The 72,089-nt window shown below is 38.0% G+C and overlaps 2 protein-coding genes across 4 annotated transcripts in view; both read left to right on the top strand.

Annotated features, from left to right (window-relative positions):
• The window catches only part of dync1i2a (dynein, cytoplasmic 1, intermediate chain 2a), a 31,047-nt gene extending 16,768 nt beyond the window's left edge, over positions 1–14,279 (top strand). For both annotated transcript variants that reach the window (XM_026218636.1, XM_026218635.1), the window contains 11 exons: positions 2,879–2,965; positions 3,751–3,913; positions 4,020–4,119; positions 5,034–5,159; positions 9,929–10,075; positions 10,223–10,336; positions 10,694–10,827; positions 11,903–12,047; positions 12,117–12,257; positions 12,533–12,658; positions 12,958–14,279. In XM_026218636.1, coding sequence (XP_026074421.1) covers positions 2,879–2,965; positions 3,751–3,913; positions 4,020–4,119; positions 5,034–5,159; positions 9,929–10,075; positions 10,223–10,336; positions 10,694–10,827; positions 11,903–12,047; positions 12,117–12,257; positions 12,533–12,658; positions 12,958–13,071 — 1,397 coding nt within the window. In that variant the 3' untranslated portion in view covers positions 13,072–14,279. The remainder of the gene's footprint in view (positions 1–2,878; positions 2,966–3,750; positions 3,914–4,019; positions 4,120–5,033; positions 5,160–9,928; positions 10,076–10,222; positions 10,337–10,693; positions 10,828–11,902; positions 12,048–12,116; positions 12,258–12,532; positions 12,659–12,957) is intronic.
• A 25,596-nt stretch (positions 14,280–39,875) lies between these two features.
• On the top strand, positions 39,876–63,646 carry hat1 (histone acetyltransferase 1). 2 transcript variants are annotated; one of them, XM_026218642.1, is made up of 11 exons: positions 39,876–39,994; positions 40,679–40,750; positions 41,843–41,918; positions 42,056–42,176; positions 47,952–48,131; positions 48,438–48,559; positions 52,690–52,794; positions 54,113–54,219; positions 57,330–57,481; positions 58,938–59,054; positions 63,190–63,646. In XM_026218642.1, exons 1-11 carry the CDS (start codon positions 39,988–39,990, stop codon positions 63,355–63,357), a joined length of 1,227 nt encoding a protein of 408 aa, XP_026074427.1. In that variant the 5' UTR covers positions 39,876–39,987; the 3' UTR covers positions 63,358–63,646. The 2 variants fall into 2 exon arrangements, with proteins under 2 accessions (XP_026074427.1, XP_026074428.1); XM_026218643.1 differs by having other exon boundaries at positions 58,938–59,058.
• Positions 63,647–72,089: the final 8,443 nt, after the last annotated feature.

The raw sequence follows: 72,089 nt of genomic DNA, 5'->3' as shown, positions 1-72,089 counted from the left end.
AGGGGATCTGCCATCAGGGTGAATTCTGTTAAATGTTTTTCTATCTCTCTCCCCCCTTCTGTGGGGTCACCAGGATCACTTGCTTTTCTCCAAATGGGCATTTTTGCTGGCAGGTGCATTACACCCCTTATTTTCAGATTGTCTTTCCGCTGCTAATGCCTGGCAGGTTGATTGCTCGGGTCTGGCTGGCGGAGAAAGGGCCACGCTGCGTTCGGGCCCAGGACTGAAAGACACTGATTACTGTTTTCCTCCGAGCCTGATTGAGGCCCTTGAAAGGAAAGATTTTAACCTTCTCTCTTCTCTTCCTGTTGAGTATGGGCCCGGCTCGGCGAGATGGCCCGTGTCATCAGAACGACTCCATAAACTCATCAGAGCGAACCTCACCACCCCCTCTTCTCTCTCTCTTCAAACCCGGCCCTTCCTGAGAGAGTCGTGGACACCTTTCTGATGTAAAATCTGACAGATGACATTATCATTTTGATTATTGCAGGAAAGGACAATTTCACTCTCTATTGAAACAAGTTTTTCTGGTCATGCAAAAAGCTGCCATTAACATTGGCGTACCACAAAACCATTCTGATTATCGGATATGATTGTTTGTGGGGAAATTATAATTATAAAAATTATATAATTAAAATTATTATTTTTCTGATACTATTTGCATTTGGAATAGACCACAGAAGTCATATTAACTACTAAATGGTGTAAGTAGTTCTCACAGTCAGAAAGGTTTTGCGCCAGTGCTGCCATATTTGAGAAAGCTGTGGTCGAGGAGAATAGTGACTTACATTTCAGTCAGTTTCTCACAGATGAGCTTATGTCTTATAGGGAGAATGAACCCCAAATTTTAGTTTGCTGTTAATCTACTCTCCCTCAGGACATCCAAGATGCAGGGGATTTTTTTTTTTCTTGAGTAGAACAGTAAAGAAGATTTTGAGATGTAACCGTTGTCCTTTGTGATTCATAAAATGCAAGTCAGTGGCTAAAACCGTGCAATTATTCTGAAAGAAAAAAATCCAAAATCATGATGACTTGGTGTGCAAAGCCAACATAAATATTTATATATACATATATATGTTCCGGTTTTATCTTACATTTACTAAACTCTCAAGACAGAAAGTATAAAAGCTGGTACTGGGCCATTACTTTTCAAAAGGAACACCTTGGAAATAGCACCTAAAGTGTACCTTTTTTTTTCTAAGAGTGTATAGTACTATTTATTTTGTTTCATATTTTATGTTAAATTCATATAAGGAAAATTAGTTATATATTCTTTTTCCCAAAATCATGCATTTATACTATGGTCTACTTTTTTTTTTTTTTTTTTTTATTGTGTCTTTTTCAGAGCGGGTCCCTTTTCCTTGTTTTCCTGTGTTGAAAAGAGGGGCTAATGTAGAATATTTTCCACAGATATTCTCCTCCTTTTGTGTTCCACTGAGGAACAAAAATGATATGGATTCAGAATGGCCTGAATGCAAATAAATGAAAACATTTCATTTTGGGAGCTCTTCCTTTGACATCCTTTTAACGTCTTTTCCTGAGCCTACATTTGTTCAGGCGTCACTGGTAGAGGACTGTAGGAGATGAGCCGTGTGTGTGGCTTACAGCTGGTCAGTGCAGCAGCTTCATTTAGCTGCTCATGTTTGGGGGTGAATAGCGGTCCCTGGACCCCCTGCCGACTCTCTAATTGCATGGGACTTGTGTATCCGGAGAGGGAGTCTTGACTAAGAGCAGTCAAGCAGAAACCTCTGTGCCATCCCTATGCCACCACACACACAATCGCAGCAAAACCATCTGCCTAATACACGCACAGAGTCGTCATCTGTCTCAGCCGCTGGCACCTGCTGCCCTGCGTGTGTGGGATGCGCTGCTGAATAGTCCCTGTCTCACTTACGCTGGGACGGGCTGTAGGTTAAGACCTCTGCGACGGCGTAGCCCCCTGTAGATTACAGAGAGGACAGAGTCTGGGATGTAGAGACAATATCCATACACACCCAGAAACACACACTCCAGGTTGTTCTTAGTCATCTGAACAGACTAAACAGGCTGTTAGCAGTCATGGACTTGTCACATATTCACTGGGTTTCAAGAATTTGTTGGCTGATTCAATATGGGTTTTCCACTTTTTCAATTGATATTCATCAGAACCAGTGAAATGCAACCAATCCTTCCACAGTCCTGATTATTTTATGTTAATGGAGATTCAGAGTGTAATTTGGTATCCATCTCCTGCTAAAAGGCTGGTTCTTTTAGCACAGTGATGGATAATTTGCTTATCTTGCATGCATACATTTTGTATTTGTTCAGTTTTGTGTACAGTGGCCCCAGTCACACTAAAAAAATGTACATTACATATTTTTTTAAGATCCACTTTATATAGTGAGTTTTTTTTTAATTGGAGAATATTTCCCACCCTGAATGCTTGAAGTACAGTGGTATTTTTCTCAAGTTTCTTGCACCAAAAACTTATTTTTGTTTTTCATGACGTTTATCATACTATCTGGTTAAAAAAGCTACTACTACTACTGTGCCTTTAAAAGGTAATTTACATATGTTAATGACCTCTGTTATGATTGGCTGACTTTATGCAGTATTGTTCATATTGTCTGTAGGCCAAGTTGCTGGACACTGAATAGATGTTGGTATGTAAATGTGGTTGTTGCCAGTCCTGAATGGAGGTGACAAAAATATGCAATTTGAAAGAAAGCAGTGCTGCAATGTTACCTCGAGTGGTTTAATAACAATAAACGCACAGTTTACAAAAAAAAAAAACATAACCATTGTAAAGTATGAATGGTGTGAAACATGGGTCCTGTAATGAGACCGTGCTGCAGCTCTGATGTGAAGTGTGTTTATGTTTGTGATCTTCCTCCTGCAGAGGAAGATGAGGAGGAAGAGATCCCACCGCCGCAGCCTGAGGTCGAGACAGAGAAAGAGAAACCAACAGAGAAACAAGACGAGGAAGGTATTGAACACACCTCATGTTCAGTCTCCTATCAGCTCCACTGTAATACACTACTGCTACTTTACTATCATTGATTTACCGTCATACTTTCTGTTAATATTTTTAATTACATTTTTAGATTTCCTGTTTTCAGTTCAGATGTGGTTTTAGTAATTTTGTGTTTGTCATTTTAATTTTTAATTTAATTTAATTTGTATTTCAGAACTAAAAATGTGAAAATTAGAATATTGTGATATATTATTTTCTCATGCATGTAATAATTTATATATGCATGTTCATTGCTGTGTGTGTGTGTGTGTGCACTTTGAATGTGTTAAATGCAGAGCACAAATTCTAAGTATGGGTCACCAAACTTGGCTTCATATCATGTCACTTTCACTTAACACTTTATTGAGGTTATTTATTATTCATGATTGAAGTAGGCATTTCATGGGAGTTCGGACTATTTGCAGTGTTTTTTCACATTAAAATATATATAAATATTTCCACTTATGCACATTTGCTTCTTGCTGTATGCATGTGTTTAGACAATTTTCAAAATATTTTTTCATGTAGATATACTTTCCTGCAATTTTCTAGTCTTGCATGGCTCAATACTGGATTGACTGGAACAAACATGGAACAAACAGCCATGCTGTTGCATAAAATTAAACACTATTTGATCAAACACTTTGGAACATTTGTCAACCACTAGAATCAAGACTTCAACAATTCTCATGTATAAATGGAATGAGTTTCCTCCAGTGACACACCTGTCATTGTTTCCTGTCCGTCCGTGAGTGTAGCGCCCCCTCATGAGCTAACAGAGGAGGAGAAGCTGCAGATCCTGCACTCGGAGGAGTTCATGGAGTTCTTCGATCACAGCACACGCATCATGGAGCGCGCTCTGTCCGAACACGTGGATGTTTTCTTCGACTACAGCGGCCGAGACATGGAGGAGAAGGAGGGGTAACAGTCAGCCCTACTCACCTAAAACAAGCTCATGTGCACTGTTCAGTGTGAGATACTTGCTTATATGTGTGTGTGTGTGTGTGTGTGTGTGGTGTGTACCTAGTGAGATGCAGGCTGGGACCAAACTGTCTGTAAACAGAAAGTTTGTTGATGATCACTGGTCCAAACAGCGGGTGGTGACCTGTCTGGATTGGTCCCCACAGGTACGTGACCTCCTGATTTCTGAAGGATCATTTGATACTGAAGAGTTGCATAATGATGCTGAATATTCAGGTTTGATCACAGGAACAAATCATTTTTTTAAAATACCAAGAACATTTTTGATCAAATAAATGCAGCCTTCGTCATAAGAGACTTCTTTCAAAAACATAAAAAAATGAAGAGTTTGGTTCTGATATGCTATATATCCGTTTTGATTAATTTGAGTAAAACTGTGTTTTCTTTAGCAAGAAAGTCGCAAGATGTTTCATATTTTCACATAGCATCTTTAGGTTATAATTTAGGTTAAAATAATCCAGTGAGTCCTTTTACATTAGGCCTACTGTCAGGTTACAGTTAACAACAGAGCACAAAACTTAAATATAATAACTATTTATTTTGAAATATAACAAGCAACACTCAACTTACAAAAGAAAATGCATGCAAACATGTAAATTGCACATAAATCAGACATTTCACATTGGCTGTGTGTTTAGAGGTGTTTTTCAAAGTGAATTTCTTTCGCCATATCAAACAGATGATTGGACGTCTTGGAGTCGCTGTGTCTAGTTTGATGTAATAGATCTCGAGTATAAAGCCTCTGAAACGCACTGCACCTCATGTGTGTCCACAGCACAAACAGATGTGTGTGATTTGAGAGAGAGCACAAACCACACACTCGAACAATGCTGTCAGTGTGAGTTTACATGAGAAATCTCCTGGCGTCGTGCAATCAGTGGCTCATCAGATACTTTACGGCATTGTTGGTTTTAACAGTACTAATTGTCCGTGCATATGATACTAGGACATGAGAAAGTATATAAATTATTAAAAAAATAAATAGAGTAAGCTGTAACCAGACTAAGTTTTACTTGGGTAGTAAATGTCTAGTTCTTCTGACCTGTACATGTGTTGACAGTATCCAGAGTTGCTGGTCGCCTCTTACAACAACAACGAGGAAGCACCGCATGAGCCCGATGGAGTGGCTTTGGTCTGGAACATGAAATACAAGAAGACCACACCGGAGTATGTCTTCCACTGTCAGGTACACACACACGCACACACACACACATACGCCTGTCTTCAAACAGCATCGGTTGACTTTTCAGTCCTCCCTGTGCACACACCTCCTCAAAGCTATCCCACTTAACATGATTGTCATATACAAACACGTACACACCGGCCTGAGATCTCACGGGAGGGCTGCAGACAGATTTCCATCCATCTTTTCTTTCTCTCTGTATCTTACTGTCTGCCTCTTATCCCCCTGAACAGCTTCTGCACACTGTGTTTTCTCTCAGCTGGCATTCAAATGCACTCACATAGACAAACACACACACACACACACACACACACATGTGATACCTTAAAGGAATGGTTCAAATTCTTTCACATGTCATCACAATGCCATTTCTTTTTCCTTGTGTGTTTCACAAAAGAAGAGATTCTGAAGACTTTAACTTTCTCTTTTCCATGCATTAAAAGCATAGTGACATGCATAGTGATCATATCTGTAAAAGTATAAAATTGCATTGTATGGAGAAAAAAACAGCATGTGAAAATTGTCTAATATCGCCTTTTGTGTGCCATGAAAGAGTGAATGTCATACAGGTTTAGACCAACATTGGGTGAGGGAGCTAAATTCATTTATGATACTTCTTTAAACACTGTGTCACACATCCACATTCATTCACAAACTCAGGTGCACATATTTATATTAACAGAGCTCTGTTAGCGTTGAGTCAGTAACACTTTCTAATAATCAGTACTGAATATTACTCAACCTTCCTAGTGCATTTAAAATCTGCATACACCTTTCGCATTCCTCGGGTCAGATTTACCTTAAATCTTACAAAACCTTCTTAACTTAAGAATAAGATAAGATAACATAACATAAGAATTACCTCTATGAACCTTTTGACTTCAGTCGATTTAAAATACTTGAACACTCAAATCAGACAATAGCAAATGGTCATCAGCTTCAACCCTACAGTTTTTTTATATATATATCTAGCCAGCATGCTTTATTAACAAACGATACAGAAGCAAAATGTGTCATTCCTTTTAGAAGTTTTTTCTTCACTGCTCAGTTGAGTGTTGCTGTATGTTTAGTGTTAGCTGTGTGTTTGGCCTGAGGTGATCTGCTGTGGACGTCCTGAGTAGAACCACATGTGCCACCCTCAGCAACGGATGCATAGCTCACACACACACACACACACACACAGATGCGGAAAAACTCATCAAAAACTCAAAAGTATTCACACACACTCAGAGGTGTGAACTTGTTACTTTTTCCAACTTTCTGCTGAGTGTGTTGGGGCTGGTTAACTCTTCTTAGAGGAAAGTATGAGTTGTTCAGCTTATTCAGTGCAGAACAAAATTCAGTATAGCGTCAGTAATTGTTGTTGTAAAAATGTAATTTTGTTGTTTTGTGGTGTACATTTGGATTGGTGTTTTGAGGTGTCATGGTGGAATTTGGAATTTGCTTACAAACTATTCTCCAAAACAAGAAGGTACAGAACATGCTGAGAAACTATCAGCTGAATCACTCAGAAGCAGCAGTGTGAAGTCACTTGTCAAACTTTACTTGGTTACTTTACTACCCCTCCCCCATTTAAACTTATATAAAATAAATTAGCTAAACAAAAATAATTTTAACACAACTATCAAATATTCTTTACAGTATATTATTTGGATACGTTCATTCTGTTTAAAGCAAAGTTAAGAAATACTTAAAGACTAAGTTCACCCAAAAATGAAAATTCCAAGAATGCGTGATATTAAATTTTTGCTGATATTTGATATACCGATATTCTTCATCCTCATTTTGACCAGTAGCCAATGCTGATACCGATATACACTGGCCACTTTATTAGGTACACCCTGCTAGTATGAGGTTGGACCCCCTTTTGCCTTCAGAACTGCCTTAATTCTTCGTGGCATCGATTTAACAAGGTGTTGGAAACATTCCTCTGATTTCAGTCCATATTGACATGATAACATCACGCAGTTACTGCAGATTTGTCGGCTGCACATCCATGATGTGAATCCCCCGTTCCACCACATCCCAAAGCTGCTCTATTGGACTGAGATCTGGTGACTGTGGGGGCCATTTTAGTACAGTGAACTCATTGTCATGTTTAAGTAACCAGTCTGAGATGATTTGAACTTTATGTCACGGTGCATTATCCTGCTGGAAATGGCCATCAGAAGATGGGTTCACTGTAGTCATAAAGGGATGGACATGGTCAGCAACAATACTCAGATAGACTTTGCGTTTAAACAATGCTCAATTGGTACTAAGGGACCCAAAGTGTGCCAAGAAAATATCCCCCTCACACCATTAAACCACCACCACCAGCTTGAACTTTTGAGACAAAGCAGGATGGATTCATTCTTTCATGTTCTTTATGCCAATTTATGACCCTACCATCTGAATGTCACAGCAGAAATCAAGACTCATCAGACCAGGCAACATTTTTTTCAATCTTCTATCGTACAATTTTGGCGAGCCTGTGTGAATTCTAGCCATTGAGGCTGTTGACACCGGTCTGGACGGGCTAACAGAGACTGTAATATCATAAATCAGTTTATGTGAGTCCTACCAGGACTTTTTTTTCCCTACAATGAAAAACCGTGTTTCACTGCAAAACTCAAGACAGCTTCATCATGCCACAGAGGATGCGTACAGAAGTGGTGACAGAATCTTGTACAATCAGGACATGAACACTATGACAAAAGAGATGAGTGTGGAACCTAGTAGGAACCTAGTTTTCAGCAAAGGAACCTGCTTCAGTGTGGAAAAGGCTGAAAGACATTATAAACTACAAGACTCCATCTCCCAGCACTGTAAAGAATCAGCAACTTGCAGAAGACGTGAATAAGTTTTACTGTAGATTTGAAAAACCCGGTCTCACACCCCAGTATTGTACTGACCATCTCTCTACACAACCATTAACACCTCCAGCAACCCCTGTCTCCCCGCTCCTGCACTTCAGATCAGTGAAGATGATGTGCATCAGGTCTTCAGGAAACAGAAGAGAAGGAAAGCATCAGGCCCAGAAGGTGTAACCCCAGCCTGTATGAAAACCTGCGCTGACCAGCTTGCCCACGTCTTTTCACAGATCTTCAACAGATCACTGGAGTCCCTGTGTCCCTGCCTGCATCAAACGCTCCACCATCATCCCCATCTCAAAGAAACAGGACTTAATGACTTAAGACCTGTTGTCCTAACGTCTGTGGTCATGAATTCATCTGAAAGACTGGTGCTGGTTCACCTGAAGGACAGCATTAGACCAAGCAAACAAATCTTTTGATGGTGTAGTTAAAATGGGACTGCATTATATCCTGCAATATCTGGACAAATCGGGGACTCATGTGAGGATCCTGTTTGTGGACTTCAGTTTGGCCTTCAACACTAACATACCAACACTCCTCTAGTCCAAAATAACTCAGCTTTCTGTTCCTAGCTCAATCTTTCACTGGATCACCAGCTTTTTGACAGATAGGCAACAGTTAGTGAGACTGGGAAATTCATGTCAAACAGCTGCTCCACCAACACTGGTGCCCCTCAGGGATATGTTCTCTCCCCACTGCTCTTCTGCCTGTACACCAACGACTGCACCTCTACTGACCCCTCTGCCAAACTCCTAAAGTTTGCAGATGACAGCACAGTCATCAGCATCACCCAGGACAGTGATGAGTCTGCTTATAGAAGTTAGGTTGAGCATCTGGCTGTCTGGTGCAGTCTTAACAACCTAAAGCTGAACACGCTCAAAACAGTGGAGATGATGTCATTCAGGTTCCTGGGTACATCACAAGACCTGAAGTGGGACATTCACAGGCCCAACAGAGATTGTACTTCCTTAGCCAGCTGAGGAAGTTCAACCTGACACAGGAGCTGTTATTGGGTCTGTCCTGTGCACTTCAATAGCTCTCTGGTATGGCTCAACTGACATTAGAAGACTACAGAGGATGCTTTTGTCACCAGAACAAATTCCTTATATGTGCAAACATACAAAACTAATATTCTGCAACAAAGTGCAAGAGCAACAAAAACTCTTTCTGATTCATTTTATAACAAGTCGGCCTACAGCACCCCCTAAATAAATAAAACGCCTTACCGGAGGAACATTAGGACCCGGGGGAGGTTGCCGCTGCTGCTTCCATAAAACACAAATTAAGAGATTTTTAATATAACCTGAAATATTTTCTGTTCCTCCATTGAAAGCCCATTCCACCAAAACTTGTGACTCAAGCTTGAGTTTCTGCAAGAACCAATTATTTTCTTCTTGTGTGTGATGCAAAATACAGATGCGCTTCTGTTAACCATATTTGATGAGCTCTATGTATGTGAGTTTCTAAATGTTTATGTGTGAATATAAGCCCACATTAAATATGTTAATCAAATAAAGCAATGGTATCTCTTCAGAAGACTAGGATTCAACCAACTGATTTAAGTGGATTACTTTTATGATTTATTTGAAGCATCAAAGCTTAAGGTTTCATTTTAAATATCTTAATTTGTGTTTTGCATATGAATGAAAATCTTCTAAGTTTGAAACAACATAGGGGTGGATAATTTTTGGATCATCTGTCCCATTAAATACACAAACACAACAAGAAGCAGCATATAAGATGGTGAATTTAGCAAGTAGGCAAAAACATGGATTGTAACATTATCTGTGTTCGTTAGTTCTCATTTTTCGATTATGCATGTGAATCTGCTAAACCTGACTTTCTTCACATTTGTCCAGCAGGATTGAAGGAATGTGCAATTCAACAATATTATCTCTATCTCTCTCACTCCTCTAGTCTGCGGTCATGTCTGCTGTGTTTGCAAAGTTTCACCCAAACCTGGTTGTCGGTGGCACCTATTCAGGACAGATCGTCCTGTGGGACAACAGAAGTAACAGACGCACCCCTGTCCAGAGGACACCTCTCTCTGCCGCGGCGCACACGGTATGTGACGAAAAAGAGGCGAAGCAGTTGCTGCAGCCCAAGAACCATGAGATATTAATATGGTGTCCAAAAAGAAAATTGCTTATTTTTCAGATTTGTTTTATTAGTTTTTTACCCTTAACCTTATATTTCTGATCCTCCATGCAGCACCCAGTGTACTGTGTAAATTTGGTTGGCACACAGAACGCTCATAACCTCATTAGCATCTCTACTGATGGAAAGATGTGCTCCTGGAGTCTGGACATGCTGTCTCAACCACAGGTACCCACAATGCTCTCTGCTCCATCCATCATGTGACCCATACCTTCAGAAGTACCATCACGGTTTCAGCATTTGGAGATCACATGCAAAGAGAGCCACTTGCTTACTCAACCAGTAAAAAGAGTGGATTTTGTGTACAAGTCTTACTGATGTGAATTTTTGGGCTTCAGAAGCTCTATTAAAGGCCCACACAACCTCTTCCTTGCTGCTCACCCTTGAGTTTCAAGAAACGCTGACAACACCACAGTGTCAGATGTTAATGACGAGTAGAGCGCTGGCTGAGTTTAAATTGTGCATTTCTAATCTGTGTAAAAGGCTGTCGGCTGTGGTGTTATTGATGCGTGTGTGTGTCTTCAGGACAGTATGGAGCTGGTGTTTAAGCAGTCTAAATCCATTGCGGTCACCTCCATGTCCTTCCCTCTGGGTGACGTTAATAACTTTGTGGTGGGGAGTGAAGATGGATCAGTCTACACAGCCTGTCGTCATGGCAGGTAACACACACACACACACAGTGTTCACTGCAGGAGCTCCATGGAGTTATGCGTGTGATCAGCTTGTGCAAAAAAAAACATTTTCTTTCGTATAAAATGGCTAATTTTTCTTAGCAATTTAATAAAATTGTATAATAAATAATATTTATACCATTGATAATTGTTTCTATTATTTTATTAGTAAATAATAATTATGTACAGTATATGCAAAAGTTTGGGATTCGAAAGAGATATATATATATTGTAAGAAATACTAGTTTTATTAATCTAGGACACATTCAATTGATCAAAAGTGTCAATAAAGATATTCATAATGTTAGTATTGAAAATTCAGCTTCGCCATCACAGGAATTATTATTTTTTAAATATATTTAAATTAAATTAAATTTCAATTAAATTTATGCATTTAGCAGATGCTTTTATCCAAAGTGCTATCAATTTTTACCTATCATGTGTTCCCGGGGAATCGAAACCCCAACCTTGAGCTTGATAACGCAGTGCTCTACCAGTTGAGCTACAGGAACACTGTATGTATATAATTTTATTCAAAGAGAAAAGTTGTTTTAAATTGTAATAGTATTTCACAAAATTACTGTTTTAATAAAATAAATAAATGCACCCTTGGTGATCATAAGACTTAATCTTACAGACCCCAAACTTGTAATGCTAGTGTTGATATTTATTGTAAGTAAACAGTGAATAAATAAGAATCAGGAAATTAATATTGAATTTCTATTAATAATACATTTCTGATGTCTACTGTGACTGTAGAGCTTTACTCAAGCAGAAAGCATGTTATAATTCATTGTTAACTCTCTAAACGTCTTCCTTAAAATTCCAGCACAAGTTTATGCATCAAAAATATGGAAAGCCGTTTGTTTTTCTGAATGCGATATATATTGGGTATGTTTGTGTGTGCTGTGATGAGCAGAGAGAGTGAATGTTTGCTCTTCATTGGTGATGCTGTGATTACCTGATACTCTCCACACACACTCAGCGTCTCTCAGTAATGAGTGTGAAGTGTGAACTGACTGATGGAGACATGCTGAACCTCTGTCCTTCTGTGTGTGAGCAGTCGAGCAGGTATCAGTGAGATGTTTGAGGGGCATCACGGTCCAATCACAGGCATTCACTGCCACACAGCTGCAGGACCTGTAGACTTCTCTCATCTCTTCCTGACCGCCTCATTCGATTGGACCGTTAAACTCTGGAGCACCAAGGTAGCACAGCATCCATAACCCTGTCAGTCACGAGTCTCTGAGCTGACTGTGTTCCTCTCTCTGCTGTAGAGCAACAAGCCGCTGTACTCGTTTGAGGACAACTCTGATTATGTGTACGACGTCATGTGGTCTCCGGTGCATCCCACCCTCTTCGCCTGTGTGGACGGACTCGGACGCGTCGACCTGTGGAACCTCAACAACGACACCGAGGTCAAGCATGAAGTATTATTCAATAAACGATGCAGAACATATTTAGGATTGACAATGATGGACTGAATTGTTATTAACGGTATATATTTGAAAATATACAACTTCTTCATAAAATCAGCCTTGTCCTGTGTGTAGTTAAACATATGTTTGAACCAGTTACTATTAAATATCAGCATGGAAGTTATGAATCCCGATGTAGAATGTAAAATTGAAATTGTGTGCAATTGTCAACAGTGTAAATGGTATTATTATAAAAGCTGTGTGTGTGTGTGCAGGTGCCCACTGCCAGCGTGTCTGTGGAAGGCAGTCCGGCTCTGAACAGGCTGCGCTGGTCTCAGTCGGGCAGAGAGATCGCTGTGGGTGACTCCGAGGGACAGATCCACATTTATGACGTCGGCGAGGTGAGAGGACACAGTTTAAGACACATCACAGACCGACTGCACTCTCTCTCCTTCTCCCGTTCTGTCACGTAAAAACCCCAAGCGCAGTCCCTAAAGATGACACGCACTACAATTGCATGTGTGTCAGAGAGGGGGCCCTTCAGGGGCCACAGAGTGCCTCTGTCACTCAGCAGATAGTAAGCCAGGGGTCAGTTCACTCTGACAGTCCCACAATAGTTTGATGGTGGCCACCGCAGGCTTTACACTTCTTTACCAAACGCTCCCATCTAATGTTTCTCTCTCTCTCTGTTCCACCCCAGCAAATCGCAGTCCCTCGAAATGACGAATGGACCCGCTTCGTGCGGACGCTGGCGGAGATCAACGAGAACCGCGACGATGCCGAGGAACTGGCGGCTCAGCGCCTCGCCGCTTGATCATCATGAACACCTGCAGATCTCAGAAAGCTGGAATCGCATCTCTCTCTGGAAATGATTTCTGTGTGCTTTGAAACCTTTGATTCTGCCTTTAGTTAGGAATACAGATGTGAAACATGGACCGTAGGTGCGAGAGCAGACCCCCCCGACAGCCCACGACCAGAAGCCTTAACATTTGCATGCAGGGTACACGTGATGAATGTTTCTGTTTCTATCCAGGCATCTCTGCGCATGCTAAACTCCCAGCTTATTATGCACAGCCAAATATGAAATGTCTCCTTAAACCTCTGTCTGGATCCACCAAATTTTTTTTGTATAAAAATATGAAGCAGTTTTTGTGCTATTTTTATGACAACTGAGCACATTCACATTTTAAAACTAAAAGTTTAAAGGAATAAATTTGCCGCCTTATATTTACACAGATTTAGTATTCTAGTGTAATGCAGTAAAACAGAATTGGGGTGATGGAGTGTGCTTAAGTGCTAGATGTCATAAATGGTATAAAATGTAATAAAAAGTGTTTTCTTTTGATTTTTGGGTGAAATATGTTTCTTCAGATCATCATCTAACATCTGTACTGTTCTCAATACTGGCAAAACTTTTTTTTTTTTTTGCTCACAGTCCTAGAGAATTGACGTGATCTACCTCTTTCAGATCTTGTCAGTGGGTCATATTTATCATCATGCATTGAGTCTGGTGGAGATTTCTGCTGTCTAACTGTGGACCAAATGCTGGAATAATTAATGACTTTTAAGCGTTTCTTTTTTGTGTTTTTGTTTCTGATAATGAGTGATCTTGTTCCTCTCCACCTTAGGCAGGGGCACAGTCACATATTTCTGATACATATACATATACCATGTTTATTTTCCAACTATCTGAACGGTTTAGTGTCTCTTTTAGAGATCAAGGTCTTTCTCTTCCAGTGCTCCTCTGTATGAAACGATGTCACTTTTGCACAATCTCTTTGAATGTCTTTGTATATCTGAATTCTTTTTCTAAACCAAATCTTTGGTAAATCTCTTGTAATTTACCTTGAATCAGTTTGAAGTCATCCTGTAGTATTTTGCGAGGCGAAAGTAGGTTTGCAAGGATTTTCAAAAACGTTGAATGTTTCCAGCAGTATTCCTCGTGTTTAATGGAATGTCCAATAAATTCTGCATTTGAAATGTAACAGTAGTAATTTATTTCAATAAATGACAATACAATAATCAATGCATTCAAACCAAATATCTTAAGTCTGTTCAAGTGTTTTTTGTTTTTCCATATTAAAATATATAAATATATTATATCATTATTATTTGATGTGTCCTGTTATTAAAAGCTGTTACACCTGCGGTGCGATTCTGTGCAAGATGTAAAAATATGACATAATAATATGAGACACAAGCCATAAAAATAAGTACAGTAATGTTTGTGGAAATACACTACTGTTCAATAGTTATTAATACTTTTATTCAGCTAGGACAGAGTAAATGATAATAAATGATTGTCGAGCAGTAAACAAGCATATTAATATGATTTCTGAAGGATCATGTGACTGAAGTAATGATGCTGAAAATTCAGCTTTATATCACTGGAATTCCATATTAAAATATATTAAGATAGAAAACAATTGTTTTAAATTGTACTATTTCACATTATTACTGTTTTCTTCTTCTGATCAAATAAATGCAGCATTGATGAGCACAGACTGCATTAACCTGAGGAAAGACTGACATTAAACTACGAATGTAACCAAGGTTCTCTGAGTAGGGAACGAGACACTGCGTCCTTTAGGGGTCGCTATGGGGAACACCTTGACGTGACCCGTGTCTGAAGCAAACATTGAAAAAACATCAATGAGTAGGTGGGGTCCTCTAGGGATCGCTATGGGGAACAGTCAGGGCCTGCGCGTGGCAGCCGAACTAGGCAGCCGCCTAGGGCGGCAGCTCAGCCAGGGCGGCAAGAGAGAGAGAAAAAATACATTTCGAATAAAAACTTCCCGCCCGGCTGCGCCCTATTAGTAGGTCTATATGCATGCAAAATATTTTTACATGACATCGCATCTCTCAAAGAAAAGGAGAATACAATAGTTCTTCAGGGTTGGTAGGACTGGAAAAGGCCCTGACTAATGAAGACTCGCAGGATGTTGATGGGCATGAATTGTTTGAAGAGCTGACTGCTTTGGGCAGACGCCTGGTTGCTGGATCTAAACCACTGGATGCACTTAAATTCTTCTGTGAAAAAGGGGTTGGAATCAATTTTTCCAAATGTTTTTGTAGCATTGAGAGTGCTTCTCACTCTCCCCGTCACTGTGAGCTCTGGAGAACGCAGTTTCTCAAAGCTTAAACTGATTAAAAATGATCTCCAAAGTACAACTTAAACTCGAGGATGCAATCAAAGCGTTTGCCGCTGCGAAAGCCCGACGCGCATGCTTCTGAAATTTAGGTGTGAATGTGTGTATCAGTCAAGAAAAAAACGAAACCTCCAGTTTTGCGAGCTTAAAAGTTGTGTGCATATGTTTAGTTTTATTCTGTACACTATCTATTAGCCTATAAAACAGAAATTATATGCAGCTGTTGCATCGTGTACCTTTTTCACCTTTTTGCAGAATGAAAAAAAAACTCTGAAAACATGCTTGCACGATTTTATTTTAGTGTAATTTCATAGATAAAAAAAAATTGTTTACATGCATCTTAAGAATCCCTAATTGTTAATGTGAGGTGGGGACGGCACGATCGTGCTCTGCCTAGAGTGGCATTTGAGCTTACGCCGACCCTGGGAAAAGTATACCCACGCTGCCATGCTGAGGGGAGTACAGGCCAGGATCATGGTGAACACGAATTACCAACTCTACCATTTCCATGGGAGTTGCCCCTGGGACATTTAGACAGCTATTTCAAGAAAGGGCCCGAAGCAACCGCGCGAAGCCCTAACCATATAGGATTTTAGAAAGAACGCAGATTACTAGTGTGCAAACTTTCAGAAAGTGCGCAAAGACTTCACATGCACACTTACCATTGCATGGATTTAAAATACTGTTCTGAGGGGGCTCTCGTGGTACTGACAGAGCAGCTCATTGATGGAAGGTGCATCCCAAAACAAAATGTTTGAGAGCCATCAACTCAATCTGTGGAAACAATACTGGAGCACTATGGGGGAAAAACTGAGAACTCAATTTCACATGAGAGGAGAACTCCAAATTCAGAAAGAGAGTAGCGCACTCATAGGCAACCCTTTTAGGTAAAGGGGAGCACTGCTAAACTACCACAAGAACCGCCCAAATAGCCCCTCATGTTGAGGGAAGCGAAGATATATAAATACACACTGGCTGATTGGAGCCCAGGGAACCAAGGTCTAACCATCTCAAGAAAGGGAACAAAGCTGAGCCCGTAATCCTTACCCTACAGGATTTCAAAAAGTCTTGCATGCACACTTACAACTTAGTGGATTTTAGAAAGTGTGCAAAGTATTCAACGTGCACACACACCACCATATGGTTTTCAGAAAGTACACAGAGCTTAGCGCACATCCCTTAGGTCTTGGCTACCTCCCCGTGACCCATGATTCCTTTTACCCCTACCTGCAGGTGGGGGAGGAGCGTGAGTCGTGACACTAGCCTTCTGTACGGACCAGAACCCCTATGTTGTTCGGGCTCAGACCTGGACCTTCGTGGAACGAAGGATCTGAAGGCAGCTGAGTGCACCTTCGACTCCCTGAACTTTTCGACTACTATCTCAACGAAGTTACCGAAAAAATCAGAATGCAAAACCTGAGCATCGAGAAGAAAGCCTTTTCTTTATTCCCCATGTTTGCCAGGTTCACCCACAGATGTCTCTCTGTTATCACCATGGCCGCCATAGTCCTGCCCATGACGGAGGCGGCCTGCTTGGTAGCCTGGAGACAGATCTGTGGTGCGGTGCAGCTCGGCTACCCAATCAGGAGAAAGGCCCTCAGCTTTATCCAGGTCTTTTAGCAGATCAGTCTGACATGCTTGAAGCACCACCATCCTGTGTAATGAAGCCACAGCCTGACCTACTGCTGCGTATGCCTTGCCATTTAAGCAAGATGTATTTCCTGAAGGGGCTTAGATGGCAAGGAGGGAGATTAATAAAGGACGTCTCTCCCACAGAAAGAAATCTCTTTCTAAATGGGGCATCCTCTCATAGCTGCTTTCACGCATCACCTTGATGTCGGCACAACTCTTATGCTGAAACCGATGGATGCAAGAAGAAAACGGAAGGCTCACCTGAGCTGGAGGGCTATGGTCAGAAAGATAACGCTCGTTGAGTCACCTTGCCAGCGCACTTCCGTGGCAGGTCCAACTTTGCCGTGGCTTGATCCATAACCTTAAATAGCTCTATATACACAGGGCAGGAGGATTGAGAAGGCTCAGCCTCAGCTTCTTCGCCATCCTCAAACATCTCCTGCTCTCCCTGGGTAGAACCCATCAGAGCACCAACCTCATTATCGGAAAGTGTTAAAGATATAACATCATCCTCCCGTGTCTCTCTCTCGGCGGCGGACGTCAGCCAGATCCACCTGTGATCCCCACGAACTCATTCTCCTCCGTGCTTCAGGAGTGGAAGATTCTGAACCACAGGAAGCAGATGGCTCCCCTTCTTTCCTCAAAAAGAGAGACAAATGAGAGCGGAACTTTTTCTTTAAAAAAACGATCACAGATTGCCCCCTCAAAGACATTGCATGCGTGCTCTTCACCCAACCAAATGACGTGCCAGATGTCATCGGGTTTCAAATAACGCCGACATGGATGCACATATTGTCTAAACGCTTGCTAGTTGTCGCCATGATAGATAGAGAAAGATCGCTCTTACCAGTTCTTTCAGATGAATGCTTCAAACAGTGAAGACGAAGAAGAGAATGACGTGTTCTCCCGGTGCTTGTTTATAGTCGCTCCGGTAGTGACATCAGAGGCTATCGCCGGCCAACTCGTTGGTGTTTTTTCAATGTATGCTTCAGACACAGGTCACGACGAGGTGGTCTGCATAGTGACCCCTAGAGGATGCAGTTCGAAGTTCCCTTGAAAGGGAACATTTGCTAACATATATATAAAAAAATTAGTCTGAATATACAGTAACTTCAAATGTCCGGCAGGATGAAATATTGGAGAGACATGTCCTGTTAGTCTCTCAGAAGGTCACTATAAAGCAGACTGTGGAGGGGGATCTGAAAACACTTCTGAGTGAAGAAACAAGAGCCGGGGTTACAGTTCGTCCAGCTTCACACAGCTTTCAAATGCAATCTCACACACATCTTCCAGACCTCAATCAGAGGAGTCCTGGAAGGCTTTACTTCGCCTGTGAAACCTCTAATTTTACCATAGTGACACATAGCGGGTGTGTGTTTGTAGCTCCTCTCCTGTCCGCAGAGCTGTGAAGCGCTGAAGCTCCACGTGCATGGTTTGATGACAGCAGCAGGGGTCACCGACGAGGCTGTGTGAACAAATGAATTACAATGCAAAGAAGCTCTATCATAACGCCTGCAGAAGAACCTCATCCTGCTATGCCTGATTCGAAAAATGTGTAGATCATCTACAAAACAGCAATTAAAAAATGTGAGCTGCGATCCAAAAGTGCTTTTTCGTGCATTCATGTTTAGATATTGTCTGGAATTGAATATCTTTGAGACATTATTTATAGCTGCATCTAGCCTGTATAGATGTGGGCCATTCTCTGATGATATTACTCAATACAGCATACTCAATACAGTCACATTTGATAGGCTTGATTATGGCTGCTGAAAATTCAACTGTGCCATCACATGAATAAAGTACATTTGAAAACATATTAAAAAAGAAATCAGTTATTTTAATTTTGAAACATTATTCCACAATATTAATGTGTTACTGTATTTTTGATTAAATAAATGCAGCATTAGTGAGTATAAGAGACCCATATATTGAGATCCACAGTACAATGTAACTTTTTTTTTAATGCTGAATGTTTGTTTAAAGCATTCCTCTTTGAGAGTCCAAAAAGAGACTCCTGTACTCCTGACACACACACCTGTTGAAATCAACTCAGTGTCTGTTTCTTTAGTCTCGCAGGGAAACTCCAGACTTGCTTTGGAAATCCCTTTAATTATGTCTGTCCAGAAGAACTCATATGTTTTCAGTTCTGCTGGATTCTTCTTCATGAGCACATTAATTCCCGAAACCTCAAGTCTGCTCATCTGCGAATCCTAATGCAAACCATCCCTTCTGATTCACAGAACAGCAACACTTGAAATCAGACCGCTCCATCTGAGCTGTTTTTAAAACATTGTGCTTCAGATGGCACAACTGATCCAGGAACAGCACAGAGAGGCTTTATGAGTTTGATTGTAGGAGGGCGGTGGAATACCTCTGTGGTTAGACTCAAAATGAAGAGAGAGAGAGAGAGAGAGAGAGAGAGAGAGAGAGAGAGAGAGAGAGAGAGAGAGAGCACCGGCCACAAACACATATGAACACACTGAAAAACATACTGGTGGAATAATACTGATACCCACAAACAAACACACATCAGAACCCAACTTCTCTTACACACACACACACACACACACACATACAAATCATGGTATGGATCCAAGAGGACATATTTTTAACTTTGAGAGTATTTTAACAAAGACTTTACTTTGGAATATACATTACTGAAAAAGAAGTGCACTTAATTTTATTGATGATTGATGATCAAATCTTAAAAGTATATATTTAAAAAAAATGTGCAGATAATTTTAATTACTATAAAAAAGGCCACCTAAATGTCCTTGAGAAACTATGATTTTAACACATTGAAATAATGCCAAATTAAAATGTTTATTTAAAGTACATTTTAAATAATATGTTTTGTCATGTTTTAAAGCAGTATGCATTTGGTTGTTGACATGCAAAGTTCCTGGTTATAATTTTAACAATCAAATGTTTTAAAATGTATTCAATTGCATCATTACAAATCATTGTAATTATAATTACATCATTACAAAAAAAAATCTGTACTTTCCACAGTACACTTCATTTCATAGAAAATAGAATTAAGAAATTATGAAGATATACTAAAGTCTGGGTCAAAAACAGTAAAGTTCAGCTAACTATAATACATAATACATTAGCATGCAGATAAATTCCCGAAAACAAACTGAAGTATTTTTTTTATTATTTTTTGTATATATATATTCATATTTTGTAAAAACTACTTTTCTTAAAAGTGTGCTTTAAACGTTTCCCAAAAAGATATGCTTCCCAGAGATATATTCTCTATTCAAATCCTCTAATCTACAATAAATAAATAAAAAAAATGAAATATTGTTAAAAAATTCCCTAGCAACCACCTGAACACCACGTAACTGCATAGCAACACACTGTCAACCTGTTTTGCGTGGACAAGCAACAGATTTAATAAATCTTAAATTATATGTTTTACAAACGTTCTCAAGGACCATGTCAGTGTAACTATGAATCATGGCAATTACAAATAAACATTCCTCAATTTATTCAAAGGCATCTGCACTTTCATTATATATTCATAGATGTACCGTAACTCATCTGATTGTTATAGCAATAACAAACATATTTAGGGGTCCTTTAAGGACTGAATTTGCAGGGTTGTTTGGGAGAATTGAATAGGAGCAGGCATTTGAGGTAGATGGTTTGGCCCCTAATTTTTGTCACATCAGGTTTGTGCACCCCAGTAAGTGTTTCTAAATCAGCTACATAAACCCTAAAACAAAGGTCTCTTTAAGGGGTGATGTCACTATGTCAGAGTGACAGAGCGGGGGGAACAAGCGTCCATTCAGAGCAGAAACACAAAGGTCAGTCCAGATCAGGGTCTGGCGGGTCCTGACCCTTTTCTCTTCACGTCTTCCTCTTCAGGGCCTCTCCTCACTGGACCCGTGAGCCCAGCTCGCCCCCTCCTCTGCGAGTCCCGCCTGGGGCGGCGCGGCCTCTGACTCACGAGCATCTATCACTGCTCCGGGACCCTAATCAGGGCCAAAGAGGGGTGGACGTGACACCCGGGGTCGAGTTCTGCTCTGTAAACATCCGAACGGTTTCCTTAAAAAGGCTGTAAGAGTGTCCATCAGGATCTGAGAGGTACAGCGGGATATCCGCTACTCTAAAAAAAGATCCCATTCGTCATTTGATTCATTAATTACTCCTCTTAACTACCAAGTGATCTATCAATATCTCTAATGAGCCTGTTAGTGTAATGTGGTGAATGGGTACAGCACGTGGCGGGACAACTCATCTGGACCAATGATGCCTGTGTAACTATTATTGTAGTATCATCAACATCTTTAGTTTTAATTCTATTTCATGAGAACTCTGCTTATGAAATATATGACAAACTCAAAGTCCGATAATAAAAAGCTCACACTAATATATCACTATAACCACTGGAAACACAGGCTAGCGGTCAGCATACCACGACACATGAGTTATGCTGCTCATGCAGGTGATGCGAGTTTAAATCTGCATCAAACATCTTCTCTGTGTCCTCCTGTGAGTGTGATCAGGTGTAGGTGGTTGCCAGGGTCTTAATATGTTGTTACTAAGTTACTCTAAATTCTCTCCAGATCTCTACAGTATATCTCCAATGTAAGCCCTAACAGTTGGGCTCCGGAAGTAGAAATCGTATTTTATTTTTTTAATTTTTTTTGACTAAGCCGCCAGTCCACAACTAATTTAGCAAACTGAAAATTTGACTTTTCGGAAAGCAGCTTTGAAAGAATGTCTATTGAAATAATCATTTTTGACATTCCAGGTGAACAACAACATTTCCCATGATTCTGCAGAGGAATCTCCACCAATCAGAGAAACGAAGAAAGCAAATCGCACCAAAATAACTCTTTCACACCTGCACAGTCATGAAGCAGCACAAGTGATGTGATAGAGTCATGCTTATCTTTCCTAAACCCTATTTGAAACTAAAATCAATGTGTCCCATATTATAGTATGCTGAAATTAGTATCCCATGGTACCCAGATCGTCTACTATTTCCAGTAAAAATTTCAAGTGTAGCCTCTAAGGCACTCTCTAATGGCTAATATTAACCAAAACCCCCAAAACCAATTGCATAAAACGTCAACTGAACTAAAATGAATAAATCTATAGAAATATTAAAAAACTAAAACTAAATGACAAATCACTCAAAATAACTAAAACCTGAATTAAAATTTCAATGTAAATATGTTTACAAAGCCATAATATCTCAGTGTTACTGCACCAGCATTGGTGATGACTTATGTGCTGAATATTAAGAGTTAGGGTACTTAGGGTATGTTTAAATCACCGGTCCTTTAGCATGGTCAATAGGGATTCAATTGGCTGGATATTATACTGTATCTAGCAGGAGCATGTTTAATGCTCTTATGCATGTGTGTTGGCGGTTTCCACAGGCCATAACAGTGAAGTTCGCAGGTACACACTGCTGTCAAACTCAATAGAGTCAAGCTGCAGTCAGTCAGCCGCGGTCCTGCAGGGCATCTTGCCCAAATTATGGCCTGACAGAGGTCAGCGCCCCACAGACCTGACCCTCCTCTCTCTCTCTGACACTCAGCCTACATGTGCTCAATTAGCATCTGATAAAAATAGTCTTTAGTTATGCAATAATCTTCCAAACTGTGCTGTGAATTAGATGGTGCCAGTCAGCTTGTCCATGTTATGTGTTATTTGTGTGTGTGTGTGTGTGTGTGGTGATTCAATAACTGCAGTATCAACCAGAACATTCGCTCATATTATTCATTCATGCTGAAGACTGCAGAGAGATTCATCTAACACATTATCATTTCTGAGCTTGTAATTGTGCTCTCAGCTCTGTCAGGAAGTTTATTTTTCTTTATATGGATTTGTTGGAACATCATATTTTTTTTAAAGGAAAATTCATTATATTAAAGTGGAGGAATAGAACAACAAGCAAATCATTTCACACATTAGAATCGGTTTAGACAGTTCTGCCACACATTCAAAAACAGGAAAATTAATTTAACATTTTCTGGAAATAAAGGTGAAAATGTGTGTGATGCTGCTCTTTCAAAACCTGATGTCATGATATTGGGGTGTTGTTTTTAGGTGGTTGTTCATTGCCCCAATTCAAAACTAGATATTCTAGATACCAATATAGCATGAAGTTGAACAGCACTAATAACTCAATGCACACTTTGTTAACAAAAATCTATAAAACATATGACAATTCTGACAGTAGTTGAATGGTGCCAGTAGTCTCTCAAAAATCATTCACTTGGAAGAATAAACCACTGGTCACCACACAATCAACACAATTACACTGCTGGTGCAATACTTTTTTCTTACTTCCAAATCAAACCCCTTCAGAGTGAGGTCTAGATGTATTGTACATGTGTATGTGTGGGTTTCCAAAGTGAAGTGAACTTGGGTAATTGGCATGAGTGGCATCCTAAAATCCTATATGTTCCAATACGACTCATATGACCTCATTTGTACGATTTTGAATGGTTTGTATGAGGTTAAGGGGTTGGGGTGGTCTTTCCTAAATGCATACGAATTTGCTACCTCATAAAATACATATGGTTATATATATATAATGAGTGAGAGAAAGAACTGGATGTAAAGAGAACAGCACAAAGACAGAAAGAGTGTACAAAATGCCAGATACAAAGACAGCAGTAGATGGCAGTATCTCCTTCATCATGTTTCTAAAACAGTTATATGTCTCTCTTTCTGTGTGTGTGTGTGTGTGTGTGTGTGTGTGGAGGCACTCTCTCTGGTTTATCTCTGTGCTGTTGACATTTTAAGAGAAAAGAGTAACACTAACCACTGGCCCATAATCCCCTGGGAGGCAGTCTGTCTTTCAGTGGCATGTGTACAATACTGTGGGAACATCACACTCTGTGGCTGGTGCATAATCTTCAGATGTGTAAAATAACTTATCATTTGTAAAATAACACAAATTCTCTTGTGGTCCCTCTTATTGTCTGCAAATGTGACCATGTGAACCACAGAACTGACTGAGAATCAGTCTCAGAATCAAACTCTTCGAGTGTATAAACTGAACTGACTCCATAAATAGGTTGTTCTGCAGTATCACATCAGCTCTTAAGTCCATCAGTCCTTCAGCGCAAATATCTAGTAATAAACTCCAACAAAACTATTTGACTGATGGATTCAAAAATACTGTGTTTGCCTTTAAGGCTCAATACTGGAAGTATTTCAGTTCATTTAGAGTTGATGTTTTATCTGACAGATATAACTGGAACATAACTGATAGTAACAGACAAGATAGTAAAAGATATTACAGTAACAAAGACTCTGTTACTGTCAGAGATAACATAAACTATCCTGAATATAACAGACATAATAGTAACAAAGCTGATTTTTACAGACCTGCTAACAGAGCTGTCTGTAAAAGCCGATAGTAACAGATCTGATAGTAACAGAGCTGATAGTAACTGAGCTAACAGCATTGTAACTCGTAGTAACAGCTGATAATGACAGAGGTGACAGTAAAAACAGTGGAAAAACAGGAACAGAAAAGATAAATCCAACAAATCTAATTTTAACAGAGCTGTTGGTAACAGATCTGAAAAGTAACAGCTGGTAGAATAACCAATAGTAACAGAACTGACAATGACAGTTAAAAGTATAACCGACAGTAATACTAACAGCTAATAGTGGCTAATAGCTGGCAGTAACAGTGTTGATAGAAATAGAGTTGACACTAACAAACCTCAGTGTAACAGGATAGTAAACAATCTCATTTTAAAGGACATGATTGTAACAGAGCTAACAGTCAAAAAACTGACAGCAACAGAGCTGATATATCAGAGGTGACAAACCTGAATGTTACAGACATGAGTGTAACAGCTGATTTTAAGAGAGCTGATTGTAACAAAGTGGACAGTGACAGTTCAGCTGATAGCAACAGACAGAAACAAACCTGAAGATAACTACGCTCTGAGTAACAGAGTTGATATGTTACCTCTGTAGAAGCCATAGAAACCTATAACAGAGCAATCTCTTGATGCAGTCAGAGCTGTTTTTAACAAAGGTTAAAACTCGTATCACTTTTATCGGAGCAAATCTTCTTTTACACATTCAGCAAAACAGCTTCAGGTTAAAATGACAGTGCTCCCAATTTGGATTATGGTGATGTAGTTCACAAACTGGATGTTATTTACCACGCTGCAGTCCGGTTTGTGACTGGAGCTTCATTTAACACTCAATTGCCACCTGTATTTTCCTCTGAACTGGCCTTCTCTCCATTCTCACAGACACATTCACTGTTTTCTGCTTATTTATAAAGCTCTTATTGGGAAAACCCAGCTATATTTACAGTCACTTCTAAATATTCATAATACAAGTCGTAATCTGCACTCTAGTAGTTTTATCAATTTCTCAAGTCTGTAATTCCTTCGGTTGTTACTCTTTTCAGTTTTCCTTAAAACCTTAATGACCTTAAAGCTTAATTCATTCATCTCGCTCCTGGTGCTGCTGAAGACAACAGAGAAAATCTGTCAATCAAACCTTGAGTTCTCTCCATCAGTATTCAGACACACGCACACATACACTCATAGTCAAAATATGAACTCTGAACCACACACACACACACACACACACACACTCAGTTGTCAATCGAAATATGAGTTCGAACCTCCTGCTCCCCCAAACATGCAAGTGAGAGTGAATCTGTCTGATCTGTAGGCCGAGCTTAATGGCTATTGATGGAATTTCTCACCCTTGCTCTCATCTCTCATTCTCTCAATTTTTTTTCGTATTTGCGTAGCATTTAACAAAATAAAGGTATTAAATGTATAACCCCCCTCCAAAAAAAGGAGATGTTCTGCAGAATGTTCATGCTGCTCTTTTCCATATAAGACACATGGGTTTTGAACAACAGCTGATTAAATTATTTCAGACCCCTCAAAAGGATGTATTTAAAAAGTGACAACATTTTTTTTTTCTGTGAAAATGTCTAAAGTTGTACTTAGAGTTGGTCTGTACTAATTTAACAACAGATGTGTGTGTTTATGTATGTGTGTGTGTGAGAGAGAGAGGGAGAGAGAGAGAGAGAGAGAGAGAGAGAGAGAGAGAGAGAGAGAGGGAGAGTATGGTTGTGTGAATGAATGAGCGTGTACTTTATCTAGCTCTGTGTGCATTAAAACTATTACTGAATGTGTGTTTGTGCGCTCTGTTGATCTGTATCTTTTGTGACCTGCTCAGGAGACACTGTCAGGACACGCTATTTCAACAACATTCCTGTATGTGGGTTTGGAAAGAAAGCATCTGTCATGGGAATCAATGGGGATGTAAATGAAGTGGTGAGTGCAGCAGGAAGTGACAGTCTCAGACACATTGTGCAATGACTGCTGTTTCAAATCACACAAGAGACTTTATTAATCACTCCACTGAAAAAAGTGTCATTTCTTCTTGATTAAACCCATACAAATAGCTGTGTTGGTATAAATTAATGTGGTCAATTCAGTGATGTTGAATTGTGTTACTGGCTTGAATAAACCAAAAGTAGTTTAGATGTTTCCCTTCTTTCTGTTTATAAAATGTTGAGGACAGTAAGATTTTTGGTTAAAGAAATGAATGCTCTTGTTCAGAGAGAAAAAAAACAATAACATTATATTGATTACAAGTGAGAGTAAAGACATTTTAAAAAGCTAAACATTTTGTATTTCAAATAAATGCTTTTCACATTTACTATAGTATAGTAATGACTATAGTAATGACTGTTGGAAATGTAGTTTTGCCATCGCAGAAGTATAAAATAACAGAAAATAATTAAAACTTTTAAATGTTTTTTTTTTTTTTACAATATTACTGCTTTACTGTATTTTTGACCAAATGAATGCAGCCCTGAACATAAGAGACTTCTTAAAAAAAAAAAAAAACTAGAAGAATTTGCCAACCCCAAATTGTTGCCATATTTATTTATATTTTCCATCTGTACTAAATCCCTCTTGTTTAGTTAGTTATTTCATTGCTACTTTATTATCTACATTTGTATTTTATTTCAAGTAGTAAACAATTTAATAAATAATAGTTTATAAAACTGTTGTCGTGTGTGTGGTTGTGTAAGTGTGTGTGTGGTGAGCCCTCGAGCATATGTGTCTGCATTATTATACAGTGGTCTCCTTTTTTCAGTTTCCTCAGCCATAATTAAGAAGAGATTCCAGTGTGGTGCCGGAAGATTTGAGTCGTCCGGATCTGAGGCCTCCAGACACACGCCGTCTCTCTCGCTGTCTGTCTTGTTTTCTGATGGTACGGACAGCTATAGTTTCCCAATCCCACAGAGGACAGACCAGAACGAAGAGATGTCGGCCGAGAGATGTCATGACTGAGCTGAAGAGAGAGAGAGAGAGAGAGAGAGTATGAAGTGAGCTTTGTCCAGCTAGAGATCCGCTGTGGACAGATGTAGATGTGGAATGTGTTGCAGGCTCCTGAGTCATTCGGACAGAGAGACACAGAGCCACAGCCGACGTCAGCAGCACATATGACTGCTCCGAGCTGCCACAGTCTAGCCTCTGCTGTCTCACAGGACACACAGAGCTTGGTGGATCTGATAAGGCATGGCTGACTGTAAAACTGAATGACCCTCATACTGCTCAAGTCACGGATGATTCACAGTCTAACAAAGTTAGCTAGCAGACTGTCCAGTGCTTTCCATACCTCATTTACTTTCATTCAAAAAGGGCATCCTGGACTTTTGATTTTTTGTATAAAAGATTCCTGTGACTTCTCAGCATCATTCCTCCAGTCTTCAGTGTCACATGATCTTCAGAAATCATCCTGATATACGGATTTACTGCTTTAGAAACATTTCTTGTGATTATCAATGTTGAACACAGTTGTGCTACCAACTGTGATACACATTATTTTAGGATTCTCTGATTGATAGGAAGGTCATGTAAAAGAACAGCATTTATATGAAATACATTTTTTTTGTGATGGTGTAAAAGTCATACTGTCACTTTAAATCAATTGAACGTATTCTTGCTGAATACAAACATTAGACAGATGAACCGTATATTGGCATGATTGATACATAATGTTTTTTTTTTGTTGTTGTTGTTTAAACTTGTTATACACTGTTATTTTATAGATAATTTGGCTATTTTTAATATAATAATGTTCATGTAATTTATTGGTCCCATGCTGACTGAAAGTCAGGTCTGAGAGAAAAGGCGAGAAAAAAAACTATTAAAACATTTTTCTTTTTACCTTAACAGCTGAGGGTTTTGTGGTTAGACTTTAGGGGTCAGATGGGGTATTGACATGTTTAATGTTTTCTGAATATCATTGTGCTCTGGTGAGGAAGGTGAACAGGGTGAAGCTCTCCGTCCTCCAGAAGCTGGGTGAGAGAGCAGATCTGAGTGATTATACCTGTGGGATTCACTGAATCTAGCTCTGACACAGCAGTGTACTCTACAGCTGAGGCAGACAGGTCTCTCTCACACACACACACACACACAGCTGTTTTTACTGAAGGGCAGAATGCTAACGAGCCTGTGCTTTGATCAAAGAAGTCACTGCAATTACCCACCCAGAGAGGCCTGTGTGTGTGTGTGTGTGTGTGTGTGCGTGCGTGTGTGTGTGTGTGTGTGCGCGCGCAACTCCATGGGCAACTCTAACTCTACCTCCAGACTTTCAAACTCTCACGACAGATAAAAGCTCTGCTCAAAATCCCTGGAAGTTGACTCCCTGGAAGGATACCTTCTCTTGGACACATTTTAAAGTTTAAGAAGCCTGTCTCTTCTCTCCTATACACAGAACAGACCTCGCCTGAGGATCTTCACACAGTAATGCAGCAGAAAGCACTGCCCTGATAAAAGCACCTATTAAAGACTCTCTGATGTGCGTGCGTGTGTGTGTGTGTGTGTGTGTGTCAAGTATGCATTCATGCAGAGCGAGGACGACAAGCCACTGCTGCAGGAAATTGGGGATATTTTCTTCTCCAATTAGTTGTATGTAATGCTGGATTATAAAAGAGTGCATGTCCCTGCGCTAATTCTGTTTTGGAGAAAGCCTGTGTCATTTTCCCTGTAAGAAGCAGGTGATTATGGCCTCAGAGGATGAGAGACCCAGGAGATTAAAGCTGCCTTTAAAGTCGCAACAAAGGGGAACTACTGAAACTCATGGGATAGAAAAATCAGAAATGAGATCTCTTCAGTGTCTGACGTCTTCCTCCTCGGCAGCAGTGAGAGTACATACAGATGTCTCTTGCTTCTCAGAGAAAACTGTCATGTTGTTCTCATGTTACAGCAATGTTTCAGTAATCTCAGTTATGTCTCAAGGTGTTCTCAGATTTGCCACGATATCAAAATCATTTGTTCGTTTTATAGCTCTGCTAAAGTTGACACTGAAAGTGATTCTTCACCCAGAATACACACATTCTGTCATCACTTTCTATTTATCCATGTGTTCCACGTCACACTCTTTTCCATTTAATGAATATGAATGAGGACTGGGAAATATTGTTCCCATTGACCTGAACGTCTCTGGTTCTTGTTTGTCTTGTGACCAAACTGCATTTGTATCAGATAATGCCATGTTTGATTTTTATGTATTATGAGAAAACTATTGTCATTTTGTAATTTGGTACTCACCAAGGCTGCATTTATTTGAGTCTTCAGTGTCACATGAAATGCTGATTTGCTGCTCAGTTATTATCAATTATTACTGGTAATTATTATTATCAATTATTATCAATGTTAAGTGCACCCTTGCCAAATAAACGCATTCATTTATTTTCTTTGTTCTTTTCATTCTTTCTAATTTTTAATCTTACCCCAAAGTTTTGAAGGGTAGTACCTTTTTCACACAAAATATTAAGCAGCACAACTGTTTTCAACATTGATAATAATAAATTTGTTGATTATAAGAATGAATTCTGCAGTATCATGTGTTATTGGAGACACTGAAGCAAGTTTGACTGATAGTTAAATGCAATTAAATGAATACTACTTATTACTTCTTAAACTTTTTTTTTTTTTGCATGCCTTCTTCCTCTTTACCGCGTACTATTATTACCATGTTGTCATGCAAGCATCTATTTCAGGCATTTCAGAATATAGTAAAAGGAAATAATATATATATATATATATATATATATATATATATATATATATATATATATATATATATATATATATATATATATATATATATATATATATATGTATATTATTGCAAGTATATCTGCTGTGGCTTGTAGCATTCCAGGCTGACTTTTAGTCCCAGTCTTTTCCTGGGAGGAAGAGAGAAAAGACAGCAGAAGTCTCCCCGCTGGGAAGTTGCAGACTTGCTCCCAGTAGCATGAGCTCATTTTTTCCATAAGCTTTTTACAATCCTTTAACCTGCATTACTGCTGCGTTATAATGCGTGTTTGCACACACAAACAAGAATACAAGACTGGACCGGAGCCACAGCGCATGCACACACACACACACACACACACACACACACACCACTACAGGCAACAGGCATCATTCCAGTTTCTGTCTTTCTCTCTCTTTCCCAAATAAATCAATCCCAGCAGCCACTGCTGTTGAAACAAACAAGCAATAACATTACATTTACAAGCTATAAATGCAGTCGTAATGTTTTTATACCCTTAGCTTTAATCACAAAGGCTGTTGAGCATGTTTAATATGCAAGACTAAGAGATGTAAGTAAAATATGAAATCAGGGTGTTTAGAGCCTCGAGCCAAAGCATTACAGATACTGTACAGGAAAACCATTTAACGAGAAAATATACTGGCATCACAGTTAATAACCACTAGCGAAGACAGTGGGAACGGTGTGTTATTACCCTCGATTATTTCAGCACCTCTGGTATTCAGACTGCTTAGCTGGAGTTAAACAGAGATGAGAAGGGAACTGGGTCTGGTGGAGGATACGACCCATGCACAATCCACTGCTGATTTTACTGACTGGACTGTTGACACCTTCGTGCTTACAGCCAACTCACAAATCTTTCATTATGAGCTTCTTGGAGGTTACCAGTGTTTTGAGGTGCAATGTCTTTGATTCAGCTGATGTTTTTGGTGATAGTGGATGAAGTCAGTGGCCACCAGATCCAGTCTGTATCCAGATCAGAGGATCACTGCAGTCACCCGGATCCAGTACCGATGTTTGATAGGGAGCCAGTGCAGCGTTGACAGGACCGGGCTAATATGGTCATACTTTCTGGTTCTAGTAAGAACTCTTGCTGCTGCATTTTGGACTAGCTGTAGTTTGTTTACTAAGCGTGCAGAACAACCACCCAATAAAGCAGTACAATAATCTAACCTGAAGGTCATAAATGCATGGATTAACATTTCTGCATTTGACATTGAGAGCATAAGCCGTAATTTAGATTTATTTTTGAGATGGAAAAATTCAGTTTTACAAATGCTAGAAATGTGGCTTTATAAGGAAAGATTGCGATCAAGTAGCACACCTAGGTTCCTAACTGATGACGAAGAATTGACAGAGCAGCCATCAAGTCTTAGACAGTGTTCTAGGTTATTACAAGCAGAGTTTTTAGGTCCTATAATTAACACCTCTGTTTTTTCTGAATTTAGCAGTAAGAAATTACTCGTCATCCAATTTTTTATATCGACTATGCATTCCATATATATATTTTTTTCTTTTTTTTCTGTAGTATGCTAAGGGGTACTGAGGAATAAAATATGTGCAACACAGAATCCTGTGCATGTGTGTTTAAAACATTTCTGTCAGGCTGAGTCACGCAGTTCTTCCGCTTCATGGGGATCACAGATGTGAAGATCTCGACTGGCAGTTGTTGGAAGCTGTGCTGGTGTGTGTGTGTGTGTTCTGTGTGAGTTTGCATGTCAGTATGCGTGTTTAATGAAAACCACATCAGGAGCAGCGTGATCCTGAGCTCTGAGCCCTGCAGAGGAGGCAGGTGTTTCCGGGATTCAGGCGGACGGCCCCTCAATCAGCCGCTCCAGCCGCAGGAGATGAGGTGGAGGTGGAGACCACTGCTGGACTCACACACACACACACACACACACACACACACACACACACACTGCTGCTGTCAGAACTGATCACACATTACCAGAGCACAGCCTCTGATCTTTACAACTCAACATGCTATCTGCTGCTTCAAGAGACCCTCGGACAGATGCATGTGTCCAGAGCACTCTCATGGGGAGTCTTTTACTCAGCTGCTGTTCTGGGAATTTAATAGATATATGAATGTCCAAATATGTTGAGGGCCACTCTGCTAAAAAAGACATTCCCCGTGACGTAAACAGAGGTTCCCTTGTGAAAAAGAAGCGTGCTTATGTCCACTTGTTGTGTACTTCAAATCTTAAGTGTACTTTTAAAATATCTGCACACACAGATAATAAAGTATTAATGAAATAAACTCAAGTTTAGTTAAAGAGAGACACTTTCATGTGTTTAACACACTTAAGTATACTTTAAAAACTGCACGTTGTAATGATCTCCCAGATTTAAAGTTCATGAAGTATATGTATGTATAAATAAAGTTTCAAATATATTCTGGGTTCATCATCAATAAGGTGAGTACTCAATTTGGCCTTTTAATATTTGTATCTTCTTACTACATTACTACTTAATGCAAACCCCTTGAAAATAACTGCCAGTCATTGGAGGAAAGTCTTGTTTCGCCCTCCGGGTTCCTGCATGTCACGCGAAAACTATGAATAGAAGAAAATGAAATTACCACTAAATTGGATCAAAAAGCACAAAAGTTGCATTTAATATAAACATATATTAAACTACAATACATTTTATTTAATTGCAATAAACATGCAATTATGTCCGGAATCATTACTTTCAGTTTGCACTTAAGTAGCTATATTCTTTTAAAGTATATTATTTTCGTAATAAGTGCTCTTTTTATACTAATACTTTCACAAGGGTTAAGGATTTCTATCAAGGGATTCACGCAGCAGCCCTGATGTCTAAATTACTACACCCTCATTTCAGACTCAACAACAGAGCTCTTTGATTGAAGTTATCTTGTGCAACCACTTCCTAATAGTTTTCATTCAATACTTACGCTCTTAAGTGGTCTTTGTTCTTGTGTACATTGGCTTACCATTTGCTTGTTGGCTTACCATCATTTTTGACAAATGTTTGGTCTGTGATTGCCATTAAAGTGCTCATCCCTAAATCTCTCCAAAGGCTGGAATCGAAGAGAGAGTATAGTTCACTCAGCAGCACGTCTGGAGGCACTAACAGCAGTGGGAAATGAAACGCTCCACACGGATAACATTTGCTCGCTCTGTAAACTCTTCTGAGGAAAATCACTCCTTTGTGTCATTGTTCTCCGAGCGATCAGACTGCTGCTCCATTCTCTCTGAGCTAAAGCTGCTTTTCATTGCGTTTTACACTGACTGTGAAAAGACCAAAGTCATTGATTCCGGCTTCTCAACAAAATCGGTCTGAACCGGATCGATAATTCTGAACTCTTTTCTTAGATTCAACTGATGGCGTAAAGCAGTTTCAGAACTCTGGGTTCAATGTTCACCTGCCATTCGGCTGAAAGGATCAGGCTCTTTATTCTCAGCACAAGATTTTCAAATTATATATGAGAATAAGAAAAGGTAATTTGTGTTTTCAGACTTAGATTGCCTGTTACAAAACTTTTCTGCCTGCTCTGCGGTAGACATGTGGCAAAGTGAAGCAGGTTTAACTCTCTTCTTCTGAGCTTAGGGCTGGTGAAGGCTGAAGGTCAGGTTTACTCTCAAGAGCATCTCCTCATTGTGATGCTAACACCATAACCTTAACTGCATCAACGTAAATCTGCATTATACGCATTATGCTTGGCTATTGGTTGATATTATTCAATGTTCTTTGCAGCCTTGATGAGCAGCAGATTAATTTTTCAGAAGTAGAGTTCGTTTTTAGATTTTGATGGAAGATAATGCAGACAAACAGTGTTTATGTAAAACATCAGGAATGTGTCCTTTAAGAGAGATTTCGGGCTATAGTGACACTATGTCAAAGCTAAGAGATAGTCCATCAAACTGGATTTCAAGATGTGTTAGAAACTGGTTAAACCAAATACAGAAAATACATTGGAAGAGCTCAATGCTGTCTATAAAACGTCATTTTTGTTTGCAGTCCAGGTGTGGTTTGAGCGTAATGCTACTGTACATGCTCAGAAATAGACTCCACATTGACAAAACTTACATTTATAAATTCACTTCAGCTTTATATTCAGCGGGGGCCACACAAATACTGATGTGTTACCTATTAAATATGTTCATATATTATGATGTTATTTAGACCACATTTTTATTTCACACGACTCATCTTCAAATCCACTTCTTTCACACCTGGCAGCATGAATGCATATCAGTCTGATTGTGTTTGTCATGCTTAACTTGCTTTACATGCAAATTCAAGACGATTAATCTTCTGGTGTCTCCTTGCAATCAGGCACATCTGATGATTTTATGTATGGAGATTGGGGCAAGTTGTCACATGAGCTGTAATATAAATGTTGATACAAATCTTGATTTAAATCATGATATAAAAGATTTGTTAATATTTAACAGTTTTTTGAAATTTCCAAACTGTACGTTTCAGCATCAATCAAAATGATAAAAAATGATGTATTAAATCTAACAGTAAGCAACGAGACAAGGCTGTTCACACACTTTTGGGACTGAATTTTGTGAATAAATATGAATATGTAAACGTACTGACGAACCTTTGCAGCGTAAACAACTGATCATGTTTTTCAGGTAAGAATGAGAGTGAAAGTTTATGCAAGCAAGCACAATTCATGTATGTTATTTGAAAAATAAAACAGTAATGCTAATGCTGTTTTAATGTTATTTTATTAGAAATAAATATGTAGGTTTCATAAAGTTGGACCTTTTGAGCAGTCACTTTAATTGCATTCTCTCATTCCAAATATCAGAACATATCTATCACAAAAAAAAATCTTATTTAAATAAGATTTCTCATCAATATTAAAAAATATATATACAGCTTATTTATTTTGCATCATTTATTTTTGGTGTGTTTCATTTAATTTGAATGAATCATTTTATTTTAATTCTCCAAAAGGGATAAATGCTCTAATAACAAGGAAGGCAATAACAATCAAGACTTGGAACATATATATATATATATTAATTAGAAGTTGCAGATCACATACAGATTTAGTTTTTGATTTTAGTAAAAAAAACTTTTTATAAAACAATGATTCTTCAAGTCCAAGTGGAACGTGATTGTGAAAATCGTATACATATTTTAATGCACTATGAGGGTTAAACAAAAAGATCCCATTGTGACAACTTGCCCCATATGAAGTGACAACATGCTCCAGCATATTAAAAAAATGCATCTATTTTGTGAACAGTGAAAATGTTCAACAGCATGCTCTAAACAAATGTTCAATGACATGTTCCATAGAGAACACCAGGGGCTGTTGTGTGTAGCTCTCACATAGTTTTCATATTTATATTTTCAAAGGGTGAAGAAGACTTTAATCATTATTAGCTGGAAGTGACACGAGCGCTGACGTGTGTCCATCACACACTTATCTCCAGTCACTCCTAAAGCTTCAGAGAAAACATTCATTCCAACCAATTTATTTATTTAACAGCTTCACATAATTAAGCACAAGTTCAGCTTGATAAGCTTCATCGCTACACAAAGCACGTATCAGCGCCGTGGAGAAATTCAGCTCTGAGCAGTGGTTCCTTCACACATTAAAGTAGTCTTAATTTCAAAGAGCTACTTAATTATTTCATGTGACAAGGGGGGTATTAAAATCATAACTCCATCAATTATAGATCTGATCATTTACAGGAGAGGTTAACTATGCAGTGATGTGTGTTAAGAGAGAGGCTTTTAAAATGGATCTGGGTTAAACTGAACAGCTCACTGTTGAGAGAAATGAACAGAGACAAGTGCGCTCAATGACTGCTGCTAAATTCAACAATACTTACTTAATGGTTATTTCCTTCAGAGACAATGACATTATAATACAAAGCACACTGTAACCCTTTAAAGCACATAATGACACACAGATACTAGGCTTGGTGATCAAACTGAAATCGCTGTAAAAACAAAATCAGGAATTTGAAGTTGAGGAAGATGGAGTTTGAAAGATGTAATGGTTTAAGAGATGACCAGTGCTTCCTCCTCCAGGGATCCAGCTCACGGATCACAATCAGTCAATGTGTTTCTCTCTCCTCTGGTTCAGACAGCCCTGTACTTCACCAGAGGTCAAGAACGTGCCTTCAGTGAACCACTAATCCAGAGCTGTTAGAGAACCAGTCATGATATCACAGACACAAGCAGTTTGAGCTCAGAATCACACCATGGCGGAGATAATGACACAGAATACCCCAGGGTCAGTCTGCAGCATCCTCTGCTCCAGAAAGGTCAGCTATCTTCTCACTGTCTTCCCTGTGTATCTCATCTATGAGTCAACTGACATAATGGCCCACTTCATAAAGGCCCAATTTAGTGTTTGACAACATACTACATTTTACCCAATCTCTCTCGCTCTCTAGTGGAGGTATTTTATGATTGTCGAGTCTATAGGGCAAATTTGGTCTGATTATATAGAGACTAACCTGGTTATTTAATGTAATTTCTTGTGCTTTTCTGTTTGAGTAAATGCCTGATGATGGTGGCTTTCTGAAAGTCTTCTTACTTCATCATTAAAAACTACTCACATTTGTTTAAGTAATGCTTTTTCTGCAAGATAATCTGATGTAAAAGATTATATTGGTACAGCAAATTAGTTCCAAGACCGCATGCCCTTACCGAAAATAAGTTTATTCAGGTGTGCTATTAGTATCCTTCTTTTAAACTAAAATAGGAAAGTATGCTTTTAGTTTACTTTTTATGTACTTCTCAGAAATGGCCTTTATGTACTCCTAAGAAATATACTTAAAGGGGGGGTTGAAATGCTCGTTTTCACTTAATATCCTGTTAATCTTGAGTACCTATAGAGTAGTACTGCATCCTTCATAACTCCAAAAATTCTTTAGTTTTATTATATTCATAAGAGAAAGATAGTCTGTACCGATTTTTTCCGGAAAAACACGAGCGTCTGTAGGCGTGACGTGTGGGCGGAGCTAAAGAATCACGAGCGCCAGTAGGCTTTTGCGTTGAGAGCGTTTGGAAGCTGTGACACCGTGAGGACAAAACCAACCAAAACAAACCATGGCTAACAGTCAGATTCAGCGTATATTTATGATCCAGAATCAGATCCAGAGGCTGAAATTTAACAAGAGAGCCGCAACAACAGCGTCTCTATGTGGTATGTACTGAAACTGTATATATATTTGCTTAGCGGTTTTGGAAAATGACTAAGTTCCACTTTGTCGTCTTTTTTTTTTTTTAAGCTGTACATGTGGAAAGTGCAGTTTGATGACAACATCGCATGTTGTTTACTTGATGTGCTTACGCGCCGATAGCTAAGTTAACAACACAGAGATATTTGAAGCCGTTTTACTCACCGCCTGCGGTTCCAACACACGATCGTGACCCTTTTTCATTGGGACTGCATCATCCTTAAGAAATAAACGATGTGCCAATCCGGCGTCAAACTGGGCCTTGTTTGTAAAACAAGCATCTTCGAAATGCAGGGAACAAACACAAACACTTGAAAACTCCGTTGATGCTCTGTAAAAATAAACTCCATCCACTGGTCCCTTAATGCTGTTTCTCTTTAGGTAATCTGTGCAGGGTTGTCTTGCCCTGGCAACCAAAAACACACTCCTTTTGTGACATTTCGTGACGCTCTCGCTCTGATCAGTGATTGTCTGTGCTCAGCGTGCTCTGCTATACGGGAGCGCGCGCTCTTCCGGGAGAAGTGCCCTAGGACCCATATAAGGAAATTCCGCTCCATCTAACATCACACAGAGCCATACTCGAAAAAAAACTTTCCGAAACTTGTGACAAACCGGAAGGAGTATTTTTGGAACAGAAATACTCCTTCAAACGTACAACTTAATTTTTGAAACTTTGTCCATGTTTAGCATGGGAATCCAACTCTTTAACAGTGTAAAAAAACTCAGTATGCATGAAATAGCATTTCACCCCCCTTTAAAATGACATTTAAGTATATTTGACTTCTACTTACAAGAAAATGTGTTTTCATTATTATACAGTAGAGGGCGCTAGTACTCATCTTCTCCACAGAATTTTCACAAAAAAAAAAAAAAAAAAAGTGAAGAAGAAAAAAGAAACAACAGATTCTAACACATGTAATCTAAGGATCATCTGACACAAAACTGTAATGTTATGGAATAAAATGACAGATGAAGAGGTAATAATTACAATCAAGCTTTGGGATGTTGATCGACTCCATCTACATTTTGATTATCATTCTGAATCCAGTTCATAGTCTTTTTTCAGCTTTTTGTTCACAATGTTATTTCTTTATTTTTTAACACATTAAAGTGTTTAAAAAAATCATGCATGAAGCTTGAATAAAATGTTTTTGTTTACAAGCAGAGACTCTGTTCTGTCTTTGGATGTTTTGTATCTTCATATATATATATATATATATATATATATATATATATATATATATATATAAAAAACAAAATATATACACATTAAAATCTAAACAGGGACATAGTAGTATACTTTAAGTATGATGTAAAGTTCACTTAAAGAAAAGTTATGAGTATACTTGCAGTATAAACCTACTAAACTAGTAGTTTACTGGGACTATACTTCAAAGTGTACAAAGTGTTTAATTAGTAAACTCTCAGTGTACCTATAAGTTCACTTTTAGTTTAACTGCAGTACAAACCACAAACATAGAGGTAATCCCTTATGAAACAAAAATATATTGCAATATATTGGAAAATATCATGTAATATATTAGGCATATATTCTTATATATATTTATATTTTTCCAATATATTGCAATATATTAAAAGAGGCAATCATTTGCATATTTTGCGATATATTATATAATATATGTATCATCAATATATTATTAAATGTATTCAAATATATTAAATATTAGAAAATAAAAAGGGAAAATAATATATTACAATATATCACAATATATTTTAAGAAATATATTGGTAAATATATTTTCCTTTCGTAAGGGAAACTAGTTGTGTACTCACAGTTTGCTACTGTCATACTTAAAGTATCCTTTAAAAGTATACTTTTATTTACTAGAAAGTGGGCCAATTTAGTCCCAAGGAATATTGAAAGAGTACACCTACAAGTATACTACTAGAACACTGATATATTTATACTTGCTAAATAAAGTATACTTAAAAATATACTTGAACTTTATTTTGAATATTCATTGTAGAAATTAAATTTAACCCTTCTCTATTTCTCATTATGTAAACGACAAATAATAATATATTATTAAGATGATAAAGTATTTTTTTATTGATTATAGTGCAATACATTTAGTTTATTCTGATTTAAGTCATAATTTAACTGGTAGGCTGGTTTGAACTGGAGACCATCTAAAACCTGTTTTTATACAGTCTCTGTCTTAAACCAGTCTATGTCTTAGCTTTAAACCAGCTACAGTACCAACCAGTTTAGTCTGATTTTGAGTGTTTTTATTTCTCAGCAGGGGTTACAGTCCCGCAAACCTCGAAATGGTCCGGCAAAATAAAATAAATAAATAAATAAAACAGGCTTGTTTTTATTGATAAATTAATTAGCATGGCAGCTTAAGGACAGTTTATGATCACGTGAAAATGTTGAAACTTGATGCAATTTATTTGAGATGGTATCACCTGTGTTTACAACTGAAAGGAAAATGTTCCTTACATTAAGTCTGTTTTTACACGAAGAGACATTTATAAACATGTAGCTGCTGTCTCATCCGGGTATCGTTCAGGGAGCAGCGGCGCGTCCCCTGCGCGTCCCGAGAGTTTCTCCAATGGCGAGAGTGAGCGGAAGCACGTGGGTAAACAGGAAGTAGTTTCGGCATTTGGCGGGTTGAGAAGAGAAGACGTGCAGAAATGGCGGGTGAGTGTGAAAACCCCTCAATAATAGCGGTTGTGTTTTATTCGTGCAGCTGCTGATGTAAAGCGCGTGTGTTTGTGTGCAGTCAGAGCTCGAGCGCTGCTGTCTGCGAGCAGACGATCACATAAACACAGCTTTAGCTGCGGCTACATGCTAATCATCAGCACACGTGTGTTTACACTGTGCTCTCTTCGTCTTTTATAGCAGATTTAACTTACTAACACACTCGAGCGCACACACCACACAGATAAAACATGTTGAGCAAGTTAATTCTCTGTGTGCAGTGTAGCGAGCATCAGCTCGTGCTTCAAAATATGAGATCACTTCAAAGAAACTTACATGCATATGATCAATAGACAATTTGTGTAGAAAGATGGATATGTTCACGATTAGATGGTTATAGACATGCATACACCTCAAGCATAATACCAGTAATGCAGATTGTTCTATTTAGCATTTTATAGCATTTATTTAATTTTAAGTTAGTAATTTAAAGCACTCAAACCCTGATGATCATGTTCTCCAGCATGATTTGAAAAGGGACAAATAGCAATGGAAGAAAGTCTGATGTTCAGCACAGTGTTATTGTATTGTGTATTACTGTAGTAAGTTATTTTCATTGTGTAAGTGACAGAAATGCTCTTGTTGTTCTGTTATGATTGACATGTTTCTCTGTGTTTCCCACAGCTGTGAATGACATGGAGAAGAAACTGGCAGAGTTTAAATGTGACACTAATGAAGCTGTTTGTCTGAAATTAGGTAAATCGTTTATCATCACTAGAGAAGAAAAATGATTTATAAAGCTAACTTAAATGTTTTTTAAATAATCTGTATTATATGTTTTTTTTTTGTTGTTTTTTTAGAATGCATTGTTATAATTCAGCATGAATTTAACACAGTTTTTTAGGGTTAGATTTCATTGATTGCACATTTCTGGACTTAGTAATGAATGATTCATCAATGGATGTTATTCCCAAGGGGCAAGGAACTCGACCGGAAGTTGAAGTCGGGTGGGGGCTGCCATCTTTTAGCAGAACTTCACTTGCGTTAGCATTCCCATTGACTCCCATTCATTTTGGCGTCACTTTGACAGCGAATAACTTTACATCTGAGGCGTTTAAAGACTCTGTTTGTCCATTATTTATTTCTAAAGATACACGACAATGTATAAAGGGCTCCATTACCTTCTATGTTACATTATGGCCCCGTATAAACAGTTTTTGTAAAAAATAGGCTAACGATTGCGTCATAACCACTCGGCTCTCTGTCGCATTACCGTACAGACAGGTGGAGAAGCTCGCAGGCAATTAACTTAATATGTCGTACTGGCGTTACATTTTAAAATACTATACAAAATAATTAATCAGAATACTTACTCCTGCTCACTCACGACAAAGAACTCCCCGCTCAAGCTCGCCGTCTCTGCAAGATTAACGATGGCAGTTTGCACGCACAGCTACTAGAAGATTTACATCTGGCAGACAGGTTGCTGACGTCGTCAAGCTTCGTTTGAGTCTGCGCGTCAGAAACGGAAGTGCTAAAAAACGCTAAAACTGGGCTTCATTTGTCTCAATTGAGTTCCAATGGGGTTGCTGTGTCCATTTCTTTTACTGTCTATGGTTATTCCAAATCCTAAAAAAGAGACTTTTAAATAGTGTTTCATCAAAAGTTAACTCTTCTTCATCAGAATTTGCTTCTGTTTTCTGGCGACGTCACATCGGTTGTGAATAGATAGTGTTGACCAATAGCGAAAAAAAGTTATTTATGCACTCTTTGAACAAACTCCTATTTGATCTAATATGTAATATCCACCTTCAATTATATATAAAACCGTTCATTTGTCTGATGCAGTGCGTTTTCCAGAGGATATAGATGATGAAAGCACAACATTTCACCCTGAGTACACTCATCAGCTGTTTGGAGATGAGTATGTATCACACACCACTGCATATAATATACTCTTATACATGTTTATATTTACATGACATGTAATCGTGTATGTGTGTTTCTTGGCACCGCTGTTTTGATCCATTGCTTCGATCCCTGTGTTTTGTGTTTGCACAGTGAAGTGGCGTTTGGATACAAAGGTCTGGAGATCCAGCTGTACTACAGCGCAGGGACCCTGAGCACCCTGTTCAAAGTCAAGTACACGGCCAGGGTCAAAGACACCTTTGACTGTGTGGAGGTGTGTCATATCATCTCACTGATCATGTTCACCTGATGCACACAGTCCAGTGAAAACATACATTCACATCACAGAGTCTGCACAGACGTAGAGCAGAAGGTCTTTAGTGTCATCACAGAGAGGAACGCTGTCAGAGCTGACTATAGGATCAGTTATACGTCACACATCAGTTGTTTCTTTACAGCACACATAGGACTAGGAGCCAGTCCATGCAGACAGCAAACTAGGGGTGTAAACCGGATGGTTTGTCACGATACGATACTATACGATATGATATCAATTCTCATTACCAGCGATATTATATTTTCCAATACCTAAAAAAATTATATGATACGATTACGATTCGATGTAGGAGTATATCGATCAATATATTGATATTTTTATATTATATATCTATTTTAAACAACCATCTACATTTTACTACTCAAAATATAGACAAACATTTATCTTAATTTTTTTTCATTGTGTAAATAAACAGTTGGAAAAACAATTCTGACTAGCTTCTATGGGCTCGGTGCAAAACTTTTTTTATTTTTAAAAAAAATTTTTTTTTACAGATAACCAAATTACAAGCAATAGCAGAAAATAAATACGGTACAACAAAGACACAAGTTCAGTAAACAGTGCTTTTCTGATTTTTCAGCTCAGTCTAAAATACATTGTAAGGTACGCTACAGAAATGTAATAAATGTAAAATAACTTCACAGTCTTCACTGAATAAATTAAATCTAGATTAATAATGTTTGACGTTACAAAGCTTTAGTCAGGATCAGTGACCACTTGAATTTTTTTGTTGTTGACAGCATTAGATTTATTATTAGTTTGCTTTCACTTTAAGAATGAAGCACGGATTTAATATACTGATACACATGCCTTTTCTTTCTCTAATGTTTACGCGCATTTTGCTGTAATTTTATCTGTATTTCTTCATCCATGCACAAAAAAGTAAACGAGCTCAATTTAGTTCCTCAAACAATCCATAGCATCTTTTTCGCTCACCTTGTGCCTTCAGGCAGTCCTTATATCTAGTCCTGATACGTGAGTTTGAGCGAGAATGCACCCGGTGGAGGTAATACATAGACAGAAATTGTTTGAAATTGTAGACAGATCCAAAAAAGTCTGACCTGAACTGTTTTAGCGGTCCTAATTATATATTGTGTGCTGTCACCACGTGACCACGTTTAGTGGTCTTCCACCTTTAATGATAGCCACTTAAGATGTTTATTGTGTTGATTTTAAGCGCTTCACCGTTGCTCATATTGGGTTCTTTTTCATCTTTCTTCCCCTCTTAGATGAAGATGTCTTTGATTAAAAGTTTTTTTTTCTGCATAATTGGATTCAGTGCTGTTGTTGAACCCCATTTTATAAAGAAGACACGTTCTCAAAGCTCTGAAGAGTCTTAAGCGCAGTTAGTTAATACAGGAACGCCACAATGCCAGGCTTTTATATTTGCAATTGAGCAGTTTGCCTGAGAAACGGTCTGTTTTTAGTATTTTCGGTGTGCTTCCATAATGCAGTGGGACAATAGTGAGTGTTACTGAGCTGCAGGTGCACTGATCCCCTTCTGATATTAGCTGATGTCTGAATGAGCAGGAATTAGCGGCGTGTTGCATTAGCCTTTTGTCGTGTGTTTTGTGGCTGTTGTGAATGAAGAGTCCTGCGACACAAGCGCAGCCCATCACGCGGCCAAAGGGCCCTGCTTAGCAACTTAATACAAAGTGTTCTCATGTCAGCCCTGCTGGAAATGGATACAATGCAAACATGGGTGCGCATTCTGCTGGGTAAAATATCCCAGAGAGGGTGAAGGAGGGGGGCGACACTATTGTCCCCCCCGGAGCCTGTGAATGGACAGGGCAAACTCGTTTGATTGAGTTCACTCACCAGCCTCCGAACACAGGAGCCTATTATACATGTCCGGGCTTTTATTTTTTTGTTAAGTCGAGATCAATTCATTGAATTTTATTGCCCGGTGAGAACCTGGGACACATTACGGTGGGGGGAACTTCATCTGATATTCATGGTTTAAGATAAGTAGTAAATGTATTCAATTAAGTGGTCTTTCAGAGGACGTACAGGAAGAGGGGGGCTGGAAACTCCTCAGCTGACATTGCTAATTGCCTAATGGGTCTCCTTTTTGTGCTTCAAAAATATGTATTTTTTTTTCATTTAATTCCTTTTTGCGCCGTGCCAATCACAGCTGAAGTATAGCTTAATGACAGAACAAAAGGGAATTACTCTGTTAGGGCTCTTTTGTGTTTGTATGTAAGGCCGAGCGCCGGGGGAATAGACGCATAACTCATAAATGTGCCACTTCAGTTTATATGATTAAATTCAGCTGCTTTCACTGTACACTAGACACAGCTGAGTTAACCGTTCGCGCTCTGTGGTAGGAAGCTTGAAACCTGCTTTAGATGAAGATGAATGCATGTTACCTAATGCATGTTAGAGATGCAACATTCTGTCTCGTGCATTGATCTTTGGCTTTAAATGGATAGTTCAGCACTATATTCTGCCATCATTCTCTAACCCTCATTCTATGTATGAATGTTCAAGCCATGCAGTTAAATCTGACCGTGACCAGTGGCTGTTCAGCGCCTAAAAGGACAAAAGACACAGATGAAGTTTCAAGTAATCCATATGCTAACTTCTGAAGTCATATTTAAAGAGATAGCACCCAAAAATGAGAATGTGATGTTTATCTGCTTACCTAATCCAAGATTTAGGTTACTTTGTTTCTTCAGTAGAACTCAAACGAAGATTTTTAACTCAAAACCGTTGCAGTCGGTCAGTCATATAATGGAAGTCAATTGGAATCATGGCTTTGAGAGTCAACAAAAATTAAACTCTGTTGTTCGTGACGATACATTGATGTGTAAAGACACAAAACAATCGGTCTGTGCAAGAAGCTGAACAGACTTTATATTGTATTTTACCGCAATGTCCGAACTGTCCTGAGCATGATCTCAGCAGCAGGCGCCTTAGGCTTCTTCTTCTTGCTTTACGGGGGATTGCAGACTTATAAGTGCATTACTGCCACCTATCTCTCAAATGGACCATTGACACACTATCTATCTCCATTAGGAGTGTCAATCATCACAGGAACACTTTACATTTTAAAATATATTAATCTCGAAATTGGTTGTTTGAATTGTAATAAAATTTCACAATATAAGAGTTTCACTGTATTTTTTATTAAAATAAATGCAGCCTTGGAGGGCATAAGAAATCTTAATAAAAATTTTTATTTCCTCATATACATTGTTTTTTTCATTGTTTTTCAGAAACAATCTCCATCTACATTACATAACCAAAAACGTGTTATGTGACCATTCGTGCACGCTGGGCATGTGCGTAAAAGTGTACACAAGAAGTCTAAGGAAAATTAAGGACGTCTTTGTGTGGACCGATGATGAGGTGGAATTCAGAGAGCTGCACGGGTCCGATTTTGTAAATCCGCACCTGCCCCATACCCGCAGTGCTTAAAACCGCAACCGACCCGTTTTCCGACAGCAGCACTAATTAAAATCCGCACCCGACCCGCACCCGCAATCAAATCAGTTAAGCCAATCACATTAGACACACTTTTTTCGAATTTTTTTGCCAGGTCATACAGAAGTTATTTATGGAAAAGTCTTTTTAAAATATATTCGGTTTTTATACATTTTCTTAATTTTGATCAATGTTTTATCAATCAATTGCCCGTATTTAATAAATAAGAAGCAAATATATAGCAGACAATGTAATAACCTTAGTGTAATTGACAATTACAAAAAAATATTTTGCTACCTAAAAGTTAAATATTTTTTTGTCACGCATGCATGCATTTCCCTCATATTAAATATAAAACGCATGTGGACTGATATTTTTCCAATGTCTGAACTCCTTTATTAATGGAGTATATAAACAGATGTTTCAATATATTGGTATTAAATGCATTTTCTGAGAATTTATATTTCACGTTTTTACTGCAAATGTCAAAATACGTGCTCTTTGGTCCATCAGTGCTTGAGTCACTGATCACATTAGAATAAAATATCTCATAATAAAATACAAAATTGACTGATTTATGAATGTATATGCATAGTTCTCATCAGTCAGAAATACAGATGAACGCTTTCATTTGTTGTATTTTTGATCCTGAAAGAAAACAGAACAAACAAGAGTGAATCATACCACTGTCTGAGGTTGTGCTTCAAGTCGAGCGCACCCATTTTAAAATCTTTCACAGCTGAGCATCGCGTGAGGCGGATCTGCCCCAGAGTGCGCATGTGAATGAGCTGCACATTTTCAGATGCAATTAAAAAAAAAACCCTGGATAGACTAGATTAGGCCCATATTCACAAATGTGTTAGTTATGGCATGAAATATCTGATATTCTGATTGTCAAATACATGCAAGTGGAAGTGTATTGTTGTTTAAACACCTTTATAACGATCGCGTTAGTTGAGCTGTATGCGCGATATAATTTTATGACACAAATTTTGAAATAGGCTTAAATCAAACACATTTTAATTCAGAATCTGTGTGTGTGTGTATATATGTATATATATATATATATATATATATATATACACACACACAGGAAAAAAAATAATAAAAACAGCTGGCTGATCTTTAAAGTCTGTTAACTAATGACTCATGCAGCCGTTGGCACGGTTGTGATTTTTTAAAAGTGGAACGTAGGCCTATTTTTACGTTTGCACGTGACTGTTTTGAACCCGTGTTCAGACCCGTGTTTCCCCTGTGTCCGACCCACACCCGTATCCGACACAGTTGGATATTTTTCAGCCGTTTCAGCCAAATTTGCGGGTCACCTGCGGGTACCCAAACCCGTGCAGGACTCTAGTGGAATTGTTACTCAAAGTAACTAATGAGTACAAGGCGGCCGAAAATGTCGATTGGGAGTCAGAACAAAATACAGTGACAAACTCGACAGAGACATGATATGGTTACATGGTCGTCAATCCTATGATACAAAGATCACATGGGCAGTTACACCATCATTTTCATTTTCATTTAAATGATAGGCGTAACCGTAGCAAAAGTTATGCGTTTAAAAACATGAGCAGTGTGTATTTTTTTCAGCGTGCCAAAATGACTTAATATTCTCACTTAACAGCTAAAATAGAAAAATAATTATATTGCTCCATGTCTTCAGTTACAAAAAAAATGCTATTTAAATCACGTTTGGTTAGAAACGCATATAGCCTTTTTTTCAGCTCTACATAAATACATTTTAAGATTCTTACTTACCTTAACGAGTAGTTAAAATCCAACAAATAATTCCCTCTTCTCCCGATCAGCTAAAAAAGTGGAGCTTATCACAAGTAATTTACCTAAAGCATAGCGACAGCTTATAGAAATTGATATGAATATTATGGACACTGAGCTATAACTTTATTACAACAACAAATTTGGAGCCTATGATACAAGTATGTAATAATTAAAAAATATATATTATAATAATAGTATAAACAGCACAATCTATATTTGAGTATGACAGAAACAACGTGATAGGAGCAGATTTCCCTCAAGCAAATTCTCATGTTATAACTTACAAGACTTCAAAACATTCAAGTTTATAACTGACCAATGTCTAAACACTAATTTGTAGCCGTCTTTGTAAAGAAACATGTAGCTTTGGAGCCTCTGCTGTGATGCTTTAGTAACGCTCACGCTTGCAGTGTGAAACAGACGTCACATAAATGCTGTTCTCTCGTTTCAAATGTTGGTCGTCATTCAAAGGCAGCTCGCTCTTTCTCTGTTTGCTCTCAGCCAGATGATGTGGAGGGGAAGGTCCGAGAGATCATTCCTGCTGGGTTCTGCTGTAACACAGATGACTTCATCTCTCTCCTGGAGAAAGAGGCCAACTTCAAACCCTTGGGCAGCCTGCTGCACACCTACAAAGTGCACAATGTGGAGGCGGGAGAGGATCTCACCTACCAGATACACAAGGTACAGAGTATCCCGCAGCACGACATGTTTATAACTGTATACCATGTCGCTTATGGTGTGCCTACTTGTACTTGTTTTATTTATAAAAAAAAAAAAAAGCACCACCACCAGTCCAGTCAAAATGCTCAGTTAAAATTACTAATATGCATTCAAACATGTTATCCTGTTTAGTCTGGCGAGTAAACAAACAAACAAAAAAAATTACTAGCCAATGGCAATTCATTTGCCAAGGTGTCCGTAGAGTTTTGTTCTAGCACATTTGCTTGTGAACACATTATGGAGTTGGTCTGCTGTTCATCGTTTCAGGTGGAGGTCTCATGTCCAGGGTTCAGGGAGTACCACGAGCGCTTGCAGACGTTTCTCATGTGGTTCATTGAGACCGCCAGTTACATCGACGTGGATGACGATCGCTGGGATTTCTTCCTCGTGTGAGTGTCTAAACCAGACCAGATTCAGATTTAGTCTGTATCAGCATTAAAGGATTCTTATATTTGTCACATTCACACTGAAAATAATCCTTAATTTCTCAGTTTAAGAACATTTGTAAAGACTAGGCACGACACCAACTCTTAAAAAGTCTCTCTAGAACAGTAACCCAACCGCTAAAAGTATAACAAGTGTCAAATAACACATTTATTAACAGAACAGTTTATACATACACAGCTGGGTAGATTACAGTTACTGATTACAGATTACATGAAAAAAATTGTGATCAGTAATATAATCTCTTAAATTACAAATTTTTGGTAACGTAATCTGATTGATGAACACTAATTTACCTTTGTGTTAAAGTTTCCTAGTAACACTGGAAAAAAAAATCACATCTTATGATTTTAAAGCATAGTTACTTAATACTTATAAATTTAGAAAACAAATACTGAAAATCAGGAAATTCACAGCAATATCACTACTAGGTAAAATATTTAATGTAAAAAAAAACAAAAAAAAACACTAGAAATGAAATAAGACTGTATCAATGAAAAACATCAAACAATATAGCTACATTGCAGACACAAAATTTGAAAAAGACTAAACTCACTCAGTGAGGACATTTCTATCCTTCTCAAACCATTTTAAGTGCAAAGTAACAATAAGGAAAGACAAACAATAACAACATTACAAAAAATAGTATTAAAGAGGATGAAACTCACAGCAATAACATTGCTAATATAGGGCTTGACATTAAGCTATTGCATGAACTTGTCCTTCAGACAAGTAAATCAATCATTCACTTGTCAGAGTAAAAAAGTTACTTGTCCGGGGAAGAAAAGTTTTTTTTTTTTTTTTTTTTTTTTTTTTTTTTTTTTTGCACAAATGTAATTTATTCTGAAGCAGTCTAATCAGTGCTCTATCAGGTATTACTTTAATCAGTATAGTTTTAATATTTGCCTTAAATTTATTGTGGTTACACTTTTTAACTTTAAAAAGATTAAATGTAGATGTCTACGTTTACGTTGAATTCTTACATGTGATCAATACATTAAATTAGAATAATAAGACATTATGGTTGTTGTTATTATTATTAAAATGAAATCAGTATCAACAAACTCCATCTGTCCAAATGTTTATTATTATTATTATTTTTTTAACCTTTATTTTTCCCGGAAGGTCCCAGTGAGATTAAAAGAAATCTCTTCTTCCAGGGAGTCCTGGCCAAGATGGCCGTATTAAAGTTTCACATAATTACAAAACACACAAAACAAATTCTAAACAGACAAGGTAAATACAAAAACATTAAGCAAATGTCACCAAATTAATTAAAACAGGCACACACTTCATTCATTTTACATCACAATATATTTTTAAACACATTCAAAGAAGGAATTCTTTCTAGTTGAGCAATAATTTGAAATTCATTCCACATTCAAGGAGCAGAGTAGAAGAAAGCTGATTTTCCATGTTCTGAGTGTATCCTAGGTACATTTAATTTAATGCCAATCAATGATCTAGTGCTATAGTTCTTTTTATACAGGCATAAAAGCCTAGTAATGTAATTTGGCAGCATACCCAACAATGTATGTAAATACTGTAAAATACTGTAAATACTAATATATGTGATTTCATTCTTTGATTTAAGGATGTCCAGCCCTACATGGTTATATAGCAAACAATGATGTGTATGTGAACAAGCATTTGTTATAAAACGCAACGCAGCATGATAAAGGCAATCTAATATTGTTAATAAATATATAGAAGCATGCATATAAATAATATCACCATAATCTAAAATGGGTAAAAAAAAGTACTGTGAATAATTTTCTCTCTAGCTCCAAAGGAAAAACATATTTTTGCCGAAAGAGAAAGCCCAATATTTTTACTAAGTAATCAATATGAACATCAAATGGCAACTTCTCGTCTATCCATATTCCCAGATATTTGTAGTTTGTTACTCTCTCTATATGCACGTCATCAACAGTAAGAATAGACGGAGCAGTGATCATGGAACGACTACGTGAAAAAACAATGTACTTAGTTTTGTTCGCATTTAAAATTTATTTCAATTGGAGTAAATGATGCTGAAAAGTATTAAAATAATCCTGTAAATTTCAATAGTTTGTGAAAGAGAGGCTGCAGCTGAATAAATTATTGTATCATCCGCATAAAAATGTAACTTTTTAGGTCCCTGCCCTAATTCATTTATAAAAATAGAAAAAAGAAGTGGCACCAGTAAAGAACCTTGTGGGACACCCTTCTCAACTGTTAACATGGATGAAACATAATTATCTATAGCAACACATTGCATTCGATCAAATAAATAATTTTGAAACCAACTCAAGGCCGAGTTACTATGGCCTATACTTATAAGCCTCTGCAACAGTAAGCCATGATCCACTAAGTCAAATGCTTTTGTCAAATCAACAAACAAGACCGCACAATGCTGTTTCTCATCGAGAGCGGTGATTAAATCATTAGTAACAAGTGTAGTAGCTGTTATCGTACTATGGCCCGCTCTAAATCCTGACTGAAATGCGTTTAAAATATTTAGACTAGAAAGGTATTCTTTCATTTGATCATTTACTATAGATTACTATAGACTTATGCTAAAACCGGTAATTTAGAAATAGGACGATAATTATTCAAATTAGAGGGATCTCCTCCTTTTAATAATGGCATCAAATAAGTAACAAAAATAAAATAAATCACTTCATATAAACAAAATAAGGCTCTTTCCATTTAAAATTAGAGGCAACCTCTGTATTTTAATTGTGATCCATCATTAGCAATTTATCGAAATCTAAATTAAATCGTGATCCAACATGAGCAGTTTATCAAAATCTAGATTAGACTATGATTTAGAAATTTGAAGCAAAAACAGAATGATTTGACTTCAGTTTTGGGAAAATATTCATTAAAAGTATCTGGATGAAACAGAAACATCAGACGCGGATCCACTCTCTGCCAGCAGGTGGAGCTTAAAGCGTTTCCTTGGTTACCGCTGTAAACAAAGCTGTGCTGCACTTATGAACTTTAGTATACTTCATACAGAGACAAGATGAAAATATTAAATACCATCTAAACTCTTCTAAAGACAGTAAGTTCCCCTCAGACATACATTCATATAAACTCCTACGCCTAACTGAATAGTGATTTGTTTAACATCTCAACCGATTTGAATCGTCACAATTGAATCGATTTTCAACAGGCTCGCGGTTAATTGTTACATCCCTGTTTAGCCTATTGCTTGATACTGACATACTTTTTGCATATTGTTTGTTAAAACTAATAAAGTTCTGTATTTTTAAGCACATTTTTTTACCACTTGATATGAATGTAAAACCTGACTCCAGGAGAAAAACCAAATGACAACCACTGACAGAGGAATGCTAAATAAAGAGGCTCTCGGATATTTCTAGATATTAATTTCCACCTTTGAATAAATGTGACTTGTTGGCAAAAACTTGAGTGAAAAAATCGAAAATCAAGTGCTCTCACAAAGCCAGCGAGTGCCGATAAGAAGGTAGTGACAATAAATAGTGAACCGTAACTTTCTAAAAAGTGCTTTCCTAAGTCTCTCTATCACACACACACACACACACACACACACAGGTGTAAAGCATCCGAACAAGCCCAGTTACATCTCTCCTGCCTTTGTGGGGCCTGTGGGACAAATTATCAGGCTGCTTTAATTATCTTTTCTCCTGCATTGAGGCAAATAGTTATTCCCTTTGTGTTGTTTGTCTGGTTTCTTTGCCTCTTGTTTCTTTCTTGAGTCAGGCCAAGAGGCTGAATTGAAATGTTGTTGTCCTTTGAAACACTGAATGAAGTCTCCAGTGGTAGAGAGGGGGACTCTGCCTCTGTTTTCTTTGCTTTGGCACCTATTAAAACAGACAATGGGCAAATGGACTGGAGTGATGTGAAGAGGCTAGATGCCTGCCTCTCTGCTCTAAGTTGCAGTGCACCAATTAAGTGCATAATGCATTCAGTGTCTCCAGCAGGTGCAGCGATGGGCCACTGGCCCTCGGGTCGGGTCGGGGGGGGGGTCCGGTGCACGGGAGCGTGCCTACGATTGACCTGCCCGCCTTTGTCATCTCTCTCTATCTTTCTGTCTTTCTTTCAGATTTGAGAAGTACAATAAGGATGGAGAGACCCTGTATGCGACGGTTGGCTACATGACAGTGTATAATTACTACGTATACCCAGACAAAACCAGACCACGTGTCAGGTAATTACTAAGGAAGCACGTGCCCACTATTTGCTTTATTCTGCTGAAAAAGGAAAAGAAAAGTACACATCTCTCTCTCTCTCTCTCTCTCTCTCTCTCTCTCTCTCTCCCTTGTCCCTAAAACTCCCAAATTACCGTCTTGCGTCTCTTGTGTGCCAGCCCCTCTCTAGGTATCACAAGACCCACGAAAAAAAAAAAAACGAAAATGAGTCTAATGTACTGATTGGCAAGACGTAGGAACGTTTCATTACGTTGCTCACTGCCGAATGAACAGATATAACCTCTCAGAGACTGATGATATCATTGCTTACTGTATCCGAGAATATTTTCAGCATCTAAAATGAGGCGAATGAAAGTGTGACCATCTGTATTAGTGATTCTTAAATGGTGAGTCGCAACCCAAATAGAGAATAAATGGCAATTTAGCACGTAATCGTGTCCAGAAGAAAAAGTCAATAATATGCATTTCATCTTTTGAAAGGAGTCATGCATCTAGTCACACTTTTTTTTGCGGCATGACAAATATAATATAATATTTAGCATGGTTTAGTCATATCGCACTAAATAATCATTTCATATCTTCCCTGTAAAGGCTAACTTTTTATATTTGGTTCACTAATTTCTAAGGCCTCTCAATTATCTACATAATCAGAACATTGCTGAGGAAAACTGTTCTCGTCTGATTGATGGTTTATACTTCTGTTCTCAAGTCTATGAACTTCTCCCTTCAGCTTGTGGTTCATGTGTCTTTTAGTTGTGAAATCTTTCCTGATTTATACGCAGAGAATGTAAGAATAACTTGTATACTGTTAGAAATATTTTAACTTGAGCACTTACTGGACTGAAGCAACTTAGGGTTACTTTATTATCCAAATCTAATTGTTTAGAAAAATCACACATCACATATGAGACATCAGGCTTTTGGGGTTTGATGATTATCTCTCAATAATCATTGGATTGCATTTTATTATATGTTTAACCCCCATAATAAAAGAACAACAACAAAAAAAAACTAAGGAGCTTTTTTCATAAAACTAAGCATTTAAACAATTACTAAGATATATAATTTTATGTAAGTAGTCTGTTATACAGTTATAAAGATCTCATTGACTTACCTTAAAAACTGTCAGAATTGTACTTTTGACCATATAAATATCAGCCTCTGAGGTTCAGTTCTTCTGGCTCAATAAATTTAAGACATTTTTGTTACTTTTGTTTGATTAACAATTTTGTTATGGTGATGTGTGCCACCTGATGTTCAATGTAGCATCACTAAAGCTTTTGTATTGTGTGTGTGTGTGTGTGTGTGTGTGTGTAGCCAGATGCTGGTCTTGCCACCATTCCAGGGAGAAGGACACGGGGCTCAGCTCTTAGAGACAGTCCACCGATACTACTGCACTTCTGCTAAAGTACAGGACATCACAGGTATGAGTCCACACGAGGCCTCCATTAAACGTTTTGAGTCATATTTTGAGCAGTTTATTTTAGTTTCAAGTTTTCTTAGAGGTAATGTTGGTCAGGATCAATATTACTGTTTCTCATAATTAAAGGTTAAAGATTTTAACCAAACCGTTAGTACTAAGTAAGTATTATCATTTGGCTTGTAACCTGTCCCACACGCTGCTACCCCTGTAGGACAAATAAATTACACAGTATAGATATATAGTAGCATGTATCAAATTAGTTTTTGGTCCCAACATAATTTAAATATACAATATGTCTAATGTACATTATTGCACAGCTCACTGGATTATTATTGACCATTGTAGTAGCATAGCTGGGGTGATGTAAAGTTGGCCTTCACTTTGCATTAGGGTACTTATCCTACTTTAAGATTCTGCAATATTAAACGGCTGACATGGTAAAGGAAACACAAAAACGTTTGGTTGACCAACTTTTACATGCGTTAATACAGCCAAAGTTGACAACTTGTCAGTTCCAGTACAGTTGATTATAATTTGGCTTTACTTTGGATTATTATATTGATCTTGGAAATCCTTTTCAAATGGTTTTACTTGAATAAAATTAATAATAATTATCAAAGCCTTGTGTCTTTAGAGCGTGTGTTCAGAAAGCCACCCTGTATGATCACACATCCATTCTAATGATATTCTGTCTGTGAACGGGAAGTGTTGAGAATTTCCTTTGGTAAGGCAGTAGTTGCCTTTGAGTTGCTCTGCCTTCAGTTTTGGGAGGTGAAGGGATGTGATGTTAATTGCCGGCAGTTTGCTGCTGAAATGTGCTGGCCACATGCTGCCGCTCACTCACCCCCTCAACAAAGACACAATTATTCAGAGAGAGAGAGAGAGAGAGAGAGACTGTGTGTGTGTGTGTGTCTGTGTGTGTGAGTGGGGGTGACCACACTCTACCAAATCTACCCAGCACTCACTATTTTACCATTTCTGTTTGTCTCTCTATGAAACTTATTTAATTAGCTAGCTAGCTGTGAAATTATCCCCCATCCCACCCTCAAAAGTGTGTAATTCAAGAAGTAGAACAATCTTGTTTGTTGACATGTAGTAAATAATAATAATAAACCAGATTTTTGCACTAAAAGTACACACATAATATTTAAAAATTTCACTCAGTCATACACTAATATAACATGGTAATAAGCAGCAGTATTTACCTGCATATATTTTTTACTGAATATAAGTGTTTCTCAACTGGTGGGTCGCGACACAAAAGTGTGTCTCAAGGATGTTCTGAGTGGGTCCTGAGGTGTACAGACAAAGAAACATCGTCAACATCAAAAACTGTCATTCTGAATGTTTTTCTGATGCGAGACGGTGATTTTGAAAGACGTGTGTGAAGCTGTTGAGACCGATGTCAGATGCAGTTTAAGTAAAGCGTGCCGGAGAAAAACGCGCTGTCTTGATTTAGTATCTGCAGTCAGATGAGATGTTGTCAGGCTCAATGTCAGTGTCATTATTCTATCACTATTTTCAGAACTTGCTACAAAATTAAAAGTCTCTCACCTCAGAAAAACAAGCTTTGTGCTGTCAGTTGTTATACTGTGTCCGTCAAGCCACTCTTCAGTTGCGCTGTGCATCATTTCATTAAAGCGCAAAAGAAACTATGAGCATGCAATGTGTGAAATAAGTCAAGTACCAATCAATCATATAACTGTTACTTTGGGTGTAGGCTGGGAAGGATTTGTATGAAGCTATGATATTCATTCTATTCAGGAAAAGTTTCCATGTTTCATTAACCGTTCATATTATTATTGTGTATTCACCAGGGTAACTGCTGTTTCCATAACCCAAAAATGCCATGCTATTTTCACTTTGTGCTATTTTGTATATGTTTAAATAACTGTGGTGGCTTATACCAACTTAACTGTATTAGCAAAAACTAGTTTGGGACTGTTTAATAGCCTCACCTTTTATAGGCTGTTTATTCATCAATGTTAGTCATATTTTTACAATTGTGTGTATGTTAAGTAAAGGAGTTGGTACCTGCATCAACAATTTTTTTGAATTTCCTATTTTTTTTATCATATATATATATATATATATATATATATATATATATATATATATATATATATATATATATATATATATATATATATATATATATATATATCCTAAAAAAGTGGATCGCGACTTGATGACAGTGGGAAAATGTGAGTCCCATGGCAAAACCAGTTGAAAACCACTGGCACATAACTCAAATGCCATATGGACTCTTCCATAATTTTTTTTTATAACACAAATCAAAATTGTCAGCATTTTAAATCGATTTGTTCAAAGTCCAATTAAATAAATCAAACTTTGCTATTCTATTGATATTTTTGCTACTGAAGATATTAGACTCTTTTAAAGCATACAGTGGCACCTGGACGTTTGGGAACCCCTTGAAGAATCTGCGAAAATGTGAATAAGAGAGATCATAATGCATTCTGTTTTTTATTTAGTACTGTCCTGAGTAAGGTATTTTTCATAAATGTTTACATGTAGTCCACAAGAAAAAATAAAGTTAAAATCATTAAAATAACCCCATTCAAAAGTTTGTGAAGTGAACCCTTGGTTCTTAATACTGTGAGTTGTTACCTGGATGATGTTCATGAGTCTCTTGTTTATTCTGAACAGTTAAACTGAGAACTGTTCTTCAGAAAAATCCTGATTCTTCAGTTTTCCAGCTTCTTTCGCATATTTGAACCCTTTCCTGCAATGACTGTAAGATTTTGAGATCCATCTTTTCACACTGAGGACAATTTAGGGACTTAAGCACAACTATTAAAAAAAGGTTCAAACATTCACTGATGCTCCAGAATCTAGATCTTTTCTCCTCTGTCTGTCTCTTCGGTCAGGGACTAACTACTATTATTTTAGTAAGGCTTTGTTTCCCCTGATTACCAGGGTAAACACGTGTCTAGCTTATTTCTCACTAATGATGCATTCAGCATAAGTAATGAGGGTTTTCTTGAAGGTTTTGTTTGTCTGGCGTCAGTATCTTCAAACTGTATTTTAGCAATTTGAAAACTTTCAAGACTCTCATGAGTTGGTTTTTTGTGATTGTTTGCCCCGCAGCGGAAGACCCATCTGAAAACTATGTGAAGCTGAGAGATTTTGTGCTGGTGAAGATGTGCTTGACTCTGCCGTCCTTCTCCAGTGAGAAACTCTCTCAGGGCTTCAGGGAAGAGATGGTATCTGAGGCCAGAGAGAAACTCAAGATCAACAAGGTAGCATCCCCTTGCAGGTTTACTTGCTTTATTATTTCTGCCTTTTTATTTATAGCAATAGTCAAGAAAAGATATTCGAGAGCAGTTGAGAATGAGATTGTAATAGGACTAATTTGAATGAATCAGTTCTTTTGAACTGTTTGTATTTAGTCAAGTCAATGCTATGTGATCATCACTGAAAATGTTCGCAACAGTTCCTGCGTGGAATTAAATATGCTTTGAAATGTTTAAAATTAAAAAAATATATGTGAAGCACCGTTCATTTTACATGGTTATATTGATGCATATCAGTTGAATTATCATTATCATACCACATATGTTGAATATTATTCTTTATTGGGAAACTATACTTTTTTTTTAACTTTTGTATTTTGAATACGCTTACTAACAAAAGCTTGCCAATTTTTTTTTTAAGTTATTTAAGACCTACTTCAAGAAAACATCAAACGACAAGAAACTGTATTTAAAAAAAATGTAATCTGCTCTTTTACCCAGCCCTATTTTTGCCATATTTCTTTGAAGCGTTCCTGTAGCTGTAAACTGTTGATTAAAAAAAAGCCAAGTGATTGTACAGTTAATCCTACAAAGAGTTTGTGCATTTATATATATAGAGGTAATGGCTTTGTCCTAATGGCTTTCCAACTTGTAGTGCTACCCAAAAGGTAGGAGTGAACATCGGTTTGATCTGGAGGCCACTGGCCATTAGCAGGTAGTGAGTGGGAGTGGTCCTAACAGTGACCCCTGTGGGACTCCTCTCTCTTTCGCTGCTCCGGCCACTCTTTAGCTGCTCCAATTATAACCCAGCATCCCCTTTTATGCCCCACAATCCCCTCTGTTCATGTTGTTTGTGAGTGATTATCTCAGGGTGATGCCTGTGGCATGGCCAGGCAAAAATGCTTGGCTCTCCTTGCTACCCTAGTGGGAACTGCGTGAGGTATGGTGGACCTCTCGGAGTCATTACAGATTCAGAATATAACTGTTTTTGCAGATTTCCTATATAGCTGTGCAAGATCTTGTCGCTCGTTTCTCTGTGCTCTCTTTATTTTCACAAAATCATTTAAAACCAATTCAGCATTTCATGTCCATGCTTTATTTGTTTGGGAATACAGTGTGATTGAATGAATATTGCACATCCAGCTGGTCATTATCATATAATCTGTGTTTATTTTGCAATGATGTTCTTCCTGGACTCTACTCACAGGAATTACATTGGTAATACATAATCAGACTTTCAACTGAAAGCAGTTCCACCTCTATAGTATTATATTGACAATGTACACAATTTGAACAAAATATTATTTAACTAAAGAATCCAATTGCAAGAAAATCTGAACCTCACATATTCTTCTCAAGATGCCACAGATGCTGTCCCCAAACATTAGGTTAAAAAAAGCTAGAATGTGTTAAAAGAAACAAAGCTTTACAGTATGTCTCTTGTCTCCTTCCTAACTTTCAGAAACATGCACGCCGTGTTTATGAAATCCTGCGTCTCAGAAACACAGACATGAGCGATGAAGAGAAAGCCAGAGAATTTCGATTGGAGGTGAAAAAAAGACTCTATGGACCCTACAGAGTAAGTGTGTGTTTTATCTGCTCATGTTAGCTGTAGGTCCGTCCCTGTTTGTCTACAGTGACTGACTGCTTTTAAGAAGCAGAATGACTGCAATCGGACTCAGTACAAGGAGTTCATTACCCATTAGGCGTAACTGCTACAACTCCCATGCAATGATTAGTCAGTCATAAAGCGCAGAGCCTGAGCTTCGTGTGCTGAACAGGGATTTCAAGGAACAACAAAACAAGTGAAGTCTTGCCAAAACAAACCCTGGCAGCGACTGCCAAGATGAGCCTGCTTGTATAACATTCTCCAAACTACAACATGTGAAATGAAGCGTTTCTGGACTTCAAAGAGAGCTGCACATTTCTAGCCCTGTTTAAATGTGCTGTATAAAAATGAACAGAAACAAAACTCTTTCAATGCTGATGTTCCGATATTCTGCAGGCTTTGTCTGGTATCATTTATTCATTGAGTGGCTTGAATAGTTTGCACAGTTTCCTGTGTGATCCTCTCACGCGGTGTAAAGAGCGAGAGGGACCCGAGGCCTTGCTCTGGGTTTGTTTGAGGGTATAATGGCTCACACCGGGCGGCAGCCGCAGTCTTCACATCCACACCACGAGCTCCATTCACAACAAGTGTCATTAGTACAGATTTGCATCTGATTTAAGCGGAGCCATTTAGCAGGAAGAATGCATCACCCAGTCACCTGCGCACGGACGGACTCGCTCTAATCCGCTCTCCCTGCATGAAGACATGCAGCAGTTCTGTGTCTCAGGACTGGAGCTGTGCAGTGTCACTAAATTCTTTTGACCTCGATACTTATCTTTCTGCAGGCTTGTGTATATGTTAGTTAGAATTTTAAGCAGTTTGACGCTGTATTTTAATGTCTTCAGTTATCCGTAAACCCACACAGCTTCTGCAGTGATTATGGGAGAAATTAAATCTATGTATTATTCTATTGGCCAATATATTTCAAGAAATACACTACCATTCCAAGTAAATTAATTTAATCAAGATTCAAAATTCTATTGATCAAAAGTTTCAGGAAAGATATTTATAATGTTACAAAACGTATCTTGCTGTGATATATATATATATATATATATACAGTATTGTTCAAAATAATAGCAGTACAATGTGACTAACCAGAATAATCAAGGTTTTTCGTATATTTTTTTATTGCTACGTGGCAAACAAGTTACCAGTAGGTTCAGTAGATTCTCAGAAAACAAATGAGACCCAGCATTCATGATATGCACGCTCTTAAGGCTGTGCAATTGGGCAATTAGTTGAATTAGTTGAAAGGGGTGTGTTCAAAAAAATAGCAGTGTGGCATTCAATCACTGAGGTCATCAATTTTGTGAAGAAACAGGTGTGAATCAGGTGGCCCCTATTTAAGGATGAAGCCAACACTTGTTGAACATGCATTTGAAAGCTGAGGAAAATGGGTCGTTCAAGACATTGTTCAGAAGAACAGCGTACTTTGATTAAAAAGTTGATAAGAGAGGGGAAAACCTATAAAGAGGTGCAAAAAATGATAGGCTGTTCAGCTAAAATGATCTCCAATGCCTTAAAATGGAGAGCAAAACCAGAGAGACGTGGAAGAAAACGGAAGACAACCATCAAAATGGATAGAAGAATAACCAGAATGGCAAAGGCTCAGCCAATGATCACCTCCAGGATGATCAAAGACAGTCTGGAGTTACCTGTAAGTACTGTGACAGTTAGAAGACGTCTGTGTGAAGCTAATCTATTTTCAAGAATCCCCCGCAAAGTCCCTCTGTTAAAAAAAAGGCATGTGCAGAAGAGGTTACAATTTGCCAAAGAACACATCAACTGGCCTAAAGAGAAATGGAGGAACATTTTGTGGACTGATGAGAGTAAAATTGTTCTTTTTGGGTCCAAGGGCCACAGGCAGTTTGTGAGACGACCCCCAAACTCTGAATTCAAGCCACAGTACACAGTGAAGACAGTGAAGCATGGAGGTGCAAGCATCATGATATGGGCATATTTCTCCTACTATGGTGTTGGGCCTATTTATCGCATACCAGGGATCATGGATCAGTTTGCATATGTTAAAATACTTGAAGAGGTCATGTTGCCCTATGCTGAAGAGGACATGCCCTTGAAATGGTTGTTTCAACAAGACAATGACCCAAAACACACTAGTAAACGGGCAAAGTCTTGGTTCCAAACCAACAAAATTAATGTTATGGAGTGGCCAGCCCAATCTCCAGACCTTAATCCAATTGAGAACTTGTGGGGTGATATCAAAAATGCTGTTTCTGAAGCAAAACCAAGAAATGTGAATGAATTGTGGAATGTTGTTAAAGAATCATGGAGTGGAATAACAGCTGAGAGGTGCCACAAGTTGGTTGACTCCATGCCACACGGATGTCAAGCAGTTTTAAAAAACTGTGGTCATACAACTAAATATTAGTTTAGTGATTCACAGGATTGCTAAATCCCAGACAGTCAAGTCAAAGGTAGACACTGCTATTTTTTTGAACACACCCCTTTCAACTAATTGCCCAATTGCACAGCCTTAAGAGCGTGCATATCATGAATGCTGGGTCTTGTTTGTTTTCTGACAATCTACTGAACCTACTGGTAACTTGTTTGCCACGTAGCAATAAAAAATATACTAAAAACCTTGATTATTCTGGTTAGTCACATTGTACTGCTATTATTTTGAACAATACTGTATATACACAAACACACACACTTATTTAATTTCAATTTAAACTTACGATTCATCAATTCAATTCTGAAAAAAGCATGTTGAACTGTGACTTTTTTTAATTTATTTATTTATGATATATCATCCTTAATTTATTTTATTTTTTTCACATTTGAATTTCTTTCTTCTGTGGTACACAAAAGGAGATATTTGCAAAAAAATCTACTAGTTACTCTTTTTCTATAGTGAAAACATGTTGTGTCTAGCAGCTGTCATGACCCCCATGATAAAAGTGATATATTATAGAGCAGTATTTTAGTGAATAGCATTTTACACCATTCTTTCTACTGTGGAGCTCAAAATGATCACGATTCTTTCTCACACAAAACTATCATGTCTTCAGAAATCTTGATATATAGTACTTATGGAATTATTTTATGGCTTTTCATTGTTATTATTGTACCACCCTTTTTGGAGCTTAATATGTTTTAGTTACTGTTTGTGTTCATTTTATGTAAAAGAGCAGCGTGAACATTCTGCCGAATTTCTCTTTTTGAGTTCCACAGTAGAATGAATGTTAGATGGGTTGTGGAACTTTTGGAAGATTTTTGCAAAATTTTGTTGCCAGAGACTTTGTGCAGTGGTCTTTATCTTTTCATCTTATTTCTTTATATTTTAACTTGATTTAGCTGCATGCGTCTCGATTCTCCTCGGAGGTTATGGTGATATTAGTTGATATGTTGCAGAAGATGTGGGTTGATGTGATGTGAGCAGTGGTAATGTGTTGGATCAGAACTGCTCTCATCATGACACTGTCCAGGACCGAGAGCTCTGGCAGCAGAATAACCGCATACACACCAGACGAAAGAGACCGAGCCAAAGAAAGAGTGAAAAACATGAGGCTGGAAGGGAAATAGAGCAGGATCTGCAGACACCCCCCCTCCCCCCTCTTCTTCTTGAGATCTCTTTGCTCAGAATGTGTTGTCTTCACAACATCTCGTCTGTGTGTGTATGCAGTCAGGAATGTAGGAGGTGATTTCATTAATGATGAACTTTGCCCTACATTTCAATACACACTTGCTTATAGGTCTCACAACATCAATAAATATTATTGATATAGGTTGCATTGACACTGTAATGTACAGATCTGATATTTCGCCTGCTTATATTCACTTTGAACATTAATATCTCTTAAGTGTGTGTGTGTGTGTGTGTGTATTGAATTCATGTTTCGTCAGTCTTGGTTCAGTGCCAAAGCTTCTCAACAACTATACACTCAATTTTTGTTCACTGCTCTTTTATTTCTCTCGCTGTGTTTTTATGCATGAAGTTTAGCTGTGATGTAATCACATGTGCCCTGGGGTTTCTGTTCTATGGCAGGTTTTGGATGGGATCGGGTGAGCTGCTTTGCATCTTATTTTTCTCCTTCGCCGTACTGACACCTGTGTATTTTCTCCCAACGCTTTCGTGTAGAAAAACCAGCGTGATCTGACTAAGATGCAGAAGTGTTTGAGGCCAGAGGAGTTGGCGTCCCACATCAGCCAGATGGACACGAGTCTGCAACACGAGGAGCTGGAGAAAAGCTACCAGGACGTGCTGGCGGAGTATCGCAGAGTCCTGGAGCGACTGGCGCAGGCGTGAACACACAGAGACTTCTGGACAGTCCTGGAGAGACACTCACACACTCACGCATACTGTTCTATTGTATCCTGCGTTAATAAGGGTTTAAACCTGACACATCTGCATTTGTTACTTGTGTGATACACAGATGATGGGCATTATTCACATAATGAGAGAAGAGTGCATTGAACTCTGAAGATTTTTGAGTTGATGTTTTTTCCATCAAACATTTTCCATGAAATGTAAAAAATGTAGATTTTGAAGCACTTCCTTTGGAAAAACAAATAAAATGTTTTGTATATTGCTCAAATGTACGTCTCTGGCAATGTATCTAAAATAAAAACATCTTAATTTTACTTATCAGACTGTAGCTCTGCACTGTTTGATATTATAGTGTTTAAAACTAGCATAAAACGTGTTTGAAGCCACAAAGCTGTTTAAAAGTTTGGGGTAAGATTTATTAAATAAATACTTTGACTCAGAAAGGATGCATTAAGTTGATTAAAATCGACGGTAAAGATAATCATTGTCACATAAGATTGTTTTTTAATTAGAAATAAAAGCTCCGTTTTTTTTTTAAATGTTTCACTTTTCACAAAAAAAGAAAGAAAATTAAAATTAAGCTGCACCACAGTTTTCATCATTTATAATGATTTCTGAAGGATCACGTGACACTGAAGACGAGTGGATTTTAGCTAAAAAACAAAACAACATTGTATAAGTATGTTAATGTATGTTATTATTCTTAAAATATTACTGTTTCTACTATATTCATAGTTAAATAAATTAAGCATAAAAGCATAAAAATTTTGCAAACCTCTAACTTTTGAAAAGTCTACTTCAATATAAAATATTGAGACCTTTTTAATTATTATAATTTTTTTTTTTTTGATTGTGAAAATGATTTCCAAAGGTAATCCTGTGTCTCTGAAGCTATGATGTGAGCAAGCGGATCTGAGGTCTGAAGATTAGCTGGTGATACAGTAGATACAGAGAGTTTTAGCTGACATTACTGCACAATGATACACAACCTCTGATCATTCACTCATTTCAAGTCAAATCAATTTGCGAGCAGAAATGTGCTGCAAAATTTGCTCCCTCTCTTTTGCAGCTAATGCATCTTCTGATTGCATTTATCATCGAGTGCTTCACTAATGACCGTAAAGCTGAAGCCCTTCCTGTCGCCACTCACACTGATTCCATGGATGAATTACCATCTCTTCCCTTTTACTCCACGCAGTTAAAAAATTAAGGTCTGGAGGTTCATTTTCATTTGTCATCCTCTTCAGATGTGAGAAGTTGGGCACAGAACTCTTGACCATGTCAGATATTAATTGTATCCTCTCATGTTCCTCTGGCTCCTGAGTTCATATCAAGGCCTCTTGTCTAAATCCAAATAGAGAGGAATAATTAATGTGGCTGGAGTGTTAAAGAGGATTTATGTTAAGATTTTGACAGTGGATATTATGGTGGATCTCATGTCGCATGCTAAAGTCTTTTGAAGACATTTGCTTTGTGCTTCTTATTCAATTAAAATGATCTACACTCTTAAAAATAAAGGTTCATTATTGCCGTCTATGGTACCATTGCCCCCAAATAAAATGTGTTTTTCACTCTTAAAAAAATGTTTTTTCTAAGAACTGTTCACTGAAAGGATATTTTGGAGCCTTTATTTTTCAGAATGTTAGAGAGATGTGTAATCTAGGTCAAATACACCTTAAAGTGCTAGTTTTTTGTCAAGTTGTTTCAAACCCATCAGACCCGTTGTTCATTTCGAGATGGAGCTAGAGAGATTTCTGTTCCATTCCTCCTATGCTTCAGAAAGTTCATAAAGACAATGACTCAAGTTTTTTAATTCAAGTCTTCTGCAGAAAGATGATTGCTTTAAATGATGAATTTCAATGTAACTTAGGATGTTAAATGTTGTTTGATTCACATAGAGCTCATCAAATATGGCTAATGGAATCTAAACTATACTTGTGTGAGAACAAACCTAATTTGTTCGTCTATGTCGATCAAGTACGGTTGAGCTTCCATTAGCAGAGTTAATTTGCTCTATGCATGTTTATATGTACATAAAAAAATGTATGTCTGTTCATCATGCAAAATAATTGGCTCTTCACAAGATTTGGATAAAAACGCTCGATTCAAATGGGTCACTTTTACAATGTGTTTATAAATTATTTGAATCGTGAAGTTTTTTGGTGCAGTTGGAGTGGCATGGAGGAGTAATTGATGACAATTTTCATTTTCATTTTAAAACTTTAAAGGGGATACTCCACCCCAAAATGAAAATTTTGTCATAAGTCACTTACCCCCATGTCGTTCCAAACCCGTAAAAGCTTTGTTTATCTTCAGAACACAATTTAAGATATTTTGGATGAAAATCGGGAGGCTTGTGACTGTCCCATTGACTGCCAAGTAAAGTACACGGTCAGTGTCCAGAAAAGTATGAAAGACATCGTCAAAATAGTCCATCTGCCAACAGTGGTTAAACCATAACGTTATGAAGCGACGAGAATACTGTTTGTAAGCGAAGAAAACAAAAATAATGTCTTTATTCAACAATTTGTCTACTCTGTGTCTCTCCGCATTAACGTTTTTGGAGAATATCCACTGAAAGCAAGCAGCGTATGCTCTTCTGTGTCAGCCGCGACATAAGGATACATTTTTCTACGTGTATTTACGCTTTGATTTAAAAAAAAAAAAAAAAAAACAGTTCAACCTTGTGTCACGGTCACGGATGAAGCAGAAGAGCGTACGCTGCTTGCGTTCAGTGGATATTCTCCAACTTTGCTCTACAGTGATGTGGAGAGACACAGAGGAGACAAATTGTTAAATAAAGTCTCCAGCCTCCCGATTTTCATCCAAAATATCTTAAATTGTGTTCCGAAGACGAACAAAGCTTTTACGGGTTTGGAACGACATGGGGGTAAGTGATTAATGACAACATTTTCATTTTGGGGTGGAGTATCCCTTTAACCCTGCTTTTGATTGCCACAGGAAGTCAAATATTAAATAAATAAAATATCACATAATTGCGCTTACAATAGAAGCCTAAGAGACCGGAACAGCTTCTGTTGTAAGAATAGTATGTAAACACACTTCCTGTTCGTCTATGTAAGCCTGGGTTATTCAGATCTTGTCCTGGAGGCCCAATGCGCTGCAGAGTTAAACACACCTGAGCATGCTAATCAGTGTCTTCAGGATCATTAGCAAATCACGGGTAGGTGTGTTTGATCAGGGTTGGAGCTAAAGTCTGCAGCCCATTGGCCCTCCAGGACAAGATCTGAATAACCCTGATGTAAGCCGTGAATAGATCGGGAATCTTCCTTCAAGAAGGTGTATGGTGCAGTAGACTTCTGGAGACTGTATATGTTGAGTTGGATACTCCAGTGACAGCAGTTTCCCTCTGTAATTATGATGGACTGGAGGTTTCAGTCTGGTTTTTGGGTCTCCGGTTACACTTGTTGGCATGTCAGCTCTCCTCCTCTCATTACCTGGTGGCGCCTCTGCATCCCTGGCCTGAGACAGCGCCGAACCACAGGAACTCATCCCAGCCGTCCGCAGCAGGCTTACAAACCTGATACCTCTCCTTCGGAATCCCAGCGTCTCAGTCCCAGATTTCCCAGGGGGCGGGAGACACAGACATGCCATTTCCCCCCGTCCTTATCATGTTCCCAGACCTTTGTGTCCCTGTGCGTCCTCGTATGCCCGAGGGACAGCAGTTCTCCTCAAACTCACTCTCCAGGCCGCTCTTATTCTGCCTTAATTGAGACCTTCTTTTGACATGCTGACAAGCCAAACCCAAACACGGTTAAAGTACCCAGGTTTGACATCTTTTAATTGTGTGTCCCAACAGTAGACTGATGGCGGTGGGGGGGATCAGGTGAACACTCTGATGTGTTTGTGTGTGTAACAAAGCAAGGGTCTCTAGGGGCTTGGTGTAAAGCGTCACGCTATGCAAACACACACAAGCACACATGCACCTCACTCTACTTCAGACAGGTGTTTCTCCTGCTTCACATTCACTGTAGATTCAAACACCTGACTGTTTTTATCATAGCTGGAGTTTCTACGCCAGTCCATCCTCCGATCAAAAGGGTCTTAATTTAAGTATTTCAATAGAATTCAATCATATTAACTCGTCTTTAGATCATTGTTATTGTTGTGTACGATGAGCTTCAGACTATGCTTCCACCCAGTGCAGAGGATATATCAGACATAGTTGATATTTTGAACACATTGCTTTCATTTCCCATGTCTTCTAGCAGCAAGACGCATGTTTCTGTGTGAATTTTTGCTGTTTTCATAATGACTTGAAAGTCAAGTCAATGTCAGTTGTTTAGTGTTTGATTCCTAGTCATTTGAAATCAGTTGCTTAAGGCTGCAATATAGTTGTGCACTTGTATTTCAGCCATGATAGAGACTTTTTAAAGTCATGATGAAACCGAAATAGTGAGAGATCTTTTCTTCTTAAGTGTGACGCACATCAAGTGTAACTGATTATCGAGAAAAAAGTTGTTTTCACCTGAATATTTTTAAATGAAAGAAGTCATTTACATAAAGGTCTACACCTTGCATATACAGAATATATTCCATAGCAATCCTACATTTATTTTATTATTATTTTGACAGGACTTCAGCTAGCTAAGACAAAGTCATACTGAATTAGAACACTAAATGTGACTTTGATTCGTTCGTTTCCACAGTTAATATGTATTTAATAGCAGTATGAGTGTAAGAAAGCACTTGTTGACTGCATCTGGTTATAATAATTGACTTTGACTGAACAGTTCCAGTCCTGTGCTTGTTGGTTTCTGTCACTGTGATGTATGTCGGTAGAGCTGAGACTATAAACAGTCCGTCCTGAATCCTGGCTTGATAACACTCAGCCCTGAAGCCCTGAAGCCCTTTCCTGCTAGAGCCACGTACCAAAACATTTATACTTTTTTTGTCGCCTTCATCCGATGAGCTAATTTTTTACATCGTATTTCTCTCGCTTGCTTGTTTAACGTTTTGTTTTCTAATTGACTTGAACACATGTTAATGGGCAGATGTCATTAGGCCAAACGAGCCGTGCTGAGTGACCTCCGCTCATGGCGACTGAAGGCTTTTGTTTCTCCTTCACAGAAAGTGAACATGTCACACTTTCTTAGCTCAGACAGTTCGAGAGATTTCTATTTGAGCTCCTCGGGAGGGGGCTGTCTCGCCACACAGAGCACAAATCAAACAAGCAGCACAATGCCAATGTGCTGAAACAAAACCAGTTTCCCTTTAACGCCAATTAAGTCTCGAGGCCGGCTTTACCACAAAATCCTAGCTGAGATTCACTCGCCATGCAGCAAACTACATTTGCATAATTTTTAAACAAGTGACTTTCCTTCTGAAAAGAAAAGGAAACATAGGAGCTGCTTGGAGAGATTGTTTGTAACTGGTGCAGAGGAATAAATCCGGTCTCGCTGCGGTCCAGAGCCGAGGCATTGATCCCTTGAATCTAACGTCTGGCATATCGTGCAATTATAAGAGCACTGGAGTACAATCAACTAAGATCAGGAGTGTGACCACACACACACACACACACACACACACACACAGATAGTATCTGGGCAGGCAGACAGGAAGTCTATGATGTTGTGAGGTGATGGATCTGTTCTTACACTAATTCAGTTTAAACCTGCAACATGCGTCTGAAATACTCTTTTGTAGTCCTGCATCCAACAGTGTTTATTTTCATATTTTTATTGAATTGTTGGGAAGACTAACTGTGATATCTTCTGAATGGACACATCTTGTCCCTTTGGCATGTTGTCAGACTATATAGGGTACCCTATACAGTATGTGCACTCTTTTATAAACCCTATTTTAGGCTTTACAGCAACTATGAAACAAAAATAAAACCATGGTTTTCTCAATAAATGAGCTTCATGTGAAAAACTCCAAGAATACAGTTCATCCTTTCAGTTAAAATGCATTTATTTTATAAAATGTTTTGCCATGTGTGTTTTTATTGTGTTCAGTTGTTGGCGATTACAAATATATGATCATTGACTTTTAGTTTGTAGGACAGAATTCACAAAAATATTTAAATTTAAAAGGGAACTGAATGTTGAAACCAACATATAAACGAACTGAACTGAGATGTAGTGGTTGACTTAATTAATAATAATAAATTCAACGTGTTTTCTGTAATTTGAGTTTGATTTTGCCTGCTGGACAATAAAACGTGGGTTGTGACTGAGAAATGATAAAATGGTCAAAATAAATTATATATGTTATTACATTTTTAGTAAGACAAAACCACACAAATACCATTATGAATAATCATATGCGTGGAAAATGAAATAAAGAGGTAATGTCTCTGTGTAAGTGCAGGCTTGTATATCTGTGCTTTATTCAGTCTGTGCTGACTAAAGACTGATTACAGATCTGTCTCGTCTGGTTCAGGGACCTGTGGGTCATGACCCTGATCACAGACTGATTTCGGAGGAGAGAACCTGTCTGTGTTTTTGCTTCAGAGGCCGTGTATACATTTGTTTAACAGTTAGCGTGTATTTCTAAAACAATACATACACAATACATCAGGAAACACTTTTAAAAATGACTTATGCATATTATGTTATATAAGAATAATTGTTTGTTTGTATTGTACTGCATATGCAGATTACAGATAACACAATAATACCAAACATTTACCAGTACTTTATTAATAAATTTGTCTATTTAATCTTTTTTTATGGGCTAGTTGGAGCAGATAGTGATAGAAAAGCAGTCAACAAGTGTCCATAATACATGCACAATATTATTATATTATAATTTATAGACTAAGCAGAAGCAACTATCCAAGTATAGTTTTGATTTGTTAAACTCTATTTGGTAACTGCATAATTTCAGTAATCAAATTTGTGTTATGATGGCTATTATTTCTTAATGTGGAAAATAGTAGTGATATACATTAGGTGTGTATTACAAAACCACATTGGTCTTCAGTTTACAGTTTTGTTTCCTTGCCTTGGGTTGCCCAGCAGAAAGCATATTGAATGCTGTCATCCTACATTTTTTTAATGAAACCAATAATCATATCATGTAGAAATTCTGGGGTTTCCTTTTTAGTTTTGATAATTTGTAAAAAAACAAATGTGTAATGAATGGATTTGAAGGATTAATTGGGTATTTTTCAGTTGTTCACAGAGAGGTTTTTTGGGTTTTAGGCAGTGTGATCTTACTAAAGGAATAGGAATGTTGTCAATGCCGCGAGGAGACAAGCTGAAGTTTCCCAGATGCAGAGAGCTAATTAGCCTTGACTATTCCCATGATGCCGAGTGTGTGAGAAACCAGAGGAGTGTGTGTCCGCGAGAGGAAAACACTAGCAGTACACTCCTGCACCTCAACCTTTAGGACCTGCCTTACGGTTTACATAATGCAAACACTCCCACTTTACAAGCCATCAGGGAGTGAGAAACTGTCATGCAGTAACAGCGTTATTCCAGAAAGATGGTTTGTGAAAAGAAAAGTGAAATAAATGCCATGGGAACCTGTTCTCTATGTGTATGTGCATGTCTATTCTGTGGGAGTTTCATGTTGGACTGTCTTTTTTTTAATTGACATTTGTCAGACAGTTTTTACAGTTACATTAAACTTCTCTCTGGCCACTTCAGTCTTTTTCCTCCATCCTCTCTCTCCAGGCCTGTAGCCGTTCACTGTTTTTTTCTGAGGGACTGTACAGTAATTACAGGTCTGTGCGCTCTCTCTCTCTCTCTCCTACACCTCTGCCACTCTTCCTGCTGGGCTTTTGTGTTCTCCACAAATCCTACAGTGTGCACACAACTTTATTTAGGAGCCATGGAAGACTCTGTCCATCCAGTGCTGTTTGGCTGTATTCTGCTCCCGCTGTTTAGAGCCACGTCCTGCATCTCAACACAAGCTTGAAATGACATTGGCTATACCACAGTATGCACATTAGTATGCATGAAAAACCTGGATGGCCTTGAATACTTCCATTTTCAGTGTGACAACTGAATCGGAAGCAATATCAGCAGTGACTTTAACAATATCTTGTGTTGTACTCGCATATAATTCATCTTATATATGCAAATATTTTAATGCATTGATTACCTATTAGTAAACTTTTGTTTTTAATAAGTTCGTTTTATTCAACAGAGATGCCTGAATTGATTTTTTTTTTTTTTTAATAAATGCTGTTCTTTTGAACTTTCTTTTCATCAAAGAATACTGAGTTTATTATTATTTTCAATGGTGATATTAATATGAAATGTTTTTGGAGCTGCAAATCAGCATATTAGGATGCATAACTGATTACATGTCATCTGGATTATGTAATCAGACTCCAAAAATTAAGTTTGTAATTAGATTATACTACATTTTAAAATACTTAAAATCAAACTACAGTTACTTTTTTAAATCAAAGTAGGTCAAAAATTATCTGAAAGTAATAAAAAAGTAGTCCAATTATATTACCTAAAATGTATAATGTAATTACAGTTTTGTTTCAATCGGTAACATGATACAATTAATAATTAATCTACCACTGTTTTCTGAAGGATCATGTGCCACTAAAGACTGAGTTATGCTGAAAAGCTTTACCATTACATTTTAATATATTCAAATAGAAAACAGTAATTTTAAAATGTAATAGTATTTCACAGTTTGAATGTTTTTCTGTATTTTTTGATCAAATAAATGCAGCTTTGGTAAGAATAAGAGACTCCTTTTAGAAACATTAAAACTATACT

The sequence above is a fragment of the Carassius auratus genome, chromosome 34 (assembly GCF_003368295.1).
Source record: "Carassius auratus strain Wakin chromosome 34, ASM336829v1, whole genome shotgun sequence".
NCBI classification, from domain to species: Eukaryota; Metazoa; Chordata; class Actinopteri; order Cypriniformes; family Cyprinidae; genus Carassius; species Carassius auratus.
The sequence above is the reverse complement of the archived record's forward strand: the minus strand, read 5'-3'. Positions and strand labels throughout refer to the sequence as shown.

Excerpts from the sequence above, each read along its gene's own strand:
- hat1 (XM_026218642.1), top strand. Across the intron at positions 48,560-52,689 it reads CGCTGGGATTTCTTCCTCGT|ATTTGAGAAGTACAATAAGG; the intron begins GTGAGTGTCTAA and ends TCTTTCTTTCAG. Across the intron at positions 59,055-63,189 it reads GACTCTATGGACCCTACAGA|AAAAACCAGCGTGATCTGAC; the intron begins GTAAGTGTGTGT and ends GCTTTCGTGTAG.